This window comes from Adiantum capillus-veneris, chromosome 23 (assembly GCF_014529385.1).
Source record: "Adiantum capillus-veneris isolate H3 chromosome 23, ASM1452938v2, whole genome shotgun sequence".
Classification (NCBI taxonomy): Eukaryota; Viridiplantae; Streptophyta; class Polypodiopsida; order Polypodiales; family Pteridaceae; genus Adiantum; species Adiantum capillus-veneris.
Window position 1 is genome coordinate 79,742,625 of NC_140953.1, and position 60,948 is coordinate 79,803,572.

Sequence of the window (60,948 nt, forward strand, 5' to 3'; positions counted from 1 at the left end):
TTCACAACCAACCATTCATTCAGCCCATTTAAGCAATATTGCCCAAGATCCATATACAAAATAGCATGAGGAATATTACCATACCAACAAGATAATTACAACCATCAAACAGTTCGAACAACAATCCATTTCCAAACCATAAGTCACTTCAGATTGATTCGGAGCAGCCAGCTCCACAATAGCATGCCTATCCTTGCCCTTTGCCATAGATTCGACACTCAACATTACCTCTCTGCAGGTAAAAACCCTCATAGTCCTAATGTATAGAAAACTACTCACAAGTACTCACACACACCACCAATGCTAAGTGAGCATGTAAAGCTCACCTTTTTATAGGGTTTGGAGCAGCTAGCCTCCATCCTTCCTAGCCATATGGCGGGCCCGACTTCAAGAGGGGAAAGGTGCAGCAGCGCCGCCTTCTTGTACAGAGAGAGAGGTGAGGAGAGGGAGAGAGAGAGAGAGAGAGAGAGAGAGAGAGAGAGAGAGAGAGAGAGAGAGAGAGAGAGAGAGAGAGAGAGAGAGAGAGAGAGATCTTAGAGCACTGAATTGTAGACCCGCCCCACAGGGGGGAGCCACCACGTTATATTAAGCAGAAGAAGACAGCATTAATTGACAGAGCCGGGTAGCTCGCCCATAACTCATTTATCAACTAAGGGTTAGGCCCGCTAGGGGGGAGCCACCACGTTATATTAAGCAGAAGAAGACAGCATTGACAGAGCCAAGTAGCTCACCCATAACTCATTTATCAACTAAGGGTTAGGTACCATTAAGATACCACCTTTTTATACAAAAAATTACCCTTGTGAATTCAAGCCGATTTTTAACCAAAGGTACCCCAGGCCAATAGTCCCAGCAAATTATACTAGTACTAGCACCCAAGTAGCACTAGTACCAGTCCAGTATAATACAGTACACAAACAGTACCAGTACCAATATACTAGCAACAATACTAGTTCAATACGATATAGTATCAATACCAGTACCAGTACACGAGTAGCACTAGTACAAATACACAAGTAGCACCAGTACCAGTACCAGTTCTAGTACCAGTACACAAGTAGCACTAGTATCAGTACATTACGAGTACCAGTACCAGTACTAGTACATATGTGTGTGGATTAGGTACCATTAGGGTACCACCTAATGATACATTTGCCAAAAATCACCAAGTGAATTCAAGCGAGTGATTCACCAAAGGTTCCCCAAGCCAGCACTCCCCAGTTAATAATATCAAGGAAATAGCAACACTCTATAACTAGCTCTGTGTGTGTGTGCGTGCACGTGCGCGTGCACGCGTGCACCCACCCTTACCCAGGCACCATAACTAATGAGTTTAGTAGGCCCATTAGTTATGGGCCTACTTCCTCAGAAAAAGAATAAGTAATGCAACATTAAACTTGACATCAGGCCATTCTTTTTTACTCGGAGCATCCGTTATGGTGGAAATCAAAACTCTCTTATGGAAGCCTTTGGCTTGAAACTTCCTAATAAGGAACCCTGTTTCTTCTAAGGCTGAAAATACATTAGAGGAAGAGTTGTGAAACCAGCTTGGCAAAGACAGCCATCAATGTTTTGTTCAATTCTTGTTGAATTGCTAACTCCAATTGGAGTTTACTGACCAAGTTTGCAAACATTCAATAAGTGCTTTTCAAGAAATATGAGGATTAAGTGGTTGAGAAGGTATGTGATTGAGGCCTTTGGAAAGGACGCATCTCATAGAGCTATTCTCAATAATAGAGAGATTCATGGTACATATATGCATTCCAAGAATGCCAAATTCCATTGTAAACCCATTCCATAAATGACATTTACATGACAAGGGTTTTCCTTTTCTGTTAGAACTTGGCTAACTCTCCTTTGTGAGCAAGTGTCAAGGCGGGAATGTTTTCATATTCCTTTTAATGAATTCTATGTGAGGAAGCTTAAGAAGATCCTTTCTCTAGATAAATCTAAGGCTATATCCACCTGTAGATGGGGAGTGAAGGGATATTGAAAGGTTGAGAAATTGGGTTGATTTGCAAAAGTTCTAAGCACCAATCGAATTATCTGGGAGGGAAGTAGGCTCAATTTTTAGGTAGTGGGGGTAGATTAGATCAATCTCTTTAAAGAACATTCAAAAAAAACAATTTTTTCATCTCTCAATGAGATCCTCTATAGGAGTTTTACTGCCTAAGTAACAAAAAATAGTGGGTATTTGTATCAGAACCCAGTAATATGTCGCATTGTACTAGCTCTATCCTGTTAAAAATCTAGCAACCTCGTGGTTGAAATTCAAATAATATTCCAAATCATCAATAAAACATATTCCAAAATTTAACAATAAGTTAAAAGGAATTGTAAGTAGGCGACAAAGTATAAAAACCTAATGTTGTTAATCTTGATGTATCGCAATCTCAATAAACACATCCAAATTTGCTTTTTATGTTTGAAACAAAGAATCACTAAAAGTCTGTAGTCTATCTTATACACTGGGAGATACCACTTAACATGAACCAGCCAGTATTTTTCTTGAAAACTTGCTTATATCACAAAAAACCTAAAACTCTGTAAATTACTCAAGCAACCTACATTTAAATATATGTGTTATCCTAGGTGAAACCAAGGTCCTATCAATGTTCTCAAGAACACCCAAAACTAAAGGGTTAGATATTTAAATGTTTAAAAAAATCCTAATTTGGTTAGCCTATGTCATGCCATCATTTGGTAGAAATGATTTACGACTAACACACTTTTGCAAGCAATTCCTTTTATCAATCCATTGTATCATATGTGGACAAACATTAATGAGACTCAATAACCCTCACAAATCGAGTATTAGGGATAACGAACCCACAAGTACCGTATTGGTTGTGCATGCATACAAGATTCATTAAAAACTATCTACCAGCTAAGGCTAGCTCCATGCATTCATGATAGGATTTACTTTTTGATAAGTAGCTTGAATTAGAGAGAACCAAATCTTAGTAGGTAAATAGGTAAGTAAAAAACCAATACGGATCACCTGACTAAAATCGAGCAAAATCTTGTATGTAATTGGAACAACTTTTCAAAGTATCCAATTTATGCCATCTCGCAATGGGAGGTTTATGGCTTATCGTACATAACAAGTATTCATGAGCATTAGCGGGCATCCATAACACATAACCTCTAACGTATATTCTTTTGAAAGAACTGACACTAACCATATACATACCCAAACTTCATCTAAATGCTTAAAGGCAAAACTCAACCAACCATGTATACTCAATAACTTCTTCAATGCACAAATAGAATAACATCATATATGATTGCGGTGACTTCAGAATTGTAAATGGCTTTAACAAAAACATTTAAAACTACAAGTTCTAGTTATTTCAATTGTTAAGCCAAGCCTTATTTTGTCAGCTTTTAAAATTTTTAATAATTAATTGTGTACACGGATATGCTTGAGACCGCAATCAAACATCTTGTGCCACAATTTAGAAACTAAGGTTTTCATCAAACTTCCATCAATAGTAGTCGAATTGACTCAACTCAATGCCAAGCCATGCGTAAGCATACAAGCATACAAGAACCATTCAAAACAAAGAAGACTTATTTTAAGTAGGTGCAAAAACAATGTTAATTCAAAATCATATGCTTGAATACATGTGTGTGATACCCATCTAAGAGGTAAATCTTCTTGCAATATGCAGACGATCGATCCGAAATGTTTTTTTCCAATATCCAGAGTCTTGATTATAAATGGATTCATGATGTCCTCCATCTGGAGATCCACGATGGCTTCAATGATGAGGTGGGTGTGTGTGTGTGTGTGTGTGTGTGTGTGTGTGTGTGTAGTTGTTTTTACTTTAAATAATAATACATAAATGAACTTTATCATTCAAAAGACAGTTGGCTTTAGAAAAAGGGTAAAGATTAGTACAAAAACAATTCAGTCTTAGAATTATCTTTGTACATGGTATATACAAATGAGGCCTCATTCCAGTATGCAATGATAGTAACCCATTACAATAGTACTTCCCAAGTGGTATGAGCCAATTTAATCAATGACAGACAATTGCTTCAAGCTAAAAGATTTCCAAGAAAGGATAGATTCCTCACCTGCATCCATTCAATCAAGACAATAGATGTGTTGGTCTTGAATGCATTTTAAAGGTGTCAATGGACTATATCGATTGTTATCATGTCCATCTTACAACTTTTTATCTTTAAGCAAAAGCCCAAAGTGTAAATGCTCTTCATTTTTGTCCAACTTTCAGTAGAATTTGTAAAGAAACCATAAGCCCAATGAAGTATGTGTATAACCTAGTTTTTGTTATTAATAGTTTACTCTGTCTATGTGTTTTCTTAATCTGAAGTCCACCTTTCTTTCTGAATAAGTGACCTAGTACCATCTTTAGTTCAAAGTTTATTTCCCATTTTTACAAAGCGTTTTATTAAGCTAGATACCTATCCTAAAACTAATCAGGTAAATGGTACATTTACCTTTAGAACCATTAGTCAAAATATAATATCTTTTAAACACTTCTTTCAAAGCTTTTAGTTGCTTGGTTTTAGGCAAAAAAAACATTCATCAAAAAATGTTTTTCCAAAATTTGATCCGACTAGTGTAAGTAAACAATACCTTAAGTCATGAGATCCATACTTTTGTCATGTCATCCCCATCCCGGACTGCAATGTAACTTCATCATATTTTACCATTAAAGTGACATCAAGATCAAACTAGCAATTTCACTCTTTTATAAAATCAAAAAACCATTATTTTGAGGCAATCTCAAGCCAGTCGGGTTCAGCCCTTTAAACCAGATGTTACATTTAGAACAAAATATTTATCTTTAAATGTAGTTTGCCTTAGCAGCCTGTTCTTGTAGTACAAAAAACCTCTAAACGTTATGAACCAGTACGTGGGAAACCGAGCCTAGAACTATAGTCATGAGTATAATGTGAGGTATGTACAAGATGTAATCATGTATTATCTAATGCAAGTCAGCCCAAACCAACAGAGACAGTAAGCGAAAAAACTGCTAGTGTAAGCCTTCGTGTAAGGCAACCCATTCCAATAGTTCAATATGCTAGGTAGTCAAACTTGCTCTTTTTACTTATTTATTTATTTATTTTTAACGAAGTTAGGTTACTACAAATCTGCGTAAAAAAACCTTAGTGCAGAACGGCGAGTTTTCTTTTCAAAAAAATTATTAGTATGGTTGCTAAGCCGAACCATTTAGATGATATATATAAAAAACCAGAGTGCCTAGTAAAAAAATACAGAGTGCGGACCTGAGAAACGCCTTTCTTGTTTACAAGCTCCATGGTTATGTAGTAGGAAAACTTCAAAACCCCTCAATCTCTCTTTATACCAACACTATCACAATGCAAAAAAGACTAAGTGAGGAGCTCATGGACAACCCTCACCTTTTATAGAGGTTTTTGAAAATGATGCAGACCAGTAGGCGGTTCCTTCCCCAAGGTGTAATGCATTAAGCAACATCCACCTCGTCCCCATAGGGGGTTAGAGGAAAAGAAGATCATCACTACGTAGTAAGTGAGTACACAAGGTAACAGTGAGTGAACTATACAGTAAGGGACATACGTGATCAGTCGTGGCAAACCTGTCAGCGGCCTCCTAGGCTCATAGTGGGATTAAGTGGGAAAGAGGAGGTGAAGCCCATCATGCAGTAAGTGTGATGCATAGAGCTCCATGTGTAGAATAAATTGTAAGCGATAGGCGTGAAATCCTTCATCTACTAAAGAATAGTTTTACTGTGCTACTCAGTGTTTTCCGCTAGTGCATTAAGGTCATTATTTTAACTTTTGATGCGCCTCTTTTAAGGTATAAGTCCAGTTTATGCTTTAAGGGGCCAAGCCCACAAGGCGGGGGGGGGGGGGGGGGGGGGGGGGGGGGGGGGGGGGTGTTTTTTTTTTTAAATTCATCTTTTTTTGTGGTAAAAGAGAAGTCCTTTAATTGTACAAAGGGTTTGGGGGATGTTTTTATAAAAAAAGTAAATACTAGCTGTAAAATAACTTTTGTATGTGTGTGTGTGTGTGTGTGTGTGTGTGTGTGTGTGTGTGTGTGTGTGTGTGTGTGTGTGTGTGTGTGTGTGTGTGTGTGTGTGTGTGTGTGTGTGTTGGATACTTGCAATTACAGGATGCGTACTTAACTGGTGCGAGCATGGGGCCATGACCGCCAACATAAAATGGGTTACTGAATGAGCAGAGACTCAAAAAGGATTGCATGGAAAGAGGAGAGCATCACTGGCTAAGAAAGGAAGAATCGATGGTGATTTGGAGAGCAGACAATGTGATGGTTAGCAATGGCAAGAGCAAGTTATGCAATGACCATCAGATAGCATAAATAGATCTCCATGGAAATAGAGAAATATGATAAGCACAAGGAGGGTTTGAGTGAATATAAAAGCTTTAGGTTGATCTATGTTCCCTTTTGTTTGAATTTATAGGCCTGTATTGGAAGAGCATTTGGTGGTCAATAAGGTTGAGGTTGAAGGGGGCTTTAATGAGTTCCCCTTTGTCTAAGAACTTTCCTCTTTTTAGAATTTTGAGTCTACAATCCTAAACTGTAGTGGATGCAGGAAGATTAGCCAGATACACCCAGGTTTCACTAAGAATTGGTGTCAGAAAGGCTTTGTTAGGTAGAACCGAGAGCTGATGGTCCATACTAAAGGATTCGATTTCAATTTGTCTAACTGATAGGAAAGGAAAAACCTTGGATACTTTTGATACCATTTCTAAAAGGTTAGAGTCACTAAGGGAGCAAAGATTACTCTAAAATTCCTTGACAGCTTCGAGTGACACAAGTATAGGTAACTGGGCTATGTACTAGGAAATCATATTAACCCCATCTTTGCAGTCCTTCTCCAGGTTAGCTAGAATCCTTACCCAATCATTAAAAGACAACATATGTAAGATAGATAGATTTTTGTCTACGGTAAGAGCCAAATCATACATTAATTGAGAAGCATCCAAACTGCCAATACATTTGAGGACAAGAGAGGTTGCCACTGAGAGGGGCTCAGAAGATAATTTCAAGCCTTGCGAGAGAGCAAGGGTCTGCAATATACAAAATTTGTTAGTAAGCCATGGATTACTTATGGCAGTATGTGTAACACAACATTTGGCCCGTCTAGCCAGAAAAGGTCTAGTTCTAACAGCTAAGGCTTTTTTTGGAGAATGGTTCTTTAGGTAAAACCTAATTTGCTCTAAAATCCTTCTATGCTTCTGTGGGTCGTAGTTTACTCTCATGCGAGCTGTCATTTTAAAGTGTTTGTGATCCTGAAAGAAAAATATATCTATAATTAGTCTTGTGGGTTGGGCCTGCAATCCTTAAACCAGCAAAGTCAGAGACTATAACTATCGTGAGCGGGTATCCAGAACATTAGTCTATGAAGGACCACCTAACACCAATCAAAGAATTATAGATTGTGGGTCCAACTTAGAACTAAGATTCAATCTAGTTTCTAAAGCCAACGTCCTGATTTATCCAAAAAGTATGGAAAAAACCTTATGTATAGGACGTGTGTGTAGCTATTTTTACTTAAATGATAAGACATATTTGAACTTTAACATTCAAAAGACACCTGGCTTTAGAGAAAAGGCAATGATAAGTACAAAAACAACTCAGTCTTAGAATTATCTTTGTACATGGCTTATGAGAATGACGCCTCATTCCAGTATAAACTGATAGAAGAAGTACTTCTCAAGTAGTAGGAGCAAGTGTAACACGGACAAACATTTTCTTTAAGCCAAAAAAAATCCAAGAAAGGATAGAGTCCTCACCTACATCCATCCAAACAAGACAACACATACATTAGCCTTAGATGTGTTTTACAGGTGTCAATGGACTATATCAGTTGTTATCCATGTCCAACTTACAACTTTTTTACCTTAAAACCATTGTCCAAAGTTTTCAAGGTATTCGAGATTTTTTGTAAAAAAGTTTTATTATCCCAAAATTTATATTTATAAGTATGGTTTCTAAATATCTCCATCTTTTTTTATACCTTAAATAGATAATAGCAATCATATTATTTTGATCACAAGGCCACCACCCCTTCCGATCTAAGTATCTTAGTCCCTATAGCATCTCATCAGCAGCCAATATCAGATTAACTTTGCCAGTTTTGTCAAGCTCCAATTCCTCTAGCTTTTTAAGTACCATGAAGCTATAAAATAACCAAAAAAAAAGATGTAGATATCTCTTATCAACACAAAATTCAATTTGACAGTAAAGGTATCCAACTCGGCCATGTTTATCAAACTCAACCAAAATAAACAAGTCCACTCGGGCAAACTAAATCATCCTACTTCAATATGTATGTCCCAAGTCATTTTGTATCTTTATACCAATCTTTCCACCACGTATATTGCACCAAACTAGTGACCGAGGTACCAATCCTTCCCAAAAAAACCAAAGACCAATGCAGTAGCCCATCCTTCCATGTTTTAAAAGAGCCAGAACTAATATGTCAATGCATCATTTGTGAAAAAATCCTTTTACATCTTGTTTAGCAATACTTACAAAATAACCATACTTGTTTACAATCCTGACAATGTATCAACCATTTCAGATGTCATGCCACGTAATACATTAAGTGAGAGTTTTGTACTAGAATCACTCTGGCAAGTGCAACGTTCCCCAAATGGCACCAGGGTAAGGAAACCCCATTAGAGTACGCGGTAATAAGTAGAGGTTACTACCCGTCAAATAAAGAGTTTAGAGAACAGACAGAAAACAAGACATCAGTGTTTTTAATCCCAAAAGGCAGATGGTCCTACTAGTTACCAAGTACTATAGTCATGTACAATACTGCCAGAATCCAAAGTCATATGGAAATAGTCCCGTCTATAGTATGAACAGATCATGGTAGAACTTACCAGTCAAGAGTAGTGAAACACTCCCCCTCCATGTGTGGTTTCTACATTAAGGCAAGAAGGGTGTCAAGTATAACTTAGAATATGCAGTGATTTTTTTATGCAAAGCTCAATACCAAGCTATAGTGCAATATAGACCATAGTGTGCAGTAATGTCAAAAAGCAGGGTTGGAAGAGAACAACACTACACCCAGTTTGTCCTCCTACCCAGTGCCATTTATGGGCAAGGAACCACCCCATGTGTTGTTGTATCAGCCAATATAGCTTAACAATCAACCACTCCAAGTGTTATCATACATACACAGAGCCAAAGATAGCCATCAAGAGACTATGCTATTTACCTTTAAACCTCTATTTTAACACCATCAAAAGTTACTATCAGCAACCTTAATAAGGTGATGTTTTACCCATTCATAGGCTATTCTTAACTAATATGTGGGCCTTATCAAGCCTATTTTACCAAACCATCAAGCAGATACCACAAATCATCCTTCAGTGTGTACAAGCAGAGGTGCTTACATCACCTCACAACAACCCTTTCATAGAGAGATTACCATATTATAGTACACGAATGAATTTAAGCCAGGTACAAACCTGCGTGGGCTGCACTGTGAGCTCCATACCACCACAGCAAGCAGCAATGCACACAATCCTCTCTTTCAAACTCATACACTATCAAACACACTCAAGGCTAAATGAGAGGCAAAATGCACCCTCACCTATTTAAATAGAAGCAGGTCGAGCTTGAACAATCATGGCGTTTTGTGAGCAGTAACTTCCATCATTCTATGCTTGATTTGGTAGGGTGCCATTCTCATCAAGGTTACAAATGTAGCCGCCTCCGACGGGGCTAGGTCATGGTGTACAGAGCAACCTACGTGCCAGTAACACGGAAGGGAAGAGAGGCTAAGGCTAAGAGTCGGGGCGTGAAGCCAGCCTCGTTACACAAGAGAATTTATGCCCACGTTTATTAAGTTTCTTCTATAAGGATGGCCTCCCATGATGGGAGTATCTAAGGGTAGCCAAGAGGGAAATAGGCAAGAAACCTCGCCTATCTTGATTTGCTAGTTGTCCATATGTAGGATGCATGAAAGTCACTAACCGCGATTTTAGCATGGGTGGGTGCCCATAGGGGGAAGAAAAGGAGGATTTTTTTTGGGTTTTTTATAATGCCAATCCATATGAGATTCAACCTAGGGTTTTTGAACATAGTTGACAGGTACTAGAGAAAAAAGTTAGCTAAATAAGTACTCGTGTGTGTGTGTGTGTGTGTGTGTGTGTGTGTGTGTGTGTGTGTGTGTGTGTGTGTGTGTGTGTGTGTGTGTGTGTGTGTGTGTGTGTGTGTGTGTGTGTGTGTGTGTGTAGTTGTTAAATCTTAGATAATAAGACATAATTGAACTTTTACATTCAAAAGGCAGTTGGCAATGGAACAAAGAATAGATAAGTACAAAAACAACTCAGTATTAGAATCATTTAAGTACAATGTTTGTAGGAAAGAGATCCCCTTTCAGTATGCAGATAGTAAAAGAACTTCCCAAATCATAAGTGAGTGTTCCATCCAGTGTAGGAAGGCTTGCCAAAGTCAAAAAAACCTTCCAAGATAAGATAGAGTCCTTACCTGCATCCATCCAAACAAGACAACAATTCAGTTAGCCTTGGATGTGTTTTACAGGTATTGATGGACTATACCAGTTGTTATCCATGTCCATCTTACAAAATTTGTAAAACCTTTACAAGCTTAGTCCAAAAAATTGTGATTTCTCTCATTTTTAAAGAATCCCAAAGATTTTAGTAAAAGAGTATCATTTTGATTAGAAGGCCATCACCCCTTCTAATCCAAGTGTCTGAATCCCCCCTTCATTTATTTTCAATAGTTTTATCAATTCTGAAAGCTCCACCAAATGAAGTTTTTTATTAAATTTTCCAATTACAGCTTTTTATAAAATAACAAGCTCGTTAAGACTTGTTTTTAGGTTAGATACCTATCATAGTGAAATGGATTCCAAATCATACATCTTTTACCATATACATCTCTTTAAGCAATCCAAGTAACAAGGAGTGCTGCTAAAAAAAGCCAAGCCATACTCCGAACCTTGAAGCTTTAAAGGAAAGGTTAAACTATGTTTAGAGTGCTAGTTCCACAATAATATCCAAAGCTATCACATGAGCAACATCCTCCTGAGTACATGCAAAATAATTGTAATGTATATCCCATCCTTTCTGAAGAAAAGACCATGAACAACCATAGTGTGTAACATGGATATCCAAAAAAAGCAGAACCTTCCAATACCCATAGGGTGAATTTCTTATCTTTTTGTGTTTACAAAACAAGATGCTAATGCAAAAAACAGTGTATCGGCCCGAGTTAGGGAACAGTCTCAAAAAGTCATAACCAAATGCATTTTCGGCAGCTGCTTACCTTACCAAGGTGAAGCCAAAATAATCTTTAACCCCCTTTCTGTTTAAAAAACCAGTCACAAAAACGCAGACAGCAGAACCCCATAGTGTTAAGTCCTCAGCGAGAAATATATGATATGCAACCAGAAAATACAAATGACAAATATATGATATGCAACCAAAATCCCTTCCATTCAAACAATAAACGCTATATTGCCATAGCCACTAAAGCATGTTCTGATACACCATTGCGGCCATTTAGTATAAGCGAGGTTCCAAAATCGTGACAGTAAGCAATTCGGCTAGAACAAACAATAAACTGGTGTGCGGAGGGTAGAGCACCACACACCCCCTTTTTTTTCCAACATCAAAAAACTATCAATCAAAGCACAAAATTGTCTGCCATCCTGCAGAGATTAGTAAGGAAGACAAGCAATAAATATCCCAATTGGTATTGGTTACTAGGGCAAAAAAAACACCCCTAATCAACCACATGCTCTGACCACCGGCCATAGGGTGGATTTTTTAGCATAAATAGTTATTTTAGTGCACCATTGGTAATCACACGGCGCGGAATAACCCCCATGTCTAGGTTTATTAAGTTTGCAGGAGGAGACCACCATATTTTCCAACAAAACATTTTCCTTACAGAGTGTTAAACCCATGCGGAAAGAATCCTAAGTATGCAATGAGTAAATCAAGAAATAACAGTGACCGACCTGAGTAACTTGAGTAGAGAGATCCATGCTTTGTATCAGAAACGCAGTAACTAGTTTCAAGCGATCAAGCAAAGTAAAACCAAAACTATGTGAGGGGTAGAGATGCCCCCTCACCTTTAAATAGAGCAGGGAGGGAGGTCGCCATAACTCCAAATCGCGCAGAGATCCAAGCGTTAGGGGGATCTCCAGCAGATCAAATGAAGCTGCTTGCACGGTGCAATGAGGAGGTAACCAGGAGTATTCACGGTAGGGTTTTACCCAAGGTAAAGATACTCAAGTGTTGAGATGGGCTATACCCAGTAGTAGTACCCATAGGAGGTGGTTAAAAAGACCTAGGAGGTAAGTAAGCTCGGGAACTCCCTCAAGTGAGGTGGAGTGTATGTAGTCCATCTAGCCAACGCCTTATCATGCTCTTTATTTTTAATGAAGGGTTTTAAATCTCATAGTGGAGGCTCAAAAAATTTCAAGCTCTCTTTTTATAAGAGAAAATAGGTCAAGAACTAATTTAAGTAACCCAGTGTGTGTGTGTGTGTGTGTGTGTGTGTGTGTGTGTGTGTGTGTGTGTGTGTGTGTGTGAGTATCATTGCCATAAAAAACCACCCCCAATAGGTCCCGATCCAAGGGCTAGGTTTATGTGTGGTCCCCTTTTTTTAATTTTAAGCTAAAAAAAAGACCAAGAGTACTAAAGTAACATTGTGTGTGTGTGTGTGTGTGTGTGTGTGTGTGTGTGTGTGTGTGTGTGTGTGTGTGTGTGTGTGTGTGTGTGTGTCCCTCACCCATCCCAAAGGAGAGATCCACTTGGAAGGATAGTCCACTAAGTGGACCTATCCCCCACCAATTGCAATAAATTCTTCTTGCAAAAAAATATTTAATGTTGGTACATCAGTTAAATGTCATGTGTTGAAAGGAGTTTGGCATGAGAATATCAAATTGTTGTCCAATAAGGGGTTCCTCCTAGAAGGAGAGTATGGTAATATGAACAATATACTCCAATCCTGTAAAACAAAGATCAGTTGAAGATCCACTTCCGTCTGTAGGGTTAAATGTCTCATGTCCATCATTCTAGGCTGGACGATTTCATTTATCATATTGACTTGTTAAATTGGGAATAGCCCACTATTTTAGTGCTCTTATTAGTCAAGGGATAGGTAACCCTAATTTTACTCCTATTTTTAAGGTTCTAAAACCCATATCCTAACAAAAATCTTTTGATTAAAGTCAGATAAAATGGAGTATCAACTTAGGAAAAAGTATAGCGGAAGGTAAGCACTCCAATTCTTAGGGTACAAATACCCATATCCTAACAAAATTTGTTTGATTGAATTTAGGATAAATGTATTATTATTTAATATAATATTTAATTACATTTGCTAAGTATGGTACTAGTCTTGACCAAAGACTAGTAGGGAGAGAGAGTGTGTGTGTGTTTATGTATGAAAATCCCCTCATAATTGAACCATGCTTAGACATTTGCATTAACTAATACATTAAATAACAATATCTTAAAACCCAATATCATAAAAATAAATAAACATTTTGAGTATAAACCCATATAACATTCTGCGTATGATATTCACATTAGTCATTTAGATTAAAACTTTGATCTTTTGAACATTACAAATTTCCAGCTTGTTGTTGTATCTATATGTGTCCATCCCTGAGGATGAGCCTCCACTATACCTACAAGGAGAAAGATCCAGATGCTACTTGTATCCATACAAAAACATTCAGTTAGAACAGGCTAATGAAGAGATCTCCATTGGTTGCATCACACCCCAATGGAATTAGTGCTATAGAGGTGAGTACATCACTTGAACACACAACCTACATGTTGTAGACAAGCCTATGGACCTAGCTTGCTATGTAATAAATTCAAGACACTCTTCAAAAAGAAGTTCTCTTGGGGATTAAGCAAGACCAAAACTTCATGGATTGTGCGATGTGTCGAACCCATAAGTTAGCAGTTAACCACTATGTTTCCAAGCTAGAGGATCTCGTTGATTGTCAAAAAAAGTTAAAGACAAGAAGCACACCCTTATGTTAAAAATAAATCCATGCTGTGGATATGGCCTTTTGTCATGTGCATCAAGATATGATGTGTACCTTCCCTAGTTTATTCTCTAGCCTATGTGGAACTTGTCATGTGACTTCCATGTGATGTGTACGAGGTGTACTAGCATCCAAATGCATTGTATTGTATTCAATACCATCTCCTTGGCCTCATGGATTGTTCTCACATTTTTAGGGATGATGTGGAGTGCATCTTGGTGCCTCTTAGGGCTAGATTTATTGGTGCTACTACATTGTACTACACTAGCTACTTCTACTTAAGTAACCCATTTTGTACACACCTCTATTGGTCAATAATCTAATTCATTTTCAGCTTGTTACATCTTGTGTATTGTATCAGTGTCATTGCTTAATTATCATTATGAATGTTACACTTATCAACCCACCCTAATCCTTACAACTAGTATCAAAGCCGTGAGAAGTAGTGACTTTTTATGTTTGTAGCATTACAATTATTTGTCATTCTCACTCGATCACTTGATTAATTGTGTGTGTGTGAATGCCCTTGGAAGACCCAATTGAGCCATTACTCTCCATGGATAAATAATGCTTGATTAGAAGAACCTAGGCACATTGATTAATCCCTCAATTAACCCCAATTTGTTCCAGGCTCATTAGTTTGGATTGACCAATTGATGGTTTAATTGTTTGATTGCATCATTGGAAGATTAGAGCTTTCTTTTAAGTACACATAGCACCCTTTATCCTAATTCCCCAATTGATCTCCTCAATATCATCATCAGTTTGCATTGCTCACATTATCTTGGATCCCTTCTCACCACAAGCTTTCCAAAGATCCTCTCATTTTTTGAGCCCCATAAGCCCAAGTATTTGCCCATTAATTTTTTGCTAAATTAAGGTGTGTGTGGGTGTGTGACCTCAAGGAGATACAGCTTCAAAGAACTTTTTTCCACTCACTACCATAATGACCAATAAAGGGGAAAGTGGCATAGCCCTCCAGTTTGGGGTTGTGGACCCGAAGGTTGTAGGCTCAAATCCTCAAATGCTTTTAAGGAAAGCTGGGTTGATGTCAAGTAGATTGAAAATTTGTTCTTCAAAACAATGAAAATTATTATTGCGAAAGTGCTTGGATCTATATGGGTACGCTTACGCAAGGGAAAACTTTGTGCCAAGCAATTACAAGCAAAAGATGTTCAAGCTAGCACTAACATAGAGAAACTACTTTCATCCGACCTAGGGTACCACGACTTCCAATCACTGCGCACTTCAATCGATTACAAGGTGAAGCTTAAGCGAAATGTGTTTGCAATGATTCGTCAATTGGGCCAACCGACTTTCTTTGTAACATTTTCATGTGCTGAGCAAAGATGGGACCCTTTGAAAAAATGTTTGTGTGCATTGAATCCTCATATTAAAGAAACAGATTACCCAACCAAGGCCTCATTCCTGTGGACGGATGCAAGGGCGCAATGGGCTCATTGCCATGTTTGGGGCTGCAAGGGATACTCCCACACCAAGGCAACTCGTCAAAGCGTCACCCCATTCAAGGGTTATTCATATGGCAACCTAGGGCAAAGCCATTGAGGCCTACACAAAGCAATCTCAAGCAAAGGGAATAATCTCTCTCTCTCTCTCTCTCTCTCTCTCTCTCTCTCTCTCTCTCTCTCTCTCTCTCTCTCTCTCTACCATATCTTGACACTCAGAGCCATCATTGAGGAGGGTAGATCGCGTGGGAGACGGATCTATTGTAGCTTTGTGGATTTCCGCAAAGAATTTGACACAGTGCCTAGAGCTAGATTGATGCGCAGATTACAGCAAATGGGAGTACCCACAGAGCTTATTTGGGGGGTCGTGGCATTATACAGATCAGTAGTGGGGCAGGTACGCACCTTAGAGGGTCTATCCACACCGATTCACTCCACTATTGGGGTGAAGCAGGGCTGCCCACTCTCTCCTACTCTATTTGGTATGTATGTGGATGAGGTTTCTGACTACATTGAGAGAGATGGTGATAGAGGTGCACAGATGGAAGGGACATGGATTCCATTATTGTTATATGCTGATGATATTGTTGATCTCCAACTCCCCGGAGCGGATGCAACGTCACCTGGATGCTTTGAATAGGTTTGCTCAGGAAAGTGGTTTGTCCGTCAACCTTGGTAAAACCAAGGTCATGGTATTTAATACCACCCCACAGTGGATCAGGAGGTCAGCGCCAGCATTCACATACGGCCAAGAGACTGTGGAATATACAGAGGCGTACACTTCCCTCAGAGTGGTTTTTAGTGGGCCAACATTTTCATTGAGGAGGGCAGCAGGGACTAGAGTGACCAGAGCCCATGCAGCATTGGGTAGATTGGAAAGGATGTGTTCACAGGTTCGGTTTCAGGAGCCTCGGACGAAGCTCTGGCTCTTTGACACTCTGGTGGCTTCTGCATTGCTTTATGGAGCTGAGATTTGGGGACCTTCATTAGATCATCACGGGAGGACAAGCCGCAGTGATGGATGGGGGGACATGGAGAAGCCTCTGGTCTCTATGATCTCGCGGCTCATTAGAGCCAAGGCCTCAGTACCACGTGCTATTGTTCGAGCAGAGCTAGCTGCCCCCCCACTAGTGGTTGAGGCGCTCACCAGATCGGTCTCCTTCATACACCGCATGTGGGAACTTCCCAGAGACAGATATGCCCACCTTGCACTTGAGTCCTCTCGACAGTTAGCCATGCAGGGAGATACAGCATGCTGGTATGGGGAGATGACATCATGGTTTCAGGCGCATGGGTTCAGCATAGACAGATTGCCTCCCTTTCAGTACTCACTGGATGCACCCTCTCTGACTCTTACACAATCCGAGATCACCAGGCTCATCCACCAGGACTTGACTCAGCTAGACACTAGGAGGACATGGATACAGCCAGCACAGGAGCTGGGCACGAAGATGGCTTTCTATAGAGAGCATCTCCTCCAACTTACGGTTGATGGTTTTGTGACGAGGCCCAGATACATGGACACCCACTTGTCTCATGGAATACGGTGTGCTATCGGCCAGATACGTACATCTTCACACCAGGAGACTGGGAGATACAGCGGAGTACCAGCAGAGGCTAGGACATGCCCCCTATGTGACATCGAGCCTGAGACAGAGTTGCACTACACATGCCACTGCCCCGTCTACTACGAGATACGAGACCGCTTCCATTGCTTGTTTAGAGAGGGCTTTGGACCATTCTCTAGAGTCATGCAATACGAGGATCAGAGATGCTTGGGTTTGTTTTTGCTCGAGCTACGCAGACAAAGAGAGATCCTGATGAGAGGAGAGGCTAGCCAGTCCCAGAGACAGATCACAGATTTCTTTAGAGCTGCCACTCGACACCCGGAGGAGTTACTACCACAGCAGAGCTCGTCGTCTCACACCAGAGGCACACTGATCGACCGAGCGACTGAGCTGGGAAGATCCAGACGCCCATGACTGCGAAGGACTACACAGCATCGACGAAGGTTGCATCAAAGGATTCGGATCACTTTGGCTCGACATGCACGACGCCCGGTCATACTACTAACCATGGAGGATATTGATGAGATCCGCCAGCGACCGATGCTGGATCTCTTGTGATCTAGCTATCCCAGCTAGCTGCTTAGTTCACACCTAGTAGTTTAGGATTCCATAGTATTTTATTGTGACATTTGTCATTTCATTTTTGTCATTGTTGTCATCTTGTTACTCTGACTCTGACTTTGTATCAAATCCACCACATTGTAACTTTCTGGTCTCATAGGTCACTTTGGCCTTTTGAAGACGTTAATATAACATTTCATTTCTCTCACTCACTCACTCACTCACATTGTTTACCATTCAAATTTCCCTTTTTTTACCATAGTTTTAGAAGATAAAGACAATCAACTTTGTAGCATGTAGTTGGCTCATTGCATTGTTTTAGTTTTAGGAGAGAAAGACAGCCAACTTTGCAGCATGAAGTCGGCTCATTATTGCATGAGGAAGAGAGGAAGAAACTCAAGAAGGAAAAACCAAATGGAGCAAGTGGAGGAGCATTTGTTCCATCATCATCAACATTAGCAATTTCATCTAGTTCATCCAATATAAAAAGTCTTATGTGTGTGGCAATCTTGGAGACTCCACCAAGGATTGCTATAAATTTCTTTGTTAAAGCATTGTGACATCCACTATCCAAGTGTCAAAGTAGAGGTAGCAGTAGTACCAATAGCAACAGTCTAATCCAAAGGACAAGCCAACCTTGTAGAAATTCAAGATGAAAAAAACGAGGAAGAAGTGGAAAGCAGTATCCTTGTTCACTACAAGGAGAATGATTACAATGAAATTCAGTAGAGGATATGGGTGATCCTTGGCCTCTGTTAAGGGGAGGGATCTTTAGTCTGTGTGATACGACCATGATCCCATGAGGCAATTTTGTAGCCTATGTGGCATTAGTCTTTGTGTAGTTATTTCACTAGACCAAAGTCCAAGGAGAGGGTTCTTGGGTATATGGCCTTTTGGCATGTACAACAATATATGATTTGTACCTTCTCTAGTATAGTCACTACCATGTGTGGCAGTTTTCCATGTGACTTCTACGTGATGTGTATGAGGTTTACTAGCATCCAAATGAGTTGTACACATGAGTCCAATATGGTGTGTACCTTCCCTAGTTTAGAATCTTTGTGTAATCTTCTAGTGACTCCTTCCTTTGCAAAAGTTGACCCCATTCCATCTTCACAAGCCTTCTAAAATGCTTAGGCAAGAAATAGGCCTACAACATACAAATACAAGACCTCTATGATATTTGAGTAGCATGGTCACACTCCAAATCTCTCTCTCTCTCTCTCTCTCTCTCTCTCTCTCTCTCTCTCTCTCTCTCTCTCTCTCTCTCTCTCTCTGTTGTAAATAGGGCATTAATTATCAACCAGTTGCAACACATGGCTCAGCCTAAAGCTTTTCTATCTGCTGAAACCCTTCCCGTGCTCATTATTTTGTGCTATTTCCATGCAAATTTGTTTATGCTATCTGATGGTCGTTGCATAAATTTCCCTTGACATTGCTAATAACCATCACATTGTCTGTTCCCCAAAACACCTTCGATTCTTTCTTTCTTAGCCAGTAATGCTCTCTCTTTCCATGCAACCCTTTTTGGGTCTTTGCTAGTTCGGTAACCCATTTTATGCCGGCGGCCCTTCACTCGACCATCATGGCCCCATTCTTGCACTAGCTAAGTACGCAACCTAAAATTGCAAGCATCTAACACACACACACACACACACACACACACACACACACACACACACACACACACACACACACACACACACACACACGTCACTTTCATTTGTCGTTTAGTATTATGAGAATGGATACTTGTTGATATTTAACACTACATGGATTAAAAAGGTTTTCAGTAGGACATGGATAACAACTGATAGGTTTCTTGCACCTGTAATACGTATTCGAAGCTAAAGAATCTATTGTTTTGTTTATATGGATGCAAGTGAGGACTCTGTATTTACTTAGGATCTTTTTGGCTAAATTGTTGTCCTTCACTCTCGAACCTGGCCTCTTTCACTTCAGAATAAGTTGTTCTGGACTATCTTATCTACAAAACACTCGAATGATACCTTATTCTCACTATGATGTAAAAAAATGAATCAAAGACCGAGTTTGTTTTGTGCTAATCATTGTCCTTTTTCTAAAGCCAATTGTCTTGTTATTTTCTTTTGTGTATTAGTATAAGTGTAAAAATAGCATCACACACCTCGTCTCATTGAAGCCATTGTGGATCTCTAGCTGGACGACATCATGAATCCATTCATAGTCAAGACTTTGGATATTAGAAAACGACATTTTGGATGGGTCATCTGCATATTGTAAAAAGATTTACCTCTTAGATGGGTGTCGCACATGTATTCAAGCCTCTGATTTCGGATTAACATTGAACTTAGGTAGATTCTTTTTGCATCTACTTTGAATAAGTCTCCTTTGTTTTGAATGGTTCTTGTAGCTAAATGCCCTACTTTGTCACATTTAAAGCATGCATTTGCACTATTATTACATGATACTACTAATGCCCATCACCTTGAGGAAGATTGACCTTCCACTTTGATCTTCCTCTCCTCTTGTAGAGAGTTGACCACACTTTGTAAATCACATGCGGGTTATTTTTCTTCCACTACAATATGTGATTATATTGATTGTGTAGAGCTTCTAGAAGCATGACTACTTTATCATCTCTTGCTTTATCACGCTTGATGTAAGCAAGCTGAGTAACAATGCTTTTGAGCATGTTGACAAGGCTAGCAATGTCCTTATCACCCTCCACAATTAAATTGTATAGTTGTTTCTTTAGACTTACTTTAGTTTTAGCTCTAGTTTTTTGTAGCATAACCAAGCTTCATCTATAGTAGTATCTACAAAATGAACATAGTCGGTGTGCAAGGTTATGACAATTAAGCCAAAAGGCTATTTGTCCTTTGCAACCAACTATGAGTATATGCCCTAGTTTGAGTGGGATTTAACTTGAATTGCTTGTTTAGGCATACCATTACAATGGAGCAAAGGTTTTTCTTCATTACCCTCGTAATTTTGTTTTCCAAGCATGAAAGCCCTAATCGTTGAATTTCTCAATCTCCTTCCCTCCCATGATACTTGCGGAGCAGTCTCAACGAATGTCACCTCATGGCCCTCCTTGTTGGTGGAAAGGAATAATACCTTATTTTAAGGTTATCTTGACAAAGGCTCACACTCTCTGTGCACATCTGTTCTTGGTTAAGCAATCATGCGAACAATTAGTGGGTCAAGGAGTTGAGGATTCTAATGAAAGCTAATGGAAGGGAGATTTCAAAGGAAGGAGCAATTATTAATACAAATTTTGAAAAAAAAAAGCAAAAAATACACAATACAATTGCAATCACTTTGATTACCCACCTTAGCCTTGGAGAAATTAGCGCTAGGAACCAAACTAAACGAGTTAGTTGTCATTAGTCCAAAGAGAATCAAATATTATTTATTCATATGTGGTAGTATCTACAAAATGAACATAGTCGGTGTGCAAGGTTATGACAATTAAGCCTAAAGGCTATTTGTCCTTTGCAACCAACTGTGAGTATATGCCCTAGTTTGAGTGGGATTTAACTTGAATTGCTTGTTTAGGCATACCATTACAATGGAGCAAAGGTTTTTCTTCATTACCCTCGTAATTTTGTTTTCCAAGCATGAAAGCCCTAATCGTTGAATTTCTCAATCTCCTTTCCTCCCATAATACTTGCGGAGCGGTCTCAACGAATGTCACCTCATGGCCCTCCTTGTTGGTGGAAAGGAATAATACCTTATTTTAAGGTTATCTTGACAAAGGCTCACACACTCCGTGCACATCTATTCTTGGTTAAGCAATCAAGCGAACAATTAGTGGGTCAAGGAGTTGAGGATTCTAATGAAAGCTAATGGAAGGGAGATTTCAAAGGAAGGAGCGATTATTAATACAAACTTTGAAAAAAAAAAAAGAATGAAAAATACACAATACAATTGCAATCATTTGGATTACCCACCTTAGCCTTGGAGAAATTAGCGCTAGGAACCAAACCAAACGAGCCAGTTGTCATTAGTCCAAAGAGAATCAAATATTATTTATTGAGATAAATGAAATTAAGTGTAAATACTCTCTAGTACACACCTAATGCTCATCTAATCAACGTTAATCATCCAATAAAGGGTAATGGCTCATAAGTCATTAGAGGAATCTAATATGTTTGACACAAAGAGGCAACGCACCTCTTCAGGCATTGATACCACCCAATGAGTATAGTGTATAGATCCAAGAGACATTCATAACTTAGCCTAATGAGAATTAGCAATTAATGACACTTCATCAAAGCATGCACAAAGAAATAGTGTACACACAAAGTAAGCTTGATTGAAAAGGAATTAGAAAAGAGAGTGCATTGTTGCACCCTAAATAAGGCAAGAATAGATAGTACGATAGTACAAGCATGAAGTACACATGCATGTGATGGAATCCATAGCATTTCTATATCAATCCATGGATCGACCATAGAAGAGTGGGTTAAGCTCCATATCCAACTCATCTGCCCACATTACACTCCTAGGACTAAACACATGGTAGTCACATGGCTGACTTACAACTAGACTCCATGAAGACAGCTAGAGACACACACCAAGAAGCATAATCATATGCCAAATCCCACATATCCTAAAAGACCATACCTCAAGACCTCTCAATGAAAGTTTGTCGGTTCCCCCTTAGCTCCCTCAATCTCTAGATGAAACACACCATCTTAACCGAGCCCACGAGAGAGAGAGAGAGAGAGAGAGAGAGAGAGAGAGAGAGAGAGAGAGAAAGACCCTCACAATAAACACACGAAGTTCATCTATAACTAATCAGAGAAAAACTTAGGCGCACTCAAATCTTCTTTGACGCTGTTCTACTTGGATTAAGCTTGTCACTGTCCTCAAATCTTCTTTGTACACTGTTCTTTCATCCTTTACTAATGCAAGTAGATTGGCATGTAACTGAGAGAGAGAGAGAGAGAGATTTTAATGGCGAAGGATCTTTCCCCATAGTCCTCGTAAATCTATCCGAAGCTCACGAGGAACACGTGAATGCTATCTTCCCCCCTTGTTAGGCAGTCTCCAAACACTTCTTCCATTTAGCATGGATTCAAAATTTAGCATTCCACACTTAAAAGAAAGGTCAAAACTGAAGTGAAGTTATTGGCTAGAGCACTCTTGAAGAACCCAAAACCCTCTGCAACCACATGATGAAAGATGACCCCACACACACACACGCGCAAATTTTTTTTTAGTGAATCACTTATAAATTATTAGTGAGAAACCTCAAAGTGAAGAACACCCACATAGTCTGTCATATGCAAGAAATGCCCAAGTTCATAGTGAACAAAGGCATAGTCAAAACAGGTTTGAGAAAAGGGCATACAATGATGGGTCAATCCCCTGCAAACAAACAATCATAAAGAGACTGATGCAAAGACTGTCTGTAAAAGGAACGGTCTGAATTGGCCACTCGCCAAAAACAGACCAATTTCTCGACTACCAAATCATCCACATCACTGAGTACCAGAGCCAATCAAAAAAAGGTGCACACACATTTTAACCGAAGGGTTCACTGCCATTCAATGAGGCCAAACATTAGAGTCTTTGAGAAAACATTGAGCACCCTACATGTAGACATTCTTATCAATGTGATATTGTATGGACAAAACCAGGACATGACTGTACATCATCTAGTTGCCGGCTTTTGATTGTCAGCAGAAAGACCCAATGGAAAATCTGTATCGGTAAATGTCTGTAGAAGTCAAATAATATTACAGGTACAAGAGAGCTCTCTCTCAAAATCTGCTAGCTATAGTACAGGGATCCATTATCAGCTCAAGCTCCATATGTCTTTGATTAGAAACTTGAGTATGATTGGATAGCGATTCATGGACACCCACCAAATGACATGAAACTTTACAATCTCATAGATCTAGTCTATGAGTGGCGACAATTGTGCGAGGCTTGAGAGCCCTAGGTGTTGTTACAGGGTCAATGCCGCACTCAAATATCAGTCTTCGGAGCCACATATTCTTATGCTTAAACCAGTAATATTCTCTTCTTGATTCGTCAGGACTTGAATAAACATCTTCTTGAGTCATGGAAGTTAGTTTACTAAAATACAAGTTCTTACAATCTTCTTGTATACTAGAAACAAAGAATGTGGTCTTCTTGCATCCAGTTCACAAACCTTTTGGACACGACCTCTTCAGACTCTAGGGCCTCCGACTTCACTGTTCCGTCGATACTTCCAGAATCATCTCCAGAGTAGGAACCCACATTCTCCTTACTTTGTCCCTTGAAGAAAACATTGTCACTTGACTTAAATGACTTGGCCTTTATAAGTAAAGCAGTCAAATCCTGCACATATAACAAAACTGCCAGTAAACACATGTAACCAGAGGTCCTAGATGCGAACAAGTAAAAGATGAAGAGAACAAGGTGAAGAAACAAATAAAAGTTCAGAGAATTAACAGTGCATACTCTTTAAGTCTCAAGTCATCAATGCCCCACACGCTACAGCAAAGGAGATAGCAAATACAATACAGTATATTCTTGAAATTCTTAGCTTTTGTAGCTGTTGCAGTGCATTTTTTAAAATTTGACACCGAGGGACGATACTTCGCTTTCTTACATTGACTGTAAAGAAAACACATGCATTCTGATACTCCAGACAATCTATCCATGCCAAAGACAAGATGTCATGCATGACATATATCACCAAGAAGTGCGCAAGAGCCCGAGAGAGTAATTGACTCAGAGAACGATTTAGACATAAGGAGCTCAACCAGAAGAATTGAACTTTATGAAGTCATTAGTAAGTCAACCTGTGCCTCCTAGAAAACACAAACATACTTGGAAATTATCATCCGGATCATCACTCTCTTCGGACTTCTTGAACATTTCAGTAAGAAGCCCACTACCCTGCCAGCTGTCAGTCCCAGTGGCAGTCACCCAATACCTGCAAAAATATTGGTCAGAGAATTGAGGCATGACATAATTAACATGATCGGAATTCTATATGCAATTAAAGTGGATACCTTTAAAACTACCATGCAACTTGTGAATGAGACACACTACACATACACACTTCTTTTTTCACTCACACACACATGCTTGTCCAAATTGGTCTTTACGGACCAAAGAACAAGTAAACATGCCCCACGACAATCTCGACTACACGCCTACTAGCTAGATTGGGTGTTTTGAGGAGTAAACGTGCTCGGAATGCAGCATAAAGGCAACAAGTCATGCAATAAATCTTTATTCAGCTTTAAAATAAGAGAGAGAAGTAACAAATGCCATGCAATGAGGCTTCCATATTCACCCTAAAAGCAAAAGGAAGAGTATGGCTTGAGCTTGGGTCATCACCTTTCCTGTGCATCCTCTTCGCATGAGTTGCCCGATGAGGACAACCAGTCAGCTTCCGCACAATCACCAAGGCATTTTACAGTATCTGCACTCCTGTAAAGGGAGCTGTACAGGCTCAATAAAGATGGGTCTGCTCTGTTATGCCTGCAGATATAGACAGTATCTTGCTTAAGGGCAATATTGCCATCATTAAACTACTTCCATGCTTGGAAATTCAGAATGACCAATTTCCTCATGGCTAAAGGTTCTTGGGAGTATGTTGAAAGTAACAATACCATAAATTAAGTGTAAACACATTCCTGACACACAGGAAATCAGGTTGAAAGATGATACATACCTCACATCAGAAAAGCTTGGAAAGCCATCCTCATTTGCAAAACATTTCTTCAGTTCAGCTTCACTAATTGTTGCACCCCTTTTTTCCAAGTTTAATAATTGTTTTTTGAGAGCTAATGATTTATTAAGACCAGAATCTGTGCGCAAAACGGCTTCTGATAGCACTTTAGCAACATCATCTTTGTCAAGCATGTCCTCAGCTGAAAACGATCTCTTGAATGATAGCCTGTTGGAAGGAAGGAGCAACACGGGCACAATAATTCAAAGCAGGAATTGGGAGACCGTGTTGAAAAAGCCATATCTAAGATGTAATTTCAATCCACAGAGAATTCATTGTTACCTCAAATCATTCATCGGATCATCTCCACCTCGTCTAAATTGCAAATGATTGTCAGAATCAAGCTGCCATAATGCAAGTTTGCTGCTTTCGGGACGAAAATGTCCAAGAAAACTGCAAAATTTCCACACTCAAATGGGCTACACAAGGGCAAAAAGAATATGAATACAGGCTCAGATCCCTTCCTATGCCTGTGAACTTTTAGATACGCAAAATTTGAACATGTGTCCGTGTTTACAAAGACTCAGAAAACAGGAGTGTACAGAAATATCTGAATGCATCAAAATCCAGGGACATACTTTTAATAATACACACACAGCAGCTAAATATTCTTGCTTCCAAACTTTGCACTACGAACAGAGGTATCAAGGATATAAACTAAACCTGTAAAATGTTCCTTAAGGCAGAAACATAAGTGAGCCATTCGATGAAAGAGGTAGCTTAATTAGACTACATACATAAAACGATCACAAAGAAGCCTCTTATATAGATGAAGAAGAGAGAGGCTAGATATTGTGGCCTTCTTCCTGGCAAGAGGCAATCGAGGTGGAAGCTCCATAAAGCATAGACTAGGTTTGGCTTCATGCAGTGACACCTAGATGGATACCTGATAATTGGCTTTAGGGGAGAGTAATCAAGGCTCCCACTCCAACAGAAAATTGAAGCGTTCACGAGTGCTATGATCGAGAAAATAGCAAAAACTCACATGTTTATTGCATCTTGCTTCTCTCCATCGAGGAGAGCATTATTGTAATGTCGCACAAGGGATCTGAAAAATTCCTGCGATTGGATAGTTGCATCCCATTTCCCTTGCCATCTGGAGAAAACCTGCATAAGCCTCAGGAGGATTAATACTTATCAGAAAGCTTGCAACCTAATCAGATGCAGCAAACAAGAGAAAATATCAAGCAACGAGGACTTGATTGAGTTAATGTACTTTGTTATGGGCTGTTGAGCCACCATACTGCAAAGCTAGAACATCTCCCATGTTCTCGTATAACTCCATCATTGTAATCGCAAGGCTACTATTCCATCCAGGCTGAAAAGAGCTGCCGAGACCAAGCACCTGCATTTGGCGGCCTAATGCTGCCAAGCCAAAAGCATATTGTGCCACATTTGTTCTGTCAAGGCAGTCGATGCAATTTGTCCTCAAAATTCCATGTTGGAACATCTTCTTTATTGGCAGCTGATCAGTGACGAGAGTTTTCAACCCACTGCATCCAAACAACATTGGTGTCAGGAAAGTAGTACCTAGTCAAAGGACGCTTACAAGCCTCATCATTGACAGGTAATGTAGCAGCTTGGTGAACACGATATCAAATCCAGCATCTGATGGAGATTGTAGAAAATTACAATAGTACACTGCCATGTATGTGTGTGAAACAATGTGTGTGTGTGTGTGTGTGTGTGTGTGTGTGTGTGTAGAGAGAGAGAGAGAGAGAGAGAGAGAGAGAGAGAGAGAGAGAGAGAGAGAAATGAAATGAAATAAATGTTATATTAAGGTCTTCAGAAGGCCAAAGTGACCGATGAGACCAGAAAGTTACAATGTGGTGGATCTGATACAAAGTCAGAGTGACAAAATAAACTAACTAACAACATAACCAAACAAAAATACTATGGCATCCTAAGCTACTCCATGTGAACTAAGCATAGTACACAGCTAGCTGGGATAGGTAAATATACCTAGATGAATCCAGGATAAGCCCAGATTCATCCATAAAGGAAAGTGCAAGGTATAGACCCATGGTAGTCGCCCACAAGACAATATAACCATCAGCTTCATCATGCATAGTATTGACTAAATACCACGACATCCCCACTAATGTCGTCAGTGCCCAATAGTAGCTAAATGACAGGAGATCCAGTATCGGTTGCTGCCGGATCTCATCAATCTCCTCCATGGTCAGAAGTCTGACCAGGCGTCGTGCATGTCTGGCCAAAGTGATCCGAATCTTCTGATGTAACCTCCGTTGATGTTGTGTAGTCCTCTGTCCTCATGCGCGTTTGGATCTCCCCAGCTCAAACGCTCGGTCGATCAGTGTGCCTATGGGGCGAGACGAATGTGAGCTCTGCTGTGGGAGTAGCTCCTCTGGCTGTCCAATGTCTGCTCTACAGAAATCTGTGATCCGTCTTTGAGACTGGCTAGCCTCTCCTCTCATCGGGTTATCTCCGTGTCTGCGCAGCTCGAGTAGGAACAAACCCAAGCATCTCTGATCCTCGTACCCCATGACTCTGGAGAGTGCTCCAAAACCTAAACAAACAATAGAAGCGGCCTCGTATCTTAAGTTGACAGGGCAGCGGCATGTCTAGTGCAACTCTGTCTCAAGCTCCATGTCACACAAAGGGCATGTCCTGGTCTCTACTAGGACTCTGTTGTATCTCCCAGTCTCAATCCGCAGCTGGAAGATGTGCGTATCTGGCCAATAGCACATCGTATCCCATGAGACAGGTGGGTGTCCATGTATCTAGGTCTCGTCACAAAACCGTCCTCCGTAAGCTGGAGAAGATGCTCTCTCTAGAAATCCATCTTTGTGCCCAGCTCCTATGATGGCTGTATCCATGTCCGCCTGGAGTCTAATTGAGTCAAGTCCTGGCGGATGAGCCTGGTGATCTCGAACTGCGTAAGAGTGAGAGCGGGTGCATCCAATGAGTATTGGAAGGGTGGCAACCTGTCTATGCTGAACCCACACGCCTGAAACCATGATGTCATCGCCCCATACCAACATCATGTATCTCCCTGCATGGCTAACTGTCGAGAGGACTCAAGTGCAAGGTGGGTATATCTGTCTCTAGGAAGTTCCCACATGCGGTGTATGGACTCATCTAGTGAGCGCCTCAACCACTAGTGGGGGGGGGGGGGGGGGGGGGGGGGGGGGGGGCGCTAGCTCTGCTCGGATAATGGCACGTAGTACTGAAGCCTTGGCTCTAATGAGCCGCAAGATCATAGAGACGAGAGGTTTCTCCATGTCCCCCCATCCATCCGTGCGACCCAACCTCCCATGATGATTCAACGAGGGTCCCCATATCTTAGCTCCATAGAGCAATGCAGAGGCCACCAAAGTGTCAAAGAGCCAGAGCTTCGTCCGAGGCTCTTTAAAGTGAACCTACGAACACATCCTCTCCAATCTACCCAATGTTGCATGGGCTCTAGTCGATCTGGTCTCTGCTGCTCTCCTCAATGAAAATGCTGATCCACTAAAAACCACTCCAAGGTAAGTGTAAGCATCCGTATACTCCACGGTCTCCTGGCCGTATGTGAATGTAGGTGCTGACCTTCTGATCCACTAGGGAGGTATTAAACACCATAGCCTTGGTTTTACCAAGGTTGTCAGACAAACCACTTTCGTGGGCAAACCTATGCAAAGCATCCAAGTGACGTTGCATCCCCTCCGGAGAGTCGGTGATCAACACAATATCATCAGCATATAACAATCGTGGAATCCATGTCCCTGCCAGCTGTGCACCTCTATCACCATCGCTCTCAATGTATTCACAAACCTCATCCACATACATACCGAATAGAGTAGGAGAGAGCAGGCAGCCCTGCTTCACCCCAAAAGTGGAGTGAACCGCTGTAGATAGACCCTCTGAGGTGCGTACATGCCCTACTACTGACCTGTATAATGCCATGATCCCCCAAATGAGCTCTGTAGGTACTCCCATCTCCTGTCTAACTCTCGGTATTGTGTCAAATGCTTTGCGTAAGTCCACAAAGCTACAATAGATCCGTCTCCCATGTGATCTGCCCTCCTCAATGATGGCTTTGAGTGTCAAGATATGGTCAAGAGTAGAAAAGCCTCTCTTGAACCCTGCTTGCCTGGCTGCGCATATCCTCTCGCTCTTTGCCCATCTATTGAGCACCTGCTCAAGAATGGATGCGTACAACCGTGCCAATGTGTGTCCATTCATGTTCGTGCGATAATTCCCAGGCTCCATACGGTCTCCTGACTTGAAGATAGGTACAATAGTAGATAGGCTCCAAGTATCAGGCAAGCCTTCACACATGGCACGATTAAACATAACTGCCAGAAGCTCTGCTAGTAGATCTCTGGCATGCATGAAATGCTCAGCCACTAAGCCATCATGATCGTATGCTCTCCCAGTCCTCATCCTGTCAATGGCCTTCTTCACCATCTCAGCAGTGAAACAAGCACATGCATGTGGGCATGGATCGGGAGGGTAGGGAAAGGGCGTCTGTCCATGAACTTTGTACAAAGATGAAGCGTGCTGGCCCCATGCCTCTGTAGAGGTAATGGGAAGGGGGAGAGAGTGCTAATGAAAGAGCCGCTATGCCTCACGTGAGTCCTCACTCAAGAATAGCTGGTATAGATCCTACTCTAGTTGAGCCAAAAATGCCCTCTTCTTCCGCCGCACTAGGCGTTACAAGTCAATCTGTGAATGATGTCCCCCAAAAGCACCTCTCCATCAAGTCTGGCTCTAGTCTCCCAGCATTCCACATGATACCAAATGTTCTGCGGCAAGCTCCAAGAACGGTGTTTCTGCTCACGCTGAGTGTGTGGGTATCCTCTGCTGGTGCATCATGAAATGTATGTGTCAGTATAGTAGTAGTTCCTCCAGAGCTCACCCTGGCTCTTCGGTGCACAGCCATCTGTAGATCCCATCTATATATACAGAGTCCGTCTCTCACGTAAAGGTGTAGCAAGCCCATGGACTGTGTGCTACATTAGAGATGGTCATCGACAAAAGGGCATGATCCAATACCACCCCAACAGGTCTGGGTCCAACCGTGAGATCCTGGATACTAGAGATGACACTCGGCTATGCCATGACATAATCCACTGTGCTCGCTCCATGTCTATGTGGAAAGCATGTAAAACCTCCCGCAGCTCGAAATCTCTGTAGGCCATTCAAGATGGCCAGTCTATGTGCAGTTCCCATGTCTATCAAGTGTCGTCCATACTCAGTATGTTCCTCATCCTGTGATAGTCTAGACAAGTCAATCTCTACAACATCTAGCTCTCTCAGCATTTCCTCTGAAGTATTATAAAATACTATCTGGTGATGGGCAATCCTAGCATTGAAGTCCCCTAGAATGATAATGTCACCATCTCAAGAGAACTCCCATATGTCATGATCCAAAATAGAAAAGGGAGATTGTCCTCTGGGTGATGCATAGACTGACGTACTCGGACGAAAGTAGCAAATAACAATGTAAAGATATCTGCATGTCTCTGCCCTCAATCCCATCCACATGTACCTAGTCTGCTCGTCCCTACGGGCTATATGTATCAAAGGCTGCAACTCCTCTCTGAGTAACACTTGAACAAGGCGTGCGTACGAATCATGCAAACACATAATACGTCCTGTAAAGGTTCTTTGGACCTAGGCTCGAGAGCCAAGATCGATCCTTTGTGATTGATAGAATCTGCAATGAGGTTAGCGAGAAAGTATCAACTAACACATCATCCTTGTGAACAATCACACATCTTCATGCAAATCATCATGCTTGTGAAAAATCACATCTTGATCATGCAAATCATCATGCTCATCAGTATCATCCAAATCATCATGCAAATCATTGCCATTCAAATCATCATGCAAATTATCTTGCTTCTCATAATCATGCAAATCCTGTGTGTCATGCTTGAGAGAAGAAGAGAGTGAGATAGTCTCCTTTTCCTGATTCTGTTGCATTTGTGCCTGCACTTGAGAAAAGAGTCGCAAGAACTCTTTCATGTGTTGGTCACTCTTTTCTTTGACGGCGGCTGCCATTCTTTCTTGGTGTTTGCGCTCCATTTCTGCTTTTCTTTCTACGTGTCTGCGTTCCATTTCTGCCATTCCTTCTGCATGTCTTACTTCGCGTTCTAACTTCCTTTCCATAAACATCTGGTCCAAAGCCTCCATAGGAGTTAGTGCAATCCTTGACGTAGATGGGAAAGGGGAAGGATCGGAAAAACCTCCTGGTGGGGAAAATTCTTCTTCGCCTCTCTCATGCTCATCACCTCCAAACGAAGTATCCATTCCGCTTCGAGTGATGACCATTCACTGAAGTCGTGGGTTCTTGTGGGTTCTTGTGGTCTTGGGTTCTTAAGTTCACGAGGAACTTGGGTTCTTGGGAATCTTGGGTTCTTAAGTTCACGAGGAACTTGGGTTCTTGGGTTCTTGGATTCTTGAGGGTTTTCTTTCGATTGCAATCTGTGTTCGAGAAGGATCTTCTCTTCACCCAAGTTTTACTCCTTTCTACGGCGCACCCCTTGGTAGCCTTGCGCTCACACCGAAGTTGCTTTTTCCCACCTCGTGTCGATTGGCCGGCCGCTAAGTGCACGGTCCGCTCTCAATGAGTGAAAAGAGACACAAGGGGAGACTGGACAAGCCCTTCTTTCCTGGGATTCCTGTCACTCTTCAAAAAACACGATTAGGAATTCCCATGCCCGAGCGAACTTGGGTTCGTGCGACCGCAACAAGCAAAAAAAATTCTTGTGCTTCTTGTGGTTCTTTCCTTGACTGATACAGAACACTGCCAAAGCTCTGATACCAATGTAAGGTGCAACGGAATGAATGTTTGCGCTTTGCTCAAAATGAGTGCTCCGAACTGTGCTCAAGGTTCCTTTTGTTCTTATGGAAGATAGAGCCTTCCGTTCTTAATGAGAGAGTGCTATGATCACAAACAAAGTGAATGGACAATGTGTGTGCAAGTGTATGAGACTGAGAGATAGAGAGAGAAGAGAATACGACACCAGAGACGTCGTAAAACCCTCCTCTGAAGGCCCCACTCTCGTCGGCGAGAGTGGTCTACTTATGATTGCACAAACTGGTACAAACTGAATGCATGTGACTGATGCAAGTCTAGGCTATGTCGGCGATGACGACGGGAATGACGAGACCGACCTAAGGGCTGAAATCTACAATCTTTTGTCTGCTGTCCAAAACCGCTATGGGCTGAAATCTACGGCAAGTTCAAAAACACTGAATTTTGGGGCTGTTTTCTGATGATCTTTGTCGCTGAAAATCTGCAGGTCTTAGCAAAACTGAGGTTTCTTTGGGCTGAATCTGATGGTCTTTCTACTGCTGAAAATGGCGATCTTATTTGTTGAAAACGCTAGGCTTGAAATCTACAAAAAATGCTAGGCTTGAGAGTCTGCAGAAAACGCTAGGGCAGCAAATCCAAAACGCTAGGTCTGGGGGTGTGTGGGCGATGATCTCCTGATGGAAAACGCCAGGCTGATGCAGATCTAGGGCGATGATGCTTGATGGAGAAAATGCTAGATGCTGAGTCTTGCTTGCAGGAGAGAACCGCCAAGGTCTTGCTTGAGAAGTTGCCTGCTGAGCTTGGCTCCTGTTGCCTCTTCTGCCATTTAGTGCTAGTCTAGGTTTGCTTATATATTATCTTAGCAAAGTTGCCCTACCTACTTTCCAACAAGTCACTTAAAAATAATAAGTGAAAAATGTCAAAAATAGGGAAAATAGACCTATGCACTGTAAAAATGCTACTAATGGGATCTGACTAGAATCTGATGGTCATGCTGTGTGCAACCAGAGGATATGCATCTAATCTAAGTGTCTGGACATGCACGGTCTGCGAACAGACTCACAAAAGTGCCAGATCACTTCCTATTCTAGATTGACTTGACTAAACTGAACCCTGATCATGCTGTAGCTTGTCCACAGACACATAGGGTTGGATGTGTCACGTGACATTTCCCTTGCCGCTCTAATCTCCGGCATTACCTCCTACATATGAGCGTTCTGCGAGAGCGTAAAATCATCCCCGAAAAAGAAGCCCGTCTTCTTAAGAGTTGGCCTTTTCTTCAAAAAGTCCTTTGCTTCCATGAGGGAAAACGAAGGATGAGTACTCTTTCTTTCAAGGTTTCCCCATTGCTTACATTTTTCTTGTTGCCCACTCTCCAAGCTCTTGTGTGCATCGGTTCATGAACGTCCATCAAAGCCATAAGTTCTTTTACCTATTCGTCCACATTATCTTTGTCTTTAAGGCCGCAAATTCTCACATGTAAAGCGCGCACACGTCTTTCTTTGGTCTTCCTCTAGTGTCAGATTAATAATAGTGGGTGTAGACGTGGACGATATTTCCTTGCCTATTTCTTTCTTCGCTACTTCGATCCATTTCTCGACTTCATCCACCTTCTGTTGAGTCTTTGTAATAACATCCACCCAAGAAGTCATCATTTCTTTGTGCTGCTCTTCTCCCTCTTCGATGGCCCGTACTTGCTCCTTGATCGTGTTTAGTTCTTCTATTACTGAGGGTTGCAATTCTTCCTCTTCAAGTGTGTTTCTTGATCGTGCTTCAGCGAGGTCCTTCTTGAGTGACGCAATCTCTTCATCCTGAGCCGTCACACGATCTTCCAGTCCATTTTTCTTGCTTTCTTGGATCAACACGTGTCCTTCGAGCATTTTTATTGTGCCCAATAGGTTGCGGTTCATCTTGCTAATGATTTCCGTCATTTCTTCTTTGCACTTTTGAATGGCATCCTCTAAGGGGTCGGCCTTAACATTCTACTTCCTCATGCTTAATCGCCGCCAACGAGAGCCACACCATGCCACACTATGCGCACATATGTTTCAACCTTATGCACATATACTTTCAATGATAGCAGGTTTTCTTTTTTCCTCTCTACGCGCTCAAGTTCTCTCTCTCTACGCGTGCAAGCTTTCTCTCTCTATGGTTTTTTTCCCTCTCTCTACGCTTTTTATCTCTCTCTACGTTAAATTTTTCTCCAATTTATCTCTCTATGCACGGGCCAGCAAGGGGAGGGGGTGGGGGAGGGTAGAGGGGCAGCAGAGAGGAGAGCGCAAGGGGGGGGGGGGGGCACAGAAGCAGAGGCTGTAGACAGCAGAGGGGTGAGCTTGAGGGGGGCCGAGGCAGGCCAGTAGAGGCGTAGGCAACACACACACACACACAGAGAGAGAGAGAGAGAGAGAGAGAGAGAGAGAGAGAGAGAGAAATGAAATGAAATGAAATGAAATGTTATATTAACGTCTTCAAAAGGCCAGAAAGTTACAAGGTGGTGGATCTGATACAAAGTCAGTAACAAAATAACCTAATCAACAATACAAAACAAAGATATATATTATGGGATTCTAGATTGGTCGATGTGAGCTAAGCCGAAAACTAAGCAAAAATGGGCGGCTAGTTGGGATAGCTGAATTACAAAAGATCTAGCATCGGTCGTTGGCGAATCTCATCAATTTCCTCCATGGTTAGTAGTCTGACCGGGCGTCGTGCATGCCTGGCCAACGTGCTCTGAATCTTTTGACGTAGCCTCCGTTGATGTTGTGTAGTCCTGCGCAGTCGTAGGCGCCTGGATTTCCCCAGTTCAGTGGCTCGGTCAATCAATGTGCCTCTGGTGTGAGACGGGGGGGGAGCTCTGTTGTGGGAGTGGCTCTTGCGGTTGTCCCGTGTCTGCTCTCAAGAAGTCTGTAATCCGTCTTTGAGACTGGTTAGCCTCGCCATTCATCAGGCTCTCTTTGTGTCTGCGCAGCTCGAGCAAGAACAAACCCAAGCATCTTTGATCTTCATATCCCATTACTCTTGAGAGTGGTCCAAAACCCTCTCTGAACAAGCAATGGAAGCGGCCTCGTATCTCGTAGTAGACGGGGCAGCGGCATGTATAATGCAGCTCTGTCTCAGGTTCCAGGTCACACAAGGGGCATGTCCACGCCTCTGCTGGTACTCCACTGTATCTCCCGGTTTCAATCCGCAGCTGGTGAGACGATGTGCATAACTGGCCAATAGCACACCGTATCCCATGAGACAGGTGGGTATCCATGTATCAGGGTCTCATCACAAAACCATCTTCAGTAAGCTGGAGAAGGTGGTCTCTGTAGAAAGCCATCTTCGTGCCCAGTTCTTGTGCTAGTTGTATCCATGTCCTCCTGGTGTCTAGCTGAGAGAGAGAGAGAGATTGTGTGTGTGTGTGTGGGGGGGGGGGGAATCCTGTGCATGCCCTTCATTCCTGCGCGCAACTTTCAGCCCTGCGCGCACTTGCTACGTGAGTTGCCCCTGCGTTTCTGATCACCCCTGCGACCTGCAACGGTTCAGTGTTCCACGCACCCTCTGTGTCGGTGGGCCCTTAGCGTGGCAGTCCATCGCCTCTGCGTCTTCTTTTTTGAGCTCCTTGTACAGTTAGCTCTCTTGCATCAGCTTCTTGGTTCTTTTTCACCACAGCTTTTCCTCGCAATGTACATTCCGACTGGTTTTTCTCTTTAGCCGTAGTCTGGATGCCGCATGTCAGAGTTCCCGTGTGCTATTAAGCGTCGGAAAGCTATGGCTAACTCTTTGGAGACTGCCTTTGAAATCAAATTTTGTTTTTATGAAGACTTCGAAGAGCTTGGAATGGTCAGGCACTTGCTCTCAAGGTGTGTATTCCTTTGCATGACCTTATGGATCCGATAGCGCAATATGCAATGAATGCAGTCATCTTGTTTTTCCAGGGCAGAATGCCGACTACGCAGGATGTCGGCCAATGGGTTGATTTCCTTCTCAAACATCAGGCTATCCGTCGCATTTATTTTGGTGCTCCTGGTTTCTATGAAGTTTTATTGGCAGATACTGAAGCTAGAAACGTTTTGCTGGAAATGTCTCCCCTATTTTTTGGTAGTCAGGTCACTCATGTTCTACCGTGGGCACTCACTAAAGACTATCAAAGCCTTATTCGTCACAAATGCCTGGTGTGGGTGGAAATTGTTGATTTCACTCGCACGTGGAGACATTTCCTACCGTTCTTGGCTACACAACTTAGTAAGGTGATTTGCCCCCGGAAAATGGATGCGAACACCAACAGGTTTTGCATTCTTTGGGATATTGACAAGCAAACCCCTCAAGGAATAATTGGTTGATTCAAGGGAACCCATGGGTGGGCAAGCGTTAAACTCAAACAGGGCAAATTTGCAAATTCTTGTTTCCATTGTGGTAAATTCAGTCGCATGCAATTTGAATGTCCAGAACCAGTTTTACAACCCCCTCTCTCGGTAGTTCCTTCATCTACCTCTATCCCAATAGGCAAATCTATTGGTGAAGCTAAGCAAAATGGAGTCTCTACTGCAAAGGTGGTTGCCAATGTGGAAAAAGGGAAAAGCCAGAATCCTCAATCTGTTGATCCTTGGTATGGGAATGCTCTGAAAGGCAAAAATGTTGGGTCAAGTGATGATAACTCATGGGTGGTGCCTAAAAGGACAGTGAAAATTGGTACTCCACCCTCCTCCCGTAATTATGTTCCTCCTGTTAACGCGAATAAGAATGCATCGTTCAAGCGACTTCCATGTAATGACAATCGCATGTTGATTGATTCATGGGAAAAAGCGATGCACTCTTACAAAGATGTACTTCTTGGTGAGGCTTCCACCCCTCATGTAAATCCTGTGGACAAGTTTCCTGCTTTAACTCACTGGATGGGTTCTCGTATGGATGTGGTGGATGGAGATGTGCCTATGGGCACCTCGACTTGATCCCTATGTTTTTTGCCTCTTGTATATATGATTCCTAATGCATAGTCGCATTAAATGCATCTCATACAATGTGTGTAGATTATGTAACCTTGTACATACATGTAGGGCAGATAGTTGTTTTGCAAGAACATAATCAGCATGAATTTGCTTGTCAGTGTTCTTATTTTGCCGGTTATTGGATTGCTGTATGTTGGTTTGCAAGATTATTCGGATTCATTGATGTTGGTTCGTCATGAGCTTTAGCCTGTTCTGTTGTATAACGATCCGCATGGCTACTCGATGGTGGTACAATGCCTGGTGAATGGTCAGGTATATGAATTTGAAGGCATTTATGCATATACAACCTCTGGGCAAAGGGTTGCCTTATGGCGAGACATCTCTTCTCACTCAATAACTTCCAATGCATCCCTCTGTGGTGATTTTAATAATACCCCTGATATGAATGATAGTACCACACGCAATTCATACGAAAGGCAAGAATGCGATCATCTCTTTGCTTCTACTCAAATGATTGACTTGTGGCGGTATTTGCATCCAAATGTCTCTGGATTTACTTTTCAACGTGATGCTCACTCTTCTTATCGAGCACGGCTGGATCGTTGGTATTTGCTTAATTTGCAACAATATGAGGATTTTGTATGTGACATGAGCATGAATTACACCATGCAATTGTCAGCGGGTCATTACCCTGTTTAGTTGACTTGAAGGTTTGTACACTCTTTGTGATCGGCCTCTCCCTAGGAAACGTCTGCTGCATATTAACAATGCTTATCTCACTCATAAGGTTTTTCGAGACATGATTTCTAATATTACCCCCCCTCTGCTTTCTCACATGCATCTTGATCTTGATGATGCCTGCCACCTGGTATCGCTTTGTCATGAGGGTGCAAAGTGTTATTCAAGACTATGGCACGCATTACATGCATTGCACTCGGGGGAATGTCAATGTTGCGAAACAGGCTTATCAACGGCTCCAAGTATTGGCTAATTTTTCTAACTCGGAGATGTTGGAATTGTGTGAAGCTTGTGCGTGTATTCAGCATAATGATAAGAGAAGAATTGCTAAATGGCAGACGCGTGCCCGTCAACAAGCTTTTATGGACAAAGGCTACCCTTCGAAGCAATTCTTTAAGCATTTGCATCGTACAAGAGTCACACAAGCAATCAAGCAGGTTATTCTTCCCTCGGGTGTTTGAACTTCTTCCAAGCAGCAACTTGGTGATGCCATGGTTTCGCATTATTGACAGGTGTTTGTTGCTGCTCCTCAGACATCTTCGGTTGCTTGCCAAGAGCGTCAATGGTTGCTTTCTTATGTTCATCCGATCATGTCTGCAAGATGCACCATGCCTTGAGGATCCGTTCACTAACTATGAATTCATAGTGCGTCGCTTGCATTGGGCCGTTGGCGATCACCCGGTTGGGACAGGCTTACTGTGGAATTTTTCCTCTTATTTTGTGAGGCTCTTGAATAGCCATTGCTTTTCATGATAAATGCAACATGGGAGAAACAAGAATTGCCACTTTCTTGGAATGAAGGTTTACTTAAATTGTTGCCTAAGCAAGAGCTTTGTGAGCAATTCTCTCATTGGTGGCCTATTCCTTTGACGCCGGTGGTTTACAAGATATTGGCTTAGATACTGGTGCACCGCATTAAGGACGATCTATTTACAAGGCTCCATCAGGCTCGATATGGTTTCATTCCACATCGCTAGATTATGGACAATTTGGCTAATGTTATGATTGGCATGGAGTATGCTAAGTACACTCAGCAAGATGTGCTGGTTATGCAAGTTGATAACGAAAAGGCCTTTGACACTGTGGAGTGGGACTTCATTGTTGCCACGATGAGGTGGCTAGGCCCTAGGGTTTGGTCCTAAATTGGCCAATGTGGTTCATTGGTTGTATGCTTGTAGTACGTCTTCAGGAATCCTAGAAGATGAATTAACAAAATCTTGTCCTCTTGGCTGTTCGGTTAGGCAAGGTTGCCCCCTTAGTGCTTTGTTGTATGCTATTGCCACTCACCCCCTGTTGATGTATCTTGATCACCTGACCTCTACTGAGCGTCTACATGGTTTGCAGTTACCCTCGGGTCATACCTTTATTGGCCAAGCTTATGTGGATGACTCGTCATTTATGCCTCGCAATTAGCAGACTGATGGCCAAGTAATTTTGGAAGCTTTAGAATTGTTTGGCATTACGGCTCGTCTTAAAGTCAAATTTTGTAAACCGAAGCTTTTGCCACTTCGTTCTTGCGATTGTAGTCTATTGTGGCCAAGTGAGATCGTTTCTCCGAATGTAATTACCATGCATTTGGGGTATCCAATTGGATGGAATGCCACTCACTTTGAGAAAGTGGATTGGGTTATTCAACGCTTGAATCAAATTGCATTACTGGACGTTATCCACTTGGCTATTGCATGTTCGTTTGCAAATCGTTCAGAGTATCCTGATGGCATATGTTCAGTTTTTTTTGCCATTGATGCATTGGCCTCGTCATTGTCTTGATTCACTTATGTCAACCATTTTGTCCCATTTGTGGCGGACTCATGCTCGCAAAAAAGGCTTGCGTTTGATGTCGATAGAGAAGCTTTGCACTCCTAAACGTCTTGGTGGTCTTAATATATTGGACTTGCGCAAGCATGTTCTTGCTAGAAAAGCTATGTTGTTGCCTACACTTGCGCAACAAATTCAGCCTTGAACTCTTTTGTTTGCATACCTAAGTCAGCATGTTGTTACTTCCTCATTTGGCCATTGGCAATCATCTATTTGGGAGGTGGTATTTGGCAAGATGGACGGGTACATTCCTGGATGTCCTCTTGCTTCCACTTTGGTATCTGCTTGGAAAGAGGTTACGATTCATCTATCATGGAATGCTCGGCAGGAAGGTGATCCGCTTTGTTTGGAGAGTCTTCATTGGAGCGGGGCATTCTCTCTTACTTTGGTCGACCGCTCACCTCGCCAAGCTTACTTTTTCTCTCTGGTCGTGGCAATCGTTGAGGATGTTGTCGATGCGGCTAGATACACTTCTAAATTTCCTTTTGTTGCTCGCAATTTTGGATTGGCATCCATTACCGTCAGTTTTGGAGAGAGCTTCAGCACATGTTGCTTGATTTTTTGCCCATTACACCTTTGTGTGATGGTGATCACAAACCTCATTGGAATCTTCAAGAAACGCCTTTTCGAGATATTTCTGTCAATCGAGTTAATGCTCTTCTTCTACCGCAACCTTGGCTTCCTGATCATTGTAATGCCCTTTGGCACAAGCACAAATCTAGTATTTGGTGGAGGAAGCTTCTCTCTGCCCCGTGGAAAAGCCACTTGCCTTTGAAGGAGCGATTGTTTCTTTGGCGCTGTTTGCTTGGATCGCTTTCGGTCGGCACTTTTCTTAGGGCACGTCATATCTGCCCTTCTTCTTGTGTCCGTTGCTCGACTGTGGAAAAGAATGTTTGCCACTTGGTGTGGGATTGCTACATTAATAGAGATTTCCTTTGCCGCATATCAGCTTATATGTGGCTCCGTATTCCAGGGATGATCTTCCACAAAAGGTTTTGGGCATTTGGCACAAGCACAAATCTAATATTTGGTGGAGGAAGCTTCTCTCTGCCCCGTGGAAAAGCCACTTGCCTTTGAAGGAGCGATTGTTTCTTTGGCGCTGTTTGCTTGGATCGCTTTCGGTCGGCACTTTTCTTAGGGCACGTCATATCTGCCCTTCTTCTTGTGTCCGTTGCTCGACTGTGGAAAAGAATGTTTGCCACTTGGTGTGGGATTGCTACATTAATAGAGATTTCCTTGGCCGCATATAAGCTTATATGCAGCTCCGTATTCCAAGGATGATCTTCCACAAAAGGTTTTGGGCATTTGGCATTTTCTCACCGACATTACAGAGTTTCGCGGTCTTCTTTATGTGGGTCAGATACTGGGCTTACTGGACCCTATAGCATCAGCATAATGGTTATATGTTCCATCGCATACATTCAGATCCCTTCCCGTTCTTCAAGCTTTCTCTTGGGCAATATTTACGGTTCGCCTTGGAAGTTGGTGATATCACCACAGAGAAACATCAGCTTTCCTATAAATGCTTCTAGCCATATTGTACAGCCGAACAGTTCTGTGTTCTTCCCCTTGTATATGATCCTTTCGGTGGGTTTTCCTCGCTTCGAGGTTTCCCACTAGTAAATTAATCAAACTGATTTACAAAAAAAAATGTGGAATATCCCATTTGTGATTCAATCTGACACTACTAAATTTTTTTTTAAAGTGTGTATATATGGAATATGCAGCACAAGAACATTACCTGAAATCAAGGGACACATAATCAGAGCCAATTGTGCACCTGAATGCTAAATCACTTATTTGCAAAAAAACAAGTAACTACTAGCTCTGATTAAAATTTGAAACAACTTCATGCCTCTGGACAACACACAATAGCGTCCAGCGGCATACCTACTTTATAGCACCCTCCAAGTTTGTACGAATCTTTCCACAGAAATAGAACCCAACCAGGTCCAGCACATCGGATGCTATTGACTCTAACACTTCAAGCACATTATGAGACTTCCTGTGAGCAGAATAAAACCAAACTCAAGTTACTTTCAGCTACCGTGTAACCAAATTGCATACAAGATCTTATCTATCGGCAGACCTTTTCAAGAATAAGTGAAAATCCAACTGAATAAATTTGATACGATCAGCTTTGGGCAGATTGTGATTTAGGTAAGCAACTGCACTAGCATACTCTCTGCACAGGATGGTCTCCCGAGGTCGTTTCTCCACAGTCTACGGCCAGTCAAGAAGACAACATTTATGACAAAAAGGAAAAACTTCTTGTAAAACATTGCTTGTGAGAATGACACAAACAGAAAAAGATAATCCCCTATGTGGTCGAATAAAATCAGATCAAATTATTCCAGAAGAAAGCACTGCATGCAAGCAACATAATAGTATGAATATTTTGCACAGCAACATATCACATTCTCCTTTCAGTTCAGTAGTCAATTGAACACCCATACCCTAATCAAGATAGCACTAGCACAAATGGAACTCTAATTGGAATAATGCGTGCCTTCATGCAAATGTCAGCACACACACTCTAATAAGACACACATGTAAAGAAAGCACAAGATTTATGAGGATTTGGAGAGAAGAGAAAGGGATTAATTACTACATAGAGAGTCATTATGAGTCAAAATCATGCATCATTAACACAAATGAGAGTGAGAATAGAAAGAGAGTCACTTTAAAGCTTGCATTCCATGGATCTACATGGTTATAAGGGGGTGTAGGAGAGCACAAAGCTCCATAGCTATCTCCTCCTTCACAAACCTTATCCCTGAATGACTGGCATTCCAGAAGGATAGCTGTAAAGATTTCCAGTCAGATTATGTCTTGTCTCCACTTTTAGTACAAAAGGCTGAAAATAAGGTCACTCTGCTGCCACATACATCTCAGATAGAAAACTCTGCTCCAAGAACAATGTGCAGACATGTTTGAAATAGCAAGGGTCAAGCAGATCTACTGGTACTATTGCCAAAGATAGCCATCACTACACTTAGAAACGGAGCCAAAAATGTTGATAGCCATGGGAATGATGTCGCTGTAACAAGATTGAGATCACGAAACAATCAACCTTGCCAGCCCAAGATAAAATGACCAATGTTGAAGTCGTGACACAAGCCAGCACATGCAGTGGTGTCTATGAGCAATCCACGACCCCACTAAGGTAAAACCCAGAGTAACATCGGACGGGCTTCCCACCCCTACTGTCCTCCCGTTCCCCTCGACGTGTGTTTTGATCCCCAATTGTGGAAACAAGATTCTCCTCTAAGGCCCGTCCACTGTTCCCATCCCTGCTGTGCAGGATGTATCCCATGCTACCATGGTAAAAACAAGTGGAAGCTACAATTACCTTCACAAGATTCAAAACCACAATTGGATTTCCGTATCTGGCAGCAAGGTTCTGAAAGTGTATACCAGTCGCCTCATATGTAGGGTCCTTACTGTGCACTGCCAAAAGAAAACAACGGACATATTACAACAGAAAAAAGGGCAAATTGCTTACTTAGAATCTGAAACTCACATTTAATGTCTGGTTTTAGACTCAGCATCGATGTATCCTGGGACCAGTAGAGGGGTATCGATCCTCGATGTTGGACTATAGAAGATATGTCTCCTGTTTCCTCTTCACTTACCAACTGCTCTGTCTCCACATCATTAGCCACTCTGCCTTTGGCATTAACACCTCTCTTCAAATACCTGAAAGAACAAACTTTCTTGAGCCAAACGCTGTCTTGCTTCCAGAAAGATTCCTCGATAAGCCAAAGTGAATAGGTCAGAGTTGTACCTTGTTCCTGCATAATGTCTTGAACGCCTAGCAACTAGTGTGAGAGTGAAGTTTCTGTTCTCACAAACCAGCTTCATCTGTGTCAAAAAAGAAAACAAAACTTTGAAGATTTAGGCAAAAACAAGTACATTTATGCTGTCTAGAACAAATAGCTCCTCAATTTAAATGACAAGGTAGATGGAGAGAAAAGACCTTGGAGTCATAGTTACCAAGAACATAAAATCGGAACGCAGAACAAAAACAGGCATGAATTGCCATTCCCTTTTTCGGATACTCATGTCTAAAACACGGAAGGGGGATTCGGAACAGGAAGTTGGAAGGGACCGGGGAATGGAAGCCTGAACATGGCCATTCCCTATAATTTGGCTTGGAGTGCACACTAAACAACACCTCTGTGTTACAACTTACATCTTTGATTTCTTTCCGAATCTGACCCGTCTCTCCCAAAATTTCTTATACAACTAGAATGTCTCAGATATCCGAGGGTAGGACTGTGGACACCTCGAAAAGATATCAAACGTCCAAAAGTGGCTTAACAAAATGGCCTCCCTTGGCAACAAGTTTTGCCACAAGGATGCCACATGGCACAGACACCTTCTCTAGTTTGCCCCCATAGACCCAAAGTACGGAAAAGACACTAGGATTCTAATCTGCTACAGGCAATTGACTTCACTTGGTTTCAAATGTGTGCAACTATAAAGTGATAGGAGCAAGGCCAAGTCAGCCTCTTGCTTGTAAATCAGTGAAACAGAATTTGTTCAAGGTCCCCTATGATGAATCTTGGGATACAAGGCAAAATATGCCTTATGGAACTCTAGAGAAAGAAATGAGTCTATGGGCCAGAACTGTCTAAAGGAACTAACATAGCATGTTAGAGGCAGCAAGAGTGTGCTGACAAGTTGAGACAATCACCACCAAAAGACGTTTCTAGCTATAGTTGGACATACTTTAAGATGTTAGTAAAATAAATTATAGCAGTGTGTAACAAAGACCAAAACCTTTTTACACCCATGATGACTCTCCTAACCACAATTTGAATAAATAGAGCTACTTGAAAGAGGCTGTCCATCTATCATGAGCCCCTTATCCAATATGCCCACTAAGCTCTCTTTTCAACCTCATGAATAACATCGGAGAGGCATCATCATCTTGTAACAGCAAACACACTTGAATACACTTTCAAAGGCTCCACATGCTCATGAGGCCAGTTTTTCGACCTGGAATCCTGTATTTCCAAGCCTGGCACCGCTATTTGGGCAGCGGCATGCAGGTAGAGCCAAAAAAAGAATCCAATAAAAACATCTAAATACACCTCCATAGGATGCCCAGCTAGCAGGGACATGGACTCCATTGTTGTTATATGCTGATAATATTCTGTTGATCTGTGACTCGCCGAAGGGTATGCAATGACATTTGGTTGCAGTACATAGCTTTACAAAGGATAGCGGATAGTGGTTATGGTGTTTAATACCACATCGCAGTGGATCAGGAGATCAGCACCATTAGCTTCACAGGGCGGCACCATGCTGGTATGCACAGATGTCGGCATGGTTTTACTCGGGTGGAGATTACAAGACTCATTCGCCAAGACCTGACCCAGGTGGACACCAGGGGTACATAGCTGGGGCCCGCGGCACAGGAGTTAAACACGAAGATGGCTTTCTATAGAGAGCATCTTCTCCAACTCTTACACGATGGATTTGTGATTCGATTCGACCTAGCTATATGGATACACACATATCACATGAGTTACGGTGTGCCACTGGTTAGATACGGGCATCTTCACACTAGCTCGACATTGAGATTGGTAGATTTAGAGGGATACCAGCAGCCAACAAGATATGCCGCCAATGCCACACAAAGCCAGAGGCGGAGATGCATTATATATGTCAGTGCACAGTGTATTACAAGATACGGGTCGCTTCCATTGTCTATTCAGAGAAGGCTTCGGAATTTTCTCCGAAATCATGAGCTATCTGGACCAGAGATGTCTTGGATTGTCTTTGCTTGAGTTACGCATACACAGACACAAAAACAATCCCAAAGACAGATTACTGATTTCTTCACACCAAACACTGGATAGATAGAGCAGCAGCCACCACTGCAAAGCTCAGCCCACTCACACCTGCGGTACTCTCATTGACCGAGCATTGGAGTTAGAGAGATCGAGACGCCCACGACTGAGGAGAGGAGCTTCACGACCAGATCAGAGGATTCAAGCCATACTCTCTCGGCATCCAGAGTATATATGAGGATGGATTCAGTGATCACATACCCCAAACAGTTCCAGCTAGTAGCACTTCTAGGTTCATTTAGGTTTGGTCTCATAGGTCATTTTGGCCTCTTGAAGATGTTAATATATCATTTTATTTCATATGTTCACATGACACAAGGTCAGCTCTTGGAACGAGGGTAACACGTCCGTTGGACGGGACATTTAGTCTTGTCCCGTACGGTCTCGTCCTGTCCGGTTGTTTAGTCCGTTCCGTCCGACCAAAACAGTCATGTTGACTGCCAACTAGTAGTTTGATTGTTAGACTTTGCCTTTTTGAGGGGGACTTTTTGCACACATTTAGCCTAGGATACCTTTGTGACATTACCTCAAGAGTCAATGCTCATTGCCAATTATAATTGATCCCCCTCCCTCACATTGTACATGGTCTCGCTCCCCCTCCCTCACATTGTACATGGTCTCTCTCTCTCTCTCTCTCTCTCTCTCTCTCTCTCTCTCTCTCTCTCTCTCTCTCTCTCTCTCTCTCTCTCTCTCTGTGGTTGCGCGCAATGAGCATTGAGCACATTACACTCCACACATGATAATCTCTCGGCCCAAGGCACAATCAAGAAGTCGCTTGCTCAAGTGGCACTACTACTACTAGCGATTCAGAAAATTGAAGCTGGTCACTCCACCTTCTTCGTATGCACCAAAGGTTACTCTCTCTCTCTCTCTCTCTCTCTCTCTCTCTCTCTCTCTCTCTCTCTCTCTCTAGCTCGACATGCAAGACGCCCAACCAGAGTTCTGACCATGGAGGAAGTCGATGAGATTCGACAGCGACCAATGAGAGATTTCATCTGAACCCACGAACACCCTCCCCCCCCCCCTTCCCTTCCCCCCTTATCCCCTTTCTCCTTAGTGCCTTAGTGTTTTAGTTTTAGCGTTAGTTCTTTGTAACTTGGTAATTTCCATACTCAGACATGGTATCAGATTCACCAATTGTAACTTTTTGGTCTCATAGGTCATTTTGGAATTTTGAAGACGTTAATATAACATTTCACTTCATTTCATTTCTCTCTCTCTCTCTCTCTCTCTCTCTCTCTCTCTCTCTCTCTCTCTCTCTCTCTCTCTCTCTCTCTCTCTCTCTCTCTCTCTTGCGCAGTTCAGCCCCTTGCGCATCCAGCTCCACTAGACACAGTAGTGGCGCCCGCGTTGGGCATTGGCACAAGGTAGCCCATACTTTGTATGCCAGTCGAAGGGTGAGCCCCTTGAGCTCTGAACCCTTGTTATCTTGTATTGTGAGCCGTCTTGGGCTCGTCGAGTTGACGACATACCCTCGCTCACATATCCCTGTTTTGGAGTGGTTTCTAGTGTGCCGGCCACTTTAGACCTGGACATCATACGTGCAAGATTCAATGGGAAATTCTGTGCGCGAAATGGTGAGTGAGTCCGATACATCTCTTGAACGACAAAACATGGAAGCAATCACCCCTGCACAGGACCTTGCACAGGACACGGAAGCCGTCAATGTCTCACCTGTTTAAAAGTCGCGAGCAAAAGCAACCTTCATGCTCATGAACAAGCGGATGGCGCAAATGGAGAGGGAAATGAAGGAGTGGAAAACAGAGATGGAAGGATGGTGGAAGGAGAAGGCCAACCTCCTTCATATGGTCTTCAATGAAGGCGCACAATGGAAGAAGGAGAAAGAGAACCTTAACGCAAAAATACAGACACTCAAGAAGAAGTCTCAGCCCTCAAACAAGAGAACCCAAACGCCGAGATATGGACACTCAAAAAGGAAGTCAGCCCTTAAACAGGAGCTTACTGATAGAGTAAGCAGTGGACTAGAGGAAGGCGAATTTCAGCCCTCGGTAATAGATGAAATCAAGGAAATCAAGGAACAGGTAAGGATGATCACAGAGGAAGAGAAACCGAGTGTGGCAAAGACATCTTCATGGGCGGAGATAATAACAAGGACACAGAAAAAGGTGGACGAGGCCGAAAAATGGATTGAGGTCGCCAAGAAAGGGAAAGGTCAAGAAACTCCTTGTACACCGACGCTTATCAACATGACCCTCGAAGAGGAACAAAGAAGGCGGATGCGAGCACTGCATGTGAGAGTGACCGGTCTCAAGGACATAAACAATGTGGAGAAAGAGGTCACAAGCCTTACATCCATGATGGGGATGGAGAAGCCTTTACACACAAAGGCATGAAGGGTAGGTAAGAAAAGTGATGGCACGAGAGAGTCTTCAAAGGGGAGAGCTCTCATACTACGCTTCCCCTCGTTGGAAGAGAAAAAGGATTACTTGAGGAAGAGGCCTACTCTCAAAAAGACATGTATTTTCCTTGGTGATGACCTGACTCTCTCACAGCTCGCACATATGAGAGAGGTAATGCCAGAGATTACAACGGCAGAGATGGACAGGTGGTGATTTAGAGCGGCGCACTGCATGACGGTGCGAGACCTATGGGACCACACTGAAGATGGCTATCTGGAATTGTAATGGGTCTATAAGGTTGGACGTGGGTGCATTTGAGGACAGTTTCAAAGACAAGGATATTGTATTCTTCTTAGAGACTCATCAGGCCCCTGGACAGGTGATGCCACATGTTGTGGGATACAGATGGGAGACAGCTCACAGGACAAATGCAAGATCTGAGCATGGGAGTAGAGGTTCAGGAGGAGTAGCAGTGCTATTCAAAGAGAAACTACAACCATTACTGCATATTGTGCGAAGAGATGATCATGCTAGATATATGTGGGTGAGACCGAGAGCTAACACAGGTCGATTCCTATATATTGCCATATGTTACTTTCCTCCCAGTACATCAATGTATACTGCATCCAGAGGGTAGTCGCCTTTCTCTATTCTAGATGATGACATATGGGAGTTTTCTAGGGATGGTGATGTCATTCTCCTAGGGGACTTCAATGCCCGAACGGGCAACTCGCAGACAGTCTTCTACGACACTTCAGATGAGATGCTTAGAGAGCTGGATGTGGGTGAGTTGGGGCTTGACAGATGCTCAGATGACAGAGAGCAGACGGAGTATGGAAGACACCTCATGGAAATGACGACTACACATGGATTAGCCATACTTAATGGTTTACAGCAATTTCTTGGAGCAGCCAGTTTCACATGCTTTCCACACAGACATGGGGCCAATACAACGGATTATGCTATGACACAACCGAGCTTTGTCCCCTGCATTCAAGATTTCACAGTGGGAGCCAGGCCAGTGGGCATAGCAGTAGATCATGCCCTCGACACTGTCTGTGAAATTTCAATATAGTACAACCCAGACATCAGGAGGTAGGTCACACACCTGCTATACATTTACACCAGAGACTGATTTTGTTTATACAGAGGAGATCTGGGATCGTCTATTGGAAGGCACAGCTGGCACAAATGGTACAAGCCTCTCAATGGAGGAGTGCACCACTCTACTGACTGAGACACTGCATGGGGCTGCATCAGTGGCATACCCAAACACTCAGCCGGGCGAGAGACGACATTATGGGAGCATGTCCCAGAATAGTTGGTATGATGAGGAATGCAGAGAGATGAAAGCCCAGCTTCAGAAGGATCTTCTTTTAGGAGTCATCACTAACAGACAGTCTCGGATTGCTTTCCGACGCCTTCTGCGACGGAAGAAGCGAGCTTACCTAGCTCAGATGGAGCGAGACTTATATCAGATGTTCTTGAGTAGGGACTCAGGAGAGGCATGGCGACTCTTCCATGAGCACTCCCCTCCCCCAGTGATTACTTCACCTGATGTGTGGGGCCAATAGGCGACATCATTATATACGGTTCCTGGATAGGAACCCCTTCCAGACCCTTCCAAGCCTTGCCCAGCTACGAGCACTTTCTTTACATCTGAGATGGTACAAAGGGCCATCGACAGGATGAGGACCGGGAAGGCATATGATCGTGACGGTCTAGTAGCGGAGCACTTTATACATGCCACGGATATGCTGATGGAGGTTCTAGCAGTGTTGTTCAATCGTGCCATGTGTGAGGGGTACCTGAGACTTGGAGGTTGTCTAATATTGTGCCCATCTTCAAGGCTGGTGACCCTACAGAGCCTGGGAACTACTGCACTATTATGCTCGGACACATTGGCGCGGTTGTATGCATCTATCTTGGAGCAACACTTGAGTAGTTGGGCAGAGGGCGAGGGTGTACGAGCAAAGGGTCAGGCCGGCTTCAGGAGGGGTTTCTCCACTCTTGATCATATTCTGACACTCAGGGCCATCATTGAGGAGGGCAGAGCACATGGGAGACGGATCTATTGTAGCTCTGTGGATTTTCGCAAAGCATTTGACATGGTACCAAGAGCTCGATTGATGCGCAGACTACAGGAGATGGGGGTGCCCATAGAGGTGATTTGGGGGATTATGGCTTTGTACAGATCAGAGATGGGACATGTATGCTTCGGAAGGGGTTTTTGATTTAGTTCACTCTACTATTGGAGTGAAACAGGGCTGCCCATTGTCTCCTACTCTATTTGGTATGTATGTTGATGAGGTGTCTGATTACATTGATAGAGAGGGTGACCGGGGTGCCCAGCTGGCAAGGACGTGGATGCCATTGTTGCTATATGCTGATGATATTGTGCTGATATCTGACCCACTAGAAGGTATGCAACGACATTTGGATGCACTGTGCAGTTTTGTAGAGGATAGTGGATTGTGTGTAAACCTAGGTAAAACCAAGGTTATGGTGTTTAACACCACACCGCAATGGGTTAGGAGATCAGTACCTACTTTCAAATATGGTCAGGAGATTGTGGAGTATACAGATGCATACACTTACCTGTGGGGGGGGGGGGGGGGGGGGGGGGGGGGGGGGTAGTCTTTACTGGGTCGAGATTTTCTTTGAGAAGAGCAGCAGAGACTAGACGAACTACAGCTGGTGCGGCTCTGGGAGGAATGGAGAGGATGTGTTCGCAGGTACAGTTCCAGGAACCTAGGACAAAGACTAAAGTTATGGCTATTTGATACTTTGGTTGCCTCTACTATGTTATATGGGGTGCAGGTTTGGAGACCTTCTGTAGGCCAGGATGGGTGGAGGCGTATGGAGAAGCCACAGGTATCTATGATCTCTCGGCTGATTAGAGCCTAGGCTTCCGTACCGCATGATATCATTCGAGCGGAATTAGCTGCCCCCCCTATAGAGATTCAGGCACTTACCAGATCAGTCTTCTTTGTACACAGTCTATGGGATACTACCAGAGACAAATATGCCAGGGTGGCTCTAGAGTCCTCCAGACAATTAGCTCTTAATGGGGATACATCATGCTTGTATGCACACATGGCATCATGGTTTCAGACACATGGTTTCACCATGGACAGGTTGCCTCCTTTTCAATACTCTCTACAGGCACCCTTGAGGTCTCTAACACGGGTAGAGATTAATAGACTTATTCGTCAGGATCTGATCCAGCTGGACACGAGGAGGACATGGATAGAGCCGTTACAGGAGTTAGGCACAAAGATGGCTTTCTATAGAGAGCATCTTCTCCACCTCACAGGGGATGGGTTTGTGATTCGACCTAGCTATATGGACACGCATCTTTCTCATGGTTTGCGTTGTGCCATGGGCCAGATACGCACGTCCTCACGTCAGCTCGAGATTGAGACTAGCAGATTCAGAGGGACACCAGCAGATAGCAAGATATGCCGCTTATGCCATCTAGAGCCAGAGACAGAAGTACATTACATATGTCATTGCACGGTGTACTATGAGATACGAGGCCGTTTTCATTGTCTATTCAAAGAAGGTTTTGGGCCTCTATCTAGGATCGTGAGTTATGAGGATCAAAGATGTCTTGGTCTATATCTACTTGAGTTACACAGGCATAGAGAAACTTTACTGAGGAGAGCTGAAGAGAGGGAACCCCAGAGACAGATCACAAATTTCTTTACACTAGATATTGTACACCCAGAAGAACAGACAGAGGAGCAGCCAACAGTGGAGAGGTCTACCCGCATTACTGGCATTCTCATAGACCGAGCATTGGAGCTAGGGAGATCTAGACGACGTCGATGGAGAAGAAGAGCTACACAGTTTCGAAGGAGGCTACACCAAAGGATTCGAACCATACTTTTTCGTCGTCCAGAGTGCAGATGAAGATGGATCTCTATGAAGATGGATCTCTACTTCCCTCCCATATTGTCTACACATTGTACTGCTTAGTTCACAGATTTCACGCCTTTGGCCTCTCACACCTATCAGCTTAGTTTAGGATTCCGCAGTATTTATATTCTATTATCCTAGTTTAATTTATTTTGTTAATCTGACTTTGTATCAAATACACCGCATTGTAACTTTCTTGTCTCATAGGTCACTTTGGCCTTTTGAAAACGTTAATATAACATTTCATTTCATTTCTCTCTCTCTCTCTCTCTCTCTCTCTCTCTCTCTCTCTCTCTCTCTCTCTGCTACACCCACGTAGTTTTAGATTGTAGTAGTAGTAGTAGTATTTTGTTCCACTTCTAGTTCTTTTCTAGTTCTTTTGTACCCAGACATGGTATTAGATTCACTATTTTGTAACTGATTGGTCTCATAGGTCATTTTGGCCTTTTGAAGACGTTAATATAACATTTCATTTCATTTCATTTCTCTCTCTCTGTGTGTGTGTGTGTGTGTGTCTCTCTCTCTCTCTAAGAAATCCAATGCGTCAAGGAAACAAGGAAAATGGGCAGTTTACATAGCAGGCAAATCTATTATCAGAGATTTCAAGACCACACCCCCCTTGTCAAAGACATGGACTTGACACATGCACACATCTAGTCACATTATGCACATGGTGATTCTATCATTTGTAATATCTAACTCTCATGAGTCATTAGAGCCTTCAAGTTAGTTGGCACATGCACCTTTCTTTTTTTATGATACCCAAAGTGGATTGTGATGAGAGAGAGAGAGAGAGAGAGAGAGAGAGAGAGAGAGAGAGAAGGAATCCAATGCGTCAAGGAAACAAGGAAAATGGGCAGTTTACAGAGGAGGAAAATCTATTATCAGAGATTTCAAGACCACACCCCCCTTGTCAAAGACATGGACTTGACACATGCACACATCCGGTCACATTATGCACATGGTGATTCTATCATTTGTAATATTTAACTCTCATGAGTCATTAGAGCCTTCAAGTTAGTTGGCACATGCACCTTTTCTTTTTTGATGATACCCAAAGTGGATTGTAATCAAAGATGTATCTGATTTGTCCTATAGGCCAGCTTTGGCCTCGACAAGGACGTTAATAGAACTTTCTTTCTTTCTCTCCCTTTCTCTTTCTCTCCCTTTCTCCTTCCCTCCCTCCATTATGCATAATGGTCTTCCTGTCTCCCTCCTTTCCTCTAGCTCCTTTCCTCTAGCTGAAGAATCAAGGGCTTCAAGGCCCTAACTTTGTAGAACCATACCCTCTTTTCTCCTCTTCTTCATAAGCTCATAGCTCTTAAGCTTCTTTTCAAGCTCTCTCATGAGACATTGCTCTCAAGCTCTCCATTCCCTCCCTCCAGCTCTCGAGCCTTCCCAAGTCTACATCTCCGAAGCTGTACAACTACACACTTGTTTTTTCTGAACGTACGTAACGTCATCTTCCAACAAAATATTTTAAAGTTCAATGAATACCACACGTCTTACAAAACGTACGTGACCGTACGAGACCACCTAGCTTGAAACTCAAATTACAAACCAGGCTTCACTTTTGAGCAGCTGCAAACAGCTAGGACCAAAAATTAATAATCTATATTAACGTCATCGTCCGACAAAATATTTTAAAGTTCGATGAATACCACACGTCTTCGTACGTGGACAAAACGTACGTAACCGTACAAGACCACCTAGCTTGAAACTCAAATTACAAACCAAGCTTCACTGTTGAGCAGCTGCAAACAGCTAGGACCAAAAATTAATAATCTATATTTTAGAAATCCTCCGTCACTCCAACCGTGGGAGCCACAGAATCAATTCCATGTCGGCCTTTCTAAAGGAAATCCTCACCCCCTAGTTTTGCCCCAGTTTTTGGTTTATACTTCATGGCAAACAAAGAGCCAGTGTAAGAACCTCTAATGGCATTCAACATGCCTCCCATAAAGACTTTACATAAGCAACTCAAAGACAACAAGAACAAGCACTCCATCATTGAGCAAATTACAGAGCTTCATGACCACTAAAGAGCCATGTCATTCCTAAGTTGATGTGGTCTGTATCACTTCAATTCCTTCTTTCATTGGAAGATTGTAAACTCTTGCCTGTTTGAAGTATCCATGTACTATTGCCACACTCCAAAAGTCGCCTCTCACTTGCGACCTTAACTTTCTACTAAGAAATGAGTTCCACACGAACATGTCATCATACGGCACTTTCTCCAACTTGCTTGCGATTGCATTCCTTTGCAAGCTCCACATGATTCTATAGGTGTAACTATAGAAGAAATTCCTAGATAGATCAATTGAATTGAAAAGTCTCTTGTACCTGCCACAAACATAAAGAGGATCATATTGCTGCCACAAGCGCGCATCGATAGAAAGATACATATACTCTGAAAATACCTGTTCTCTGATTTTGAGCTGGTTAGGCTTGTTAAGACAGAAGAATGAGGAACTGTAACTAACTGGCTTTCACTTATTCCATATATTGAATGCCCACCAATGTTGCCGAGCAGCTTCCGCTTTGTGATAAGAATCATATAATATGGCTCCAGAAATTTTATGAAACCTGTCAGTCCAACCAAAATACTTGTATGAAGCCTTGAAAAGAAAAAAGAAAAGGAAACCCATACAAAAGTATTTATTCAAGCACTGTGTATACTGACCCACAATTCCATAGGCTTTTGTAACAAAATTTAATCCGCCGGATTTGCGATTTCCTTCAGCTAGCCTACGTAAAAACTCATTACAGTCCTGCCGTGTATAAATAGCTGGGTCCTCATCAATGCTGAGCTGAGTAGCTTCTGACCTGTCAATCTTCAGAACTCTCCATCTTGACCTGCTTTTATCCCTTCCAATCAAATAATATTTCTGCATGCAGTCAGCAAAAAAAAAAAATCAAAATCAAAACCAGGAGAAATCTGTTGTTTTACAGTGTAAACAGGGGCAGCAATACGTATGAGTTTGGGAATCAACAAACCCGATACAAACGCAGAGAAATCTTTACACAAAAAACATATGCTATGTTTCAAAGAGAACCAGCACCATGCACTGAAGGCCACATTAATAGATATTAACAAGGTGAGGGGTCACGCTGGCAATGTGAAACAATTTAATCAGAGGACCTCTTAAATGAAAGGACTCTTTTTACAAATTAGAATCAAAGAAAAATTCAATCAGTCAGTACTTCACATCAAATGTATGCCTAACTCCCTTCTTCACTAAGGCTTGTTTTAGAAAGCCAAAAATCAGATGATTGTGTATTAGTAGTACTCCATCAATCTCCTAATAAGTGCAATATATCAATAAACCAAAAACAGAAAAACCAATCTGAGTTGCGACATTCCAGCACAGGGTGAGGATGAGGGATACCACTGAAGGAGCTGCAAAGCTGCAAAACAGCGTGTGAGGTTATTGCCGCAGGGGGTCAGAGTGGCATTACTTGCTACCTCGGGTTTCTTTTACACTCATCATAGAAGCTACCTTAATGGCGAGGTGCCACAATACTCTACATATGCCCGTATTGTACTGCTCATAGGTCTGGAAATTAGTTAGTAGAGCAGCCTCTGGGATCTTGAACGCAGAAATAGAGCCATGTTTTGTACCATGAACCACAAAGTTAAGAGCAATTTTTTGTTTCATAAAACCGTGTATGTACTATCAACCGTTGACCTTGTGGTAACCTCTCTCTTCACAGCCAATGTCATCAGCTTCGCCTTTAAACTTAATGTCTGGAAGATACACTAAATGAAGGGTATGTAGAGGAGGAAGCACAGGAAGAAAGCGACCATGAATGAGAAAGTGCCCCACCACCAGCCCACACAGTTGGTTATTGCATCTGGTGACCATGGCTGTTGACTCAGTGTGTCCATAACAAGGTCTCAGAATGAGGTGCACTTACACATTGCCATAACAAGGTCTCATAATGCTATCACATTACCACTAAACATCTGGTAGGCAATTCAAGGTTCCAGCATGCTTGGTATCAGCTGTAAGATAAATCCCCAATAACCCCATCGTTGCCCAAAAGTGCATGCAGAACAAGCTATCAAAATCAAACACGATCTGACTTCTTACATACACAAAAAGTTAAGCTTCTTCCAAAGAGGACTTTTTTAACTTTTAACATACACCAAGGATACAAACAAGCTATTCTAAAACATCTCTGAGTTGCCATTCTTCTTATGAACTCAAGAAGTTTACTTGTGAGAGGCATAAGCCATGCACACTCAATGATAAAGCACCGCAATGCTCGAGTGAGTTATCAAGTACAGGAGGACAAACATGCATGTTTGTCTGTCATCAATGTGAAGGTTTATTCTGAGTTGCTCTTGTTAGGCTCTTGTCACTAACCCAGGGACTATGCAGACACAGCCTCAGGGTTGTGATTTTTGAAACTCCTGGCATGACAATTTGCGCTAGAGTACAAGAGAAGAAAAAGATAACGGTCAAAACCATTTTCAGACAGTTGAACATTGTACCTCTTTGCACACATAAATGCTATCAGAAATTTGCAGATAAAATATGAGTATACTCTCGAAACCTAACAGCCAGTTCTATTGCAGATGTTAAAAATGCTGCACTTTAGTGATCTATACAGACGTACGGAGGGCTGAAGCTCAAACTTCGGATAGTTGTTGATCAAAAGAGATCACAGATGAGGCGCACACAGCCATGAAGCAGGCTCTTCTATAGAATCCCTTCTCTTCACTGGCTCGTTCTCAACTGTAATAAGGTGGATTTCAAAGAGTTTTCACTGCCGACCATCAGTGCAACCCTCACCTTCATTGAGTTGATCAGCATCCTTTCATCTGCAAGATGGACAAATTTGAACTTTTGTTTGAAAGTTCACTTCAGTAGCTAACAAGCTGCTATTTTGTGCAATTGAAGACTCTCTAAGAGGATCAAATTCTTCTACTTGCATATCATTCATTTCAAATGAAAAATCTTTGAGACTGCCAATGCATTCTGCCAATCAGCATCCACAGACATGGAATGAGGAGACTAGCATGCGTCAAAGATGCATTCACGAAAGCACACACCTCTAATGATCTAATCGCCAGGTATCATCCACCTTTCTTAACGGGCCACTTGCTGTGAACAAGATTAGGACAGGATCAATATTGTAATAATGACCCTAAATGAGATTGATGAAGCTTCCAGCACACAGTCTTTGCTTCTTGGCATTAAACAGATCCTCCTTTTGCGCTTCTCGTCAATAAGAAATGATCAATTTAATTTGATAACGTGCTCGATTTATCCTACCATGACTCCTTCCCCTTGGCAATAAATTATCCTACTTTCTTCTCTTTTTTTCAAGAGCCAATCAACAAGCTGGCTGATTCTTAGGCAATAGCCTTCCGCCTTTCTATGTACATTGTGAGTTTCCCACCATGACATTACACTTTCCTACCCTCTCCAGATAAACACAAGTGTGGTTCATGTCGTACTACAAGAGGAGAGTATGTCGGGTCCAACAGCTTACATGACTTCCAGTATCGATTAACAAATTTGGTGAGCCTTTGCTCAAGTCTAGCCCACCAAGTTGCCACTATTACATTTTCTCTACAGAACCTTTGTGTTGTAGAGATCAACATTTATACCTGGCCTTCCTTGAAAAGAACCAGCAACCGTTTCTTTAAAATAATGATCAACTCTCCAGACAAACTATGCTATAAGATGGCGTAAGATCCATTGCCTCTGTCACAACGCAGATGCTAGACAAACCCATCAGGTATAACCTGCCTGACATAGTCATCAATAATCAAGACAGAGACATGGTAATAAAACTAACATTGCTGGTCTTCGAGGTTGATTTCTGACGGTCATTTTACCCATTTATAGGTATCAAGCCCATATTTAACAGGTAAAAATGTGAGCTACCCTTACCCAAAACTATGTAAAATCTCTGAAATCTGAAGGGCCTCCCTCCCATCAAAAATCAACCCTGTTAATAGTAGTCCTCACATCCCGGTCCATCGGATCAAAATACTCCAAAACAAAGCAGAAAGAGAAGAGAGAGGTACCATTTGTGTTTCATATAGGGTGAACTTTTGCAAGGAATAGCTAGTGGACTCGAGCTCCACATTGCTCTCGATAAAAGCACCACGATCTGGCCCGCGGTCGCCTCCAAGCATGGCTGACCTCCACACGGTTACACACTGTACAAAAATCTCTATGGAGCAGTTCCGTACAGAATGCCAAATGTCGTTCTCCACAAAACACTGTCTATCCAGAAAATACCGACTCTCTGAGCAGAAGACCTTTGTCTCAGCTTGTCTTATGCGTTCATACGATACCAACTCTGCGGGAAGAAGACCCACATCTGCAAAAAACAGAGTTTGATTTCGACCAGACGAGAAAGTTGACTTCTTCAAATGATGCACTTGATTAAGCTTCCTCCTTGACCAACGCCAGATTCAAAGCCAGAAGAAATCTGTGCGTCAAGAGGAAGCCAGAAGAAATCTGTGTGCAAAGGGAAAGCTTCAAACAGCGATCTGTCTCTACACCGAAAGCACTGCAGCAATGTATTTCTCCGACCAGCCTGCTTCCTCTTCTTCTTCCCCTTTTTCTTGCTCTTTACTCTTTGAATGTGAACTCAGCAAGGTGAGTGAAAGGCGCGCCCACCTGCGAGGAACAGCCATATGAAGTGCAAGGGTATGTCCAGCATACTATTTTAGCTTCTCTATCAAGGACAGGGGCTCGATGGCGGGTAAAAGAGAAAGAGGAATGCCGGGAAGACGCTTGGAGAGGCCGCCATGGACTCTCTCTCTCTCTCTCTCAATTCAACTCCTCTTCGAAATCTCTAACTCAGCTCATCTGTTCTCGCGCTGCAAGGTATTCACTTTCCTCACTCTCTCCAACTCTCACTGGATACATCAGTCCTAACGCAGGAGCTCAAACTCTCTCTGGCGCCCTCTCTCTCTCTCTCTCTCTCTAGGACTTCAAATCATCAGTCCGCCATAGCCAGGAAGTTCGACTCTCTCTCACTAGCTTTGTGAGTGTGAGAGAGGAACGAGAGAGGAATAGGGTCTAGAAATTGGCCGGTGCCACCTCATTTGAGGACACGTCATGAATCCACGTCACTATTTTCAATCAGTCAGAGAAAACATGATTGTGACCAATAGGAAAAAAGGAGCCAGAACTTTCAAAATTACTCAACGAAAAGTTAATTGATTTTTTATTTTCTGAAATTATTTTTGCGACCAAAACAGCCCTCAGCTCAAAATTCAAAAATGTCTCTGTTGTAATATATTAAATCCTGCCACGGTGACTTGCCAATAAACTGGTGACGTGGCAAGCAAAGAATAATTCACAAGTTCACGAGCTCAATAATTAACTATATTTTCTTTCAGAAAACTTTTTAAATAATTTTCCAGTTCAAATTTTGTACTAAGCTTCTTTTTTGTCGTTTTGTGCAATTCACTTTTCGTGACCTGATGGCTTCACACGCAATATTGCATTTCAATTTTGAAACGAAAAGCAAGTGCCGAGGTCACGTTGGCGTGGTGACGTGGCACGCATGCTGCAGCACTCTTTGTCCAGCTTGGCAGATGTGACGTGGACACTTGCCAGCTACAATTTACGATGTGCATGTGCTGCTCCGTGCTCGCTCTCTTGACCCGGATTAACGATTTTATTAAGATCTTCAAGGGCTAGGCTGCATTCACACGCGCATCCCGACCTCTCTTCAACGACCAAGAGCTATTGATGTGGATTGTGACTGGGCTAACCACATGATGCACGTTGGTGACACCTCTTCCATGACCAAGAGCTACTAGCATGGGATGTCGATGAAGCAATGATCATTGCTACACACAAGGATATTACACCTCCCCTTCTCTAAAATATGTTGCTCCAAGATGAAGCAGTGGTTATCCAAGCTCTTGAAGCTAGTCAATGGATGATATGTCGATTTTGTTGGAACAAAACCTTCTCTCTAGAAGGAAGCAATCCCCATCTTGCATTCCCACATTATAACCTCAAAAAGTCATCGTCCTCATTGGTAGGGAGAGTATAAGGTGGTCCCCATCCCAAGGACTTCGATCCCTTGTGGCACCCTCAACTCCTAGTCCGCATTGAACCGGACAATCCTCTACCCAAAAACATTGAAATTAAGAGAATCATCTCTAATTTGGGGGGTAAAATAATTTTTAAAAGGAGGGATTGGATGACACTACCTGCCACCCCCCCCCCCCCGGTCAAAGTCAACGATGCGGAAATGTAGAGACCAAGGGGAGAGAGAGAGAGAGAGAGAGAGAGAGAGAAAGAGAGTCTTCTGACCCAATCAACCTTGGCAATGAATAACTGAATGTGTATACAATGGAGGCAAGGGGTTGCTTATATAGCAACCTCGGTAAATTGCCTGATCCATACTTTGACAAATAAGTAAACTAAATACCTAAAAGCCAAAAGAAATAATGGGATCACATTGAGTAGTTCACTTGAAATGACAAAACTCTAACACCCTCTGTGCAGCTCATAGTGGACATCAATAGTGAGAACAAGTCGATGTAGAAGCTACCATGGACACCCAAGCATCGGCTGGGACACTGGATACACCTCGGTTTTGCTACCCTCAACTTTGTACCTGATAATAATGCCATCTTGAGCATCGGTCACCTTTTAGAAACTTTGAACTGTAGACCACACTATGTCCAAGAATCCCCATTCGTGAATTGTGAACATATCACGTTCAAAATAAAAAACTCCAAGGTAATGAACTATGGAACACTTCCTGTCCATGATCTGACCAACAACAATGAATTGGCGCGCCCATGCATAGTGTTTTAGACGTCTGATTGGTTCCCTGCTAAGATGCATGTGCATTGAACTCCAACCTACGAGTCCAAATGCCGATAACTTGAACTCCAACACAAGCGTCCAAATAATTATAGGGAGCACTGTTTGCCCCTCCATGCCACTCACAAGCCTCTCTCTGGGTGAAACTAGTGGTGACACCTGTCATTTAACTAGAAATTTGATGTCGAGGCCACTGTAGCCGCTGCCACATGTGCCATGCCGATCTTCTCTGCCAAATCTTTATTACCGTAATCTTTGTCTAGCTTGCCTTTATCCTTGTGTTCCTATGAGTTCCTTCTTTTGCCTTTGGCTTCAAACTCCTGAGCCAAATAAAGTGTCAAGTCACATTCATAACAACTGTGGTTGTACCTCGTGGGTAC

General features: G+C 42.4%; 1 protein-coding gene across 4 annotated transcripts; it reads right to left on the reverse strand.

Moving 5' to 3' along the window:
• Nucleotides 1–23,201: 23,201 nt before the first annotated feature.
• On the reverse strand, nt 23,202–58,771 carry LOC147428046 (phosphoinositide phosphatase SAC2-like). Of its 4 annotated transcripts, XM_086496286.1 has the most exons (18): nt 57,793–58,771; nt 56,373–56,577; nt 54,576–54,637; nt 54,433–54,497; nt 54,170–54,335; nt 53,870–54,092; nt 43,395–43,471; nt 43,131–43,306; nt 42,960–43,057; nt 41,697–41,830; nt 41,502–41,612; nt 26,568–26,844; nt 26,337–26,458; nt 25,634–25,744; nt 25,295–25,519; nt 24,958–25,101; nt 24,442–24,547; nt 23,202–23,946 (listed from the first exon to the last, which is right to left on the reverse strand). In XM_086496286.1, exons 5-18 carry the CDS (start codon nt 54,304–54,306, stop codon nt 23,734–23,736), a joined length of 2,154 nt encoding a protein of 717 aa, XP_086352412.1. In that variant the 5' UTR covers nt 54,307–54,335; nt 54,433–54,497; nt 54,576–54,637; nt 56,373–56,577; nt 57,793–58,771; the 3' UTR covers nt 23,202–23,733. The 4 variants fall into 4 exon arrangements, with proteins under 4 accessions (XP_086352412.1, XP_086352410.1, XP_086352411.1 ...); XM_086496284.1 differs by lacking the exon at nt 56,373–56,577; XM_086496285.1 differs by having other exon boundaries at nt 54,433–54,637.
• Between the last annotated feature and the right edge of the window lie 2,177 nt (nt 58,772–60,948).

What these genes read in the sequence shown, in the direction of transcription:
- LOC147428046 (XM_086496283.1), bottom strand. Translation starts at nt 57,903, where the DNA reads ATGCTTGGAGGCGACCGCGGGCCAGATCGTGGTGCTTTTATCGAGAGC. An exon ending in AGCTCAAAATCAGAGAACAG is followed by an intron (nt 54,093 to 54,169) that starts GTATTTTCAGAG and finishes TGTTTGTGGCAG; the next exon opens with GTACAAGAGACTTTTCAATT. An exon ending in CCAAGCTTTTCTGATGTGAG is followed by an intron (nt 25,102 to 25,294) that starts GTATGTATCATC and finishes CTATATCTGCAG; the next exon opens with GCATAACAGAGCAGACCCAT.